Here is a 72,089-nt window from a genome sequence, read left to right as displayed (position 1 = left end):
TCAAGTATTTATTCGAGAAATCTACACTCAATGGGCGCATATTGAGATGGATAGTCAACTTAGCCCAGTTTGATGTAAGGTTCATGCCACAAAAGGCTATCAAGGGATCTGTGGTTTCGGATTTTCTAGCAGACTTTCCAATATAGAAGACTCGACGCCGATACACGACAATGAATTTCCAGACGAAGACTTGATGGTCACTGAAGATGATACTTGGACCTTATACTTCGACGGAGCCTCAAACCAAAAGGGATGTGGCGTTGGAGTATTACTAGTATCACCTAAAGAAGAGCATGTTCCAATCTCCATAAAGCTTGATTTCGACGTTACCAACAACGCTGCTTAATACGAAGCATGCGTGGTAGGCCTCGAAACAGCTTTGGCATTAGGAGTATAAAAGCTACGAATATTCGGAGACTCTTCATTGATCATCAATCAAATCTCCAAAAGATGGAAAGTAAGGAGCGAAATCCTAGCCCCTTACCAAACTTATTTGGAAACCCTCACTAATTAGTTAGAGAAAGTGGAATACACATATCTGCCTAGAGAAGAAAATCAATTTGTTGATGCCTTGGCAAGACTAGCCTTAATGGTTAGGATTCCTACATAAATCAAGCAAATGCCTCTAACAATAGAAAAAAGGCATAAACTGGCTTACATTCAAGCTATAGAAGATGATGAAGTGACCCATGAAGAAGAAGAAGAAGAAGAACCATGGTTTACGAATATACTCAACTATGTCACCAAAGGAGAATACCCTCCCCATGCCGACTGATAAAGGAATAATTGCGTCGTTAAAAAACTACACCTAAATCAAATACAATTTATAACACTCGACTTATCACAATACAAGTATATGGCAAGAAGAGGGGTCGAACCACAGGGAGAAGCACATAAACACCGCATTCATCACTAGACTTTAAGCTATCTCGGGACAAAGGATAGGAATGACTAAGAGATTAAACTAAAGATAAAACGAGTTAAAATAAATATAACTAAACACCAAGGGAGATGGGTAGATGTAGATGCCGCTTGATCATGCAATAACATAAAAACAAATCAATAGTGAACTAAACATGCATGAATATTGATATAAGGTTCAATCTAACCGCCTTCCGGGGTTAATCGGTTTCTCCTAACATAGCCTCTATGTTTCCACACTAGAACCATATATTGGGAGGTGCAATCAAAGAACAATCGATAGTAATGAATCTTAACTAAGTCAACTTCCATTCCTTGTTAGCAAAGATTCACCTTTAATCAACTAACAATGTGCACTTGCAAGAAGATCAAAGAATATCAAGCATGCAAAGATTTTAATCACAATTAACTTAATCCCAATATTATAAGCATGAACAATTAGCAACTACACCATCCCCACACCCTTGGCTAAGTGACTACTCACAAATCATGTTGAAAACAATATCAATCACCAAATCAATAAGCATCAACAGGATTAATAAGCAAAGAAGGAAAATTAAAGTAAACAAGCAAAATTAAATGCAAAAGTAAAGAGAAAGAGTAAGAGATTGCTCATTAATTAAAGTTAAAGATCTACAAAAGATTAAACAAGCTTCTTCTTCAAAATCCAAGTTCATCAATGAAGAAATTCACACTTTCTCTCTCTACCAAATGAAGACTAATAGTGTTTCTCTCTCTAGATTAAGCTAAAAATTGCGTAGAAAATTAAAACTAAGTTAATCTAATTACATCAAAACGTTCTAAAATGGGACTTATATAGTCCGTACAGAGCAAGCTGAATAAAAGGAGTGGTCCGACCGAACACTAGAAGGTTCGGCCGGACTACAGGGTAGGTTCGGACGAACCATGGGTAGGTTCGGTCGAACCTCCCTGATCCTGGTCTGGTCGAACTTCAAAGGTTCGACCACTCCTGCAAAATTGCCAAATTGCTTCTTGACTCTGCCTCGACGTTCGGCCGGACCACTGAGCAGGTTCGGCCACACCTTCAGGAGGTTCGGCCAAACCTCTTCTGAATCTTGCTTCCTTCAGCTTTCCTTGAGCTTAGCTTCCTCCTCTTGTAAACCCCGATGGTTCCTACAAAGCATAAGCATGGAAATCAAAGTAAAGAGTAGGAAAAAGGGGCAAAATCTAGGAAAGAAGATGCATAAAGGGAAAGGGAACTAAGTGCAAAGAAAAGGATGCAAACAAGACGCAAATGTGGGAAAATGACCATCAAAATGAACCTTAATCGTGGCATAAATGCCCACTCATCACTGACAAAAGAGCAAAACGAGCATTAAGACTCTTGGTTTCCCAATACGTACTCATAGACAATGAACTATACAAAAGGGTACCTAAGGGTCGAGCTCTCTTATGTGTAGGAAAAAAGGATGCTCAAAGAGCAATGAGGGTAGTCCAAGAAGGCATTTGTGGAACTCGCGTAAATGGCAAAATGTTAGTCCAAAAGATAATGCGAGAAGGATAATATTGGACTACAATGAATAAGGATTGCCATCAATACGTAAAAAGATGCCCTAAGTGCCAAATCTACGCTAATTTACAACATGTTCCTCCATATTTACTCTACACCTACACTTCGCCATGGTCATTCTCTACATGGGGAATTGACATCATCGGCAAAATCACTCCCCCAGAAGCAGGAGGTCACGAATATATCTTAGTGGTAATTGATTACTTCACAAAGTGGGTCGAAGCACAATCATACGCCCAACTCACTGCAAAACATGTAGCACTCTTTATCGAAAGAAATATTATTAGTTGATATGGAGTCCCACATGAAATGATAAGTGACAATGGAACTCACTTTCAAGTAGAGTGTGAAGAATTGCTACAAAAATATGGTATTCAACATCATCATTCTTCTTCTTATAGACCTCAGGCAAATGGAGCAGTCGAAGCAGCTAATAAAAATTTAAATACTATCATCGAGAAAATGACGGAAAATTACAAGGATTGGCCTGACAAACTTCACTTCGCACGTCAATTCGCACGTCAACAGGAAATACGTCATTTTCTTTGGTTTATAGAATGGATGTCGTACAACCTGTAGAGCTAGAGATTCCATCTCTACGCATCTCATTAGAGAGCAAACTCGATGAAGTTGAATGGACTAGGGCAAGATATTAGGAGCTAATTCTACTTGATGAAAAACGACTAGATGCTCTACATCACATTCAATGCTATCAAACTCGTATGGCTTAGCATTTTAATAAGAAGGTCAAGACAAGAAACATCAAAGTAGGAGATTTGGTGTTAAAAGCATTTAAGGAAAAATGTTTTAGATCCAAGGGGAAAATTCAGACCTAATTGGTCTGAACCCTATATTGTCAAAACAATCCTGTCAGGAGGTGCAGCGAAATTAACTGATATGGATGGCAATGAGTTCTCAAACATGACAAATCTTGTCCAACTTAAAAAATACTACCCATAATCACTTGAGTAGGACACTCAAGAGAGCTACGTTTGGCCTGATTCCTTAAGAAAGGATACGTAGGCAACCCTTTACGGGTGCGGCCACTTTATTTTTTTCAAACCTTGCATCCCAGACTTAATAAAAAATTCAACAGAAGATCGACGAAACATCGGCGTCACAAAAAAATTATGGCGCCAGAAGACAGCCTCTGTCGCCTGGCGCCAGACTGCCGCAACTAGCGCCAGTCGTAAAATTGCGGCGCCAATTTTCTTTAAAGTATCTGGGAATATTTCTGTTTTTTTCGAAAAATTTTTTACTTTCGTACTCGGAAAAATTTCTGGAAAATTAAATTTTCGGTTTTCATTGATTTAGTAAATTAAATTTAAAGGAGATAATTTAATTAAAAAGCTAGAATCTCATTAATAAAATAAATTACATTATTGATGGAATTTAAATAAAGCCTAAATAAATTAACTTTGAATTTAAAACTAAGTCTAATAATTGAAAGTTAAGCAATGCTTTTAATCTTTTTTCTCTTTCTTTGCCCTCTTCCAATTCTTATCTGCGTCTTCTTCCTCATCCATAACTTTAGCTAGTAGGCATCCTTTAGAGGACTTACATTCAATTTTGGAGTAAATTGTTTCTCCTTTAGCTAGGACCCCATGTTTCTTTTCTACCCAAGCCTTCTTCTCTGTAATGTCAGCTTTCCTTTTTCCTTTATCCTTCGCAGAGCTTTTCTTCTTAGGCATCGTAGGTGTTTTGAACTCAACTCTTTCACCCAAGCGTTCCTTAACAGGATTCACTTTATCACCTAGACGACTCTTCACATCAATTTTACTCTGATTTTTCTTCATGTACTCTGAAGGTTTCTTCAGAAGCCACCTTTTCACATCGTTGGGAAAGGAAGGAGGAACCTTTTAGGTAATCACTTCCCATAAAGGTCTAGCGCTCCAATAAGTATCAAATTTGTCTACTTCTTGAGAGACAGGGAACTCATAGGGACGACAAAGATCCCCGGAAGGAATTGTTTGAAGTAGGTCGTACTGTCTTTTTACCCTGCAGGGGTAATAAAAAGTCATTCGGGACAAGCTTGGAAGACGGTAGAAAGGCTGCTTGTTGACACCAACCATCTTTTCTATTTTCCACCAAGGGATGACCCACTTGATGGCGAAATTCCAAGGCCCGAAGACCTTCTTCCATTCGTGGTGCCCCATCTTAGAGAAGTGTTTCTTCCTTCTCATAAAGCAATTTGGAGTGTACTTCTCGATATTGTCTGGAGGACTAATTAATTCTAGTCTTTCCATTAGCCACATCAGTAAAAAATTCAATGCAAATAAATTATTATTACTATACAAAAATATGTTTTTGATTTCTGTAATTAAAAATATTATTTTTATACCTGTAATAAAATTGGAGAGCCCCGAAAACGCACTTTTGGATCCTTCTTTAATTCGTCAAGACTAAGCATAGTCTCTCCAACTATTAATGGCATTGGATTTCTCCCAGATTATATCTGCTCCAAAACAATTGATATGATTGCTTGACCCTCATTAGTTTTACCACTAGTGAGAAGATTTTGATTTAGCATGCAAAAAAGAAAAGCTCTTCTTCTATAAACATGAAAAGACTCAGAATAAAGTATATCAAAATAATGGCGAGCAAATTCTTTCAAATTAACTATGCTACCATCTACTATTTTTGTTAGATCTTTGTCTTTTAAATTGAAGAAGCGTTCAAAATCCTTATAATAATATTCGTTTATTCTAGGGATTACTACAAGATCTAATGCAGGGAAGCCTAAAATAGCACCAAATTCTTCCGGCAAAGGGCTAATTTCATCGTAACCTAATCGAAAGCAATGAGTATCCACATCCCAATATTCTAGAGCGGTATGCATAAAGTCTGAATCATGATCTACCCCTTTGACACCATAAATACCCCCATGTGAAACACATCTAACTCTTTAATCTCCTTGGCAGTAAGAGAACAACACCATTCATGAGTGAAGTTGGTAAAACTTTTAGAGACTAGAGACATGATTATTTTTTCAAAAGCTAAGAATATATTTAATCTGCTGAAATTATGAAGAAAATCGGTTGGGCAAGGGGCTATTTATACACAAAATCGGCGCAGTTTTAATCCGGGAAGGATTCGGAGTCAGCGCTCATCAGCGCCAGACGCCAAGTATTGGCGCCTGGCGCTAAACGCTAAGCGTAGCGCCTGGCGCTACACCAAAACGCGTGGCGCCAGGTGGCACTAACGTGTCTCATTATACGAGCTTTCCAGAAACCGCGTTTTTTGGCCTGATTCGAGTCTGACCAATGACTTTACGGTTTTTTATTCTTTTTTATACCTTTTTTCTAAATTTTATTTATTTCTTCTTCTTAATTAATATAACTATTATATTAATTATATTATTTTTCATATTTTATTTAGACTTAACTTCTAAGTTTTTTTATAAATCCAATTTTTTTTTACTTTTATTTTTTTATTTATTTTTTTTGGGAGAAAATCGGATACCCTCCATCAATAATAAAAATGACGGAATTTTTGCACACACAAACATGCACATTAAAAAATGAAAAAATAATAAATAATAAATAAATACTGAATAAACTCATAAGTAATATGTATATACAAGCATGCCTAAATAAAGAGTCCAAATAAAGGCAAAGTTTTATACAAAGTCAAAATAAAATAAATAAAAAGCACAGGAACAGACTCCGGCGCCAAGGGACGTACACCCATCATCTCTTAAAATTGCACCGTACGAGGAGTAACCTCTTCACTAGCTCCAGCTCCGGTCTCTTCGGGCTGAGGCTGAGGTTGAGGCTGCGGAGGCTGCTGTGATGACGAGCCGACCTCGTACATCCCACGACCTTTAAGAGCCGAAGTAGCCTCTCCCTAGCCTACCGGCACAGCATGTGCACCCTCATATGAAGAGCCTGAGCCCTCTACCGCCTCAGTGCGGGCAGCCTTAGAACGACCGCCTCGACCACCAGAACCAGTGCAGCGACGTCTCGAGCTAGACCTCGTCGGCTCTCTCCGCACCTCAGGTCTCGTACGGGTACGAGAAGGAATGGACTGACCCTGCAAAAGAAACTAAAATCAGAAACATGCAAAATAGAAGCAGTAATGCAAAAACATAAGAAGGGAAACTACCTCCTGGACGGCGTCGTCACGACGACATGTAGCCACAATCTTCATCCAAACGAGCTGGCTCCGGAAGGCATCTATGCACCGTGTCATCGCCATGACCACCTCGCGCGAGAACTGTCAAGAAAATAAAGTCAGTAAAGATGCATAACATATATGGACAAAAGTTGCAAATAAATAAACTTACTCGAGTCTGGTGGCGAGGAATCGACCGCTCCACAAAGCGCTCACCCTCAGGAGCTGGAGGAATCATCTCCTCGATCGGCCCGTATGTCCCCTGATAATGAATAGACATACGAGGTGGCACAAACTCAGTAGGTTCAGCCTGACAAAAGCAAACAAAAGTCAGTAAAGCATTACTTGGGGGATACTTAACGAAAGGTAAAAACTGAACGTCATACCGCCACCTCCTCAGCCAGTATAGGGACTGGAGCTAACAACGGCAGTAGATCCTCCTCTTAGCACCACCTAAGGATCGTATAAGATCGCCAAGGGGTACCAGCCCTCTCTAACATGCTCACCAACCTCGCGGCGTTGAACATGTGACGCGGTGGAGGAGCAGGAACGACAAAGGTGTCCGAGGAATGCTGAATAGAAACCCTCTCTCCAAGATACGCGATCGCTCCATATGTCCCCAAGAAATAGCGACGCTCAGTAGTATACTGCGCAGCTGACGAGGGGAAAACTAGGTCGTTATCTAATCTTCCCTCGGTCAAACTAAATTTATAAACACTTAACAAACCTAAATACGAGTATAGAGGCAAGTCAAGGGTCGAACCCAAAGGAACGGTAATGTTCAAGCACTTTCAATTATGCGTCTAAGCTAGGTCGAAGACGAAGGTAAGAGAGAATACTAACAACTAACAAAACAAGTAACCAAGGAAATAAAACACTAGGAACGGGGATCAACAAGTAATCATGTCAATTGCAACAACTTGGGAAGAGCATGCCAATCAAAGGTTGTGAGGACTAAATGATAAGAGCAATCAATAGGAATCAAAGAGCTATCTCCTAATTGTTAAGCTAGGGTTCACTATGAATAACAAACTAAGAGAATCACAATCAAAACCAATTGATAATTGCAATTCCTAAATCAATTGTTCATCTCATTATCAATTACAATGCAATCTAGCATAATTCTCAAGGCCAAATTGAATTACACACATGCAAACCTTCACTAATCACTTTAATCTCAACAATTAATCAACACAATTCCAAAATTAACCACAATTAATCAATCATACAAGTTTCACCCAATTCCTAGCCAACAACTACTCAAACAACATCATCAAATCAACTATCAACTATGGAGAACAAGAATCAACAAAATATCAAGAACAATTACTCTAATCAAACATCAAATATCAAAATCAAACCAAACAAACATCAAATTAAACAAAGCAATTGAATGAGATAGAGTTTAGAAATGCTCATTGATAATTAAGAAGATCTCCAACACAATTGTCACACTTGCATCTTCAATCTCTCAATCACCATTGAAATTCCTCACTTTCTCTCTCTAAAACTACTCCTAATCTAGCCTAATCTAGAGAGAGAAGCTCTCAACCTAAGAGAGAGAAAACTATTTTAAAACTAAAGAATTACATGAATAAAGAATAAAGGAAACCAAAAACTATATAAACAAAAGGAGAAAAGAAGCTTAAAATCGTAAAAGACCCAGAAACCCGCGCCCGCGGAGAAATCGGCCGCGCCCGCGGAGGGGAACGGACACCCCGATAGCCGTGCCCGCGACCCCAGCCCGCGCCCTCGGGGAGCCCTCGGGACAACCGCGGGTGCTTACTGCCCAAATACGGCAGTTTTGGAGCCGCAGCAACCCCGCGCCCGCGCCCGCGGGTACTGTAGCCCGCGCCCGCGGCAGTTTTCCAGGGCCAACTTCAGAAGGCTGTAACTTCCGATCTAAGAATCGTATGAAGGCGTGCGACCTATCATTGGAAATCTCTTCAAGTCTAGTTTCCAACCTAACTTGAATCACCCTAATTTGATCTGTAGAACTTGAGATATGACTAAAACAATGCATAAAGGTCCTATTTGATACTTTGCAATCCTTCGTTTTCCTTTGTTTCAAACTCAAATTCAATTCCGAAAAGTGCATATTGATCCTAGTGGGTGATATTTTCAATTCCCATGCATATAGCCCGCGACGTACCTACAAAACAAGACAAAGAAACGGAGAAGCAAGAGAAATAGCCGAGAAATGAATAAAATGATGAGAAAGCCATTAAAAACATGCATTTCTCTAAACTAACACAAAAACACGCGAATCGAGCATTATTCTCTAAAAACACGACATAAACGACTACAAAGGAGCATAGAAATATAAAGAAAACATAGCCTAAAGGTGCCATAAATGGCACGGATCAGCAGCTAGCCCAAGGACAACCAAGCCGACCCATGGCCGGTACAGGATGTCAGGCTCCTACAAAGAAAGCCTATCAGATAAGGATCTATCGAAGGTAATGCAAAGTATCCAAATATATAAAGAATCATACCGAGATGATCCAATCTCGGACGTAAGCAGTGGATATCTCAGCACGGCGGCTTCCCCAGGAAGCACTCACTGGAAACCTGTGCGGCGATGGTCTCGCCGGCGCAACCGAGGGAAAGTACTCGTAAAACCAGATCTACAAAAGGCAAAAATTATCAGCAAGTGCTAATCAAAGCTCAGAGCTAAACTTTATGGGAGATAAAGTATACCTCTACGACCCTCCAAAAGCTGGATAGAGGGACATTCCCCATGAAGGACCGGTGTCGACACGAGTCTCGTAACGCTCGGATGAAGTCGACATAGGCCAAGCTAGCCCAATCATAAGTCCCGATCAAGTGTAGATCACGGACTGCAGACAGGTAGTAAAGCAACACTCTACTACCCTTGTCAAGGGAGAACTCCCTGACAGTAAAATGAGTACAAAGATGCGCACCCGCTGCTCTCGGGTGGTCGCATCGTCATCAAAAGCCGCTGCTAGAGTTGATCGGTGAATCCCCTTTGCACTGAACTGGGTCAACTCTACCTCAGCACGAGCTCGAATAGCAATCGGACACAAGAGCTCCTCGACCTCGGGAGAAAAGACGCTGATCTCGTTGTTAAACGGCAGCGCAATAGAGCTAAACTCCAGTCCCGTAATGAGACTGAAGTCGGTCGGGGTGACCACCATCTCACCCCAAGGAAAGTGGAAATTGTTGGTAGTGTCCCAAAAGTACAGAGTCCGCTCATCCCACTCATGGAGTCGGCCGAGAGAAGTGGACGGGTCGGCATCGTCCTCTACGGGCTCGTGCTCCCCTCGAATGTCTCGGGACCGTGAACCCGAACCTCTCTGTCTAACCATGCTACATTGTGAAAAATTATCATAAATTAAGGTTTTATAGTATCTAAGGTTCGCCTAGCCGCATGATACTATGTTCGCAAAAAATAGAGTACGTAGTACTAAAACAGAGCACAAATTCAAATTGAGCATATACGGCATTTTTCAAGCATTCAAACAATTTCTTGCAATACTATAGTAATTATTGTGACAAATTGGACAAGAATTGCTAGCAAAAACATCAAGAACAAGCCACATTGTCTTCCCGACCTTAAGAGGTCCAACAATGGTGATTTGTTCATTTCTTCACCAAACTGAGTTAAACAAGTCTCAAATTACTCCCAAGGCAATATATAAACATAATCAAGCAATTTCATGGCATAAAATTTGACAAACAAAGAGAATTAAGCAATTTGAGTTTCGAATTTTCAAGAAATTCGTGAACAAATATGTGCAAAATTCATTAAAACCGAGATGAGTTTGTAGAAAACTTACATAGATTGGGAAAATGGATGGAATAAGCTTTGATTTGCAACAAATTTGAGCGAATTCAGTTGAGAAACGAGAAAGAACGAGCCAAATGAAGTTTTGAGCGAATTCTCGAGCGAAACACGAGCAACAGCAGCGGAAATGAAGAAGATAAAGGTATTTATGGAAAACCTGACTTTAGAGCCAAGCGACAGACCTTAGCGCCAGTCGATAAGGCTTAGTGCCTGGCGCTAGTGCCAACGTCTGGCGCTATAGCCAAATATGCGGCGCTAGCAATATTTTAGTGGCGACAAACTGTCTAGCCACTCAGTGCGGTTATTCTAACCTCTTGCAATATATTTTGGGTTCCTTGGTATGCCAGTTAGCCCCTCTAAGCAATTTACATGATTTTAGTAATCGGCTTGATTACAATTACGTAAAATGATAGACCTGATGAATGATCGTCTCACTTAGCTTAAAGCGCCTAAGCATTGGCTCATTGCAAAGCACCGACATAATAGTTCATGTAGCAAGGCACCAACATACTGGTTCATTTAGAAAAAGGCACCGACATACTGGTTCATTCAGCAAAAGGCACCGACATACAGGTTCAAAAGCAGTAGAAGCGCCAACGTACAGGCATAACGGAAGCAAAGTTCAAGCGAGCTTTTAAAGATCGACAAGCGTGGGTCTTCGGTAATTTTCCTTGGAATATTATCGCAACAAATGAGGATAGCTTCAAGCGAGTATATCTTCGGCAATGTTCCCTAGCTTGCGGAGAGTTGTCACAAGCAACTGGAGGTGATTTCAAGTGAAGTTGTCGTTGATCGTTTCCCTGGCTTGCGGAAGATGGTCACGAAATGCTAGAAGTTGGTTTCAAGAGAAGCAATCTTTGATGGGGTTCTCTAGCTTGCAGAAGTCTATCATAGCGGAATTAGAGGCAGTTACAAGCGTGGAAGTCTTCAGGCGGCATTCTCTAGCTTGCAGGAGGTCGTCAAAAATACAGAAATACAGCAATGCAGCAGCAAATCGGTTACCTTCAGAGACGTGTGCTCGACGGTGCAAGATACGCGTTTCTTATCTCTTTTATCTGTTTAACTAACGCTAGTTTGCAGGTATCGGCGTTATAAGAGTTATTTAAGATCGCAGAACGTTCTAAATCATTCTCCGCCCTATCGATACTTTGACTTTTGTTTTCGAAACTTGCGTTTCTCCAAACTCAGTCAAAGTGGGGGCTTCTATTGACAACCATTTGTGACTCCCTAAAACCAAACTCGGTGATGAGTACTTTTCACATTGAATCATAATCAAATGAAGTGAAAGTGTGGAAAGTTTAGTGTTGCGGATAGTTTTAATTTCTTTTCTTTTCTCTCTGTTTTTGAAAATCTATTTTAAGAAAAACAGCCAATCCAATTAAATTGGTTCATAGAAAGGGTCCAATAATGGTATAGTTGGATGGAATTTGAAAAGAGCTTTCCAACGATATATTATAAGCCCAATTCCGATGAATAATGAGGAAGTTATGGCCAAATTACTAAACTGGGCCCGGTTTGAGCCTTATATGCGGCCCAATGATCTAGGGGAGGCCTAATATGGATTTATCATTCCTAATGCAATTAGGAATGGTTTTAGTCTTCTAAAAGGTTCTTTTCATTCCTAATTCAATTAGCATTGATAAATTTTCTTTTTTTTACTTTTTGGAATTTTAATCAGAATAAAAGAGTTTTTTGAGGAAAATACGATTTTGTCCTCTTGTACGGTTAAATTTTATCTGAATTTAGAAAACGCGTAAAAAAATTGATTAGCGCATAACGCCAGACATTAACGCATGGCGCTAAGCCTGGCGCCTAGCGCTAGCGTTAGCGTCTGGCGCTAATGTCAACGTCTGGCGCTAACTTCGTTTTTTCACGTCAAAACTCTAGTTTGTTTTTCTATCTTTTTGGCTGATTTTCTCTGTAAATAGCCTCCTAAAACCACCGTTTTTAATCATCAATTATCATCAATTCTCTCTAATTCTCAAATATTCTTTAGTTTTCTCATTCTCTCTTGTTTTTAAGAATTCTTTTTTCTTTTACATACAAAATTCCGCATTCACAAGACCTAGAAACACCTAGCATTGTTTGAAGTTGCCTTCGCCCTAGACATGAAATGTTTTAATTTCTGAGGGTTTGGTCCCAAATCTCTCTTTCAATTATTTAATTTAATTGTTTAGTTTATTATTTTCCTTGAAGTTACTAACTATAGACACCCATTTGTGTCTACCAAAAACCAAACCCAGTGATGAGTACCTTTCACGTCGGATCATAATCGAATGAAGTGAAAGTGTGGAAAGTCTAGGGTTGCGGATAGTTTTAATTTCTCTTCTTTTCTCTCTGTTTTTGAAAACCTATTTTAAGAAAACAGCCAATCCAGTTTGGTTAGTCCATGATATGGGTCCAAAAGTAGTGTAGTTATATAGAGCTTAAAAAGAGCTTTCTAACGATATATTATAAGCCCAGTTCCGATGAATATTGAGGAAATTATGGCCAAATTACTAAACTGGGCCTGGTTTGAGCCTTATATGCGGCCCAATGATCTAGAGAAGGGCCTAATATGGATTTATCATTCCTAATGCAATTAGGAATGGTTTTAGTCTTCTAGAATCTTTTAGAAGGTTCTTTTCATTCCTAATTCAATTAGCATTGATAAATTGACTTTTGTTGACTTTTTAGAGTTTTAATCAAAATAAAAGAATTTTTTGAGGAAAATACGATTTTATCCTCCTTTACGGTAAATTTCTATCTGATTTTAGAAAACGCGTCAATAATTAAGTTAGCACCAAACGCCAGCATTAGCGCCTGACGCTAAGCTTGGCGCCTGGCGCTAGCGTTAGCGCCTGGCGCTAATATCAGCGTCTGGCGCTAACCTCGTTTTGCGTGTCAGAATTCTGTTTTTATTTTCTATCTTCTTTGTTGATTTTCTCTATAAATAGCCTTCTAAAAACTCCGTTTTCATTCATCAATTCTCATCAATAATCACCAACTCTCAAAAAGAAATTCTTGATTCTCTCTCTCTCTCTTTTCTAAACTAGCTTTTCTCAAAATACAAAATTCCGCACTCGCAAGACTTAGATACACCTAGCCATATTCGAAGTTGCCTTCGCCCTAGACGTGAAAGGTTTTAATTTCTGAGGGTTTGGTCCCAAAATCTCTCTTTCAATTATTTAATTTAATTGTTTTATATTTTCCTTGAAGTTACTAACGTGTGTATTTTGTTATTAGAAAGAGGTACGAGGCATCCAAGTAAGTGCTTTAATTGATTTATTGATTTTATGATATAGAAATCATGCTTAGATTGTTATTTTGATTCCTAGTATCATGTTAGGATGTTTTATTGATTCCTAGTATCATGTTTAGGATGTTCCTAGTATCATGTTAGGATACTTTCTTTAGTATGATATTTAGGGTGATTTGCTTATATCAATCATGATTCCTGCGATGCCTTTTATTCTCTTCCTAATATTCATAATAGTATCATGTTTGGGTTAAAGCTTTGATTTTTATTGCTTAGTGACATGCTAGGGTTTGTTATTAATCTTGTTAGTATCATGCCTAGGATCTTGCTATTATTATGCTTTATTATTAACATGATAGTTATGATTAATATGATGATTATTGTTATTTTGATTATTATTATGTTGCTTGATATATATTTATTGATATTGCTTGATCACACCCTTTTATGCATGTTTAAAGGGAATTGGTATTTGTAATCACGCTTAATAAGATAATTAATAATCTTGTTTAGGGTTAATATGATTATAATTCAAGTGATCGCCAATAATAGTTTTATTTGTGCATTAATATTCAACCAACATAGATAAACAGGTTTAGGGTTAAACCTATTGATTGCATGTTAGTCAGAAAGCGCACATGAATACGATCAGAATATAGTAGAGGCCTATTATTAGGGCAGGTTCAATCTCTTTTAGGTTGGATTTGTACCTTCATCTCCTGGATCGTTAAGGGGTGTAACCTTCACCTCGTGAACGGTTTACAAGTTCCTAAAACTTGTTGGCGACTCTTTTGCTCTATCTTCTTTCCCTTTGGACGCCACCGTACTTAAGTGTATGATCACAGTGGGGTTCAAGCTAGGGATAACGCTTGAAATATTCCCTACAGTTTTTTGGCGACTCCACTGGGGAGGATTTCTATTTAATTCCTGAAATTTATTTCGGCAATGATTTAGAATAAGTGGATGAGACTCGAAAAATTCTAAGTATTTCATGTGCGTAATTTTGATTAACATTATTGTCATATGCATAAAAAAAGATCTCATTGGAAATACCCTCCGTAATGAGTTAAAACATAGGATTTTTATATGTAGGAAATTTGAGGAATATCTTTCACAACTAGAATCGAAATAACACTGCGCGAAACTGGAAAATTTTATCGAGCATAGAAAGATGCTGAGGCATGTAGGAACTAGCGTCAGCAAATAGAGATTAGCGCCAGTATTTTGACCTTAGCGCCAGACGACAGCCTCTGTCGCCAGGCACTAAAGCCAAAAGCTGGCGCCAGACTCTGTTTGTTGGCGCCAAGTTCTTCCAATACCGAGCCAGAAATATGCGTTCTAATTTCAACCAGTTTTTAGCATTGTTCGCTCGATCTTACTTCCTGATTGAGTTTTTCTCACTTTTCTGAAACCCATATGTGTTCTACATATGGACATAACCCCCTGGGAATTCGTGCTCCATCTACCTGATTGAACGCTCTGAGCAACGAAGGGTACATCCGAGAATGTTGAATTCACCAAACCATGGAAGCGAGTTTTTCTAAATTCGCGGTGTCCCATCCACTCGCGCCAACCCTTCACGGTTAGGCTTCCGCGCGGTGTATCCGGACAATTAACCATGGACCCTCTATTGATTAACCCATATCCCGAACTTTAGAGAACTAGAGCCATGGTTAGGTTTCAAACTCATTGCATCATGTTTTGCCTACTTGACTAATTGTGCATTTTTGGTTGTGCATTCTCTATGTGTTTTTTCCTAACCGTTTGTTTGACTTGTGTTAAGACAAAATAAACTGCTTAATGGCTAAAAAGACTTTGCTTAATTAATTAATTTTGGTAATTCGAATCTAATAATTTAAACAGAGTTAACTTAGTACAACTTTAGGCATACCCTGTAGAGTATTAATACCGAAAGCAGTTCCAGATCGACGTTCCAGGACTGGCGCCGAGATTTGGACTGCAGCGCCACTCTGTGGAGTGTAGCGCCTGGCAACACCTCTGTTATCTGGCGCTACACTACACAGTGCGGCGCTAGTCCTGTCGTTTTGGCGACAGTTCGGTATATTGCTTGAGTCATCACTTTGTGTCTAATTGAACAGTTTGCTAATTAATTCGGTTAATTTTTATTGTTAATTATATCTCGTTAAGTCCTTAATTGAGTCTAGTCACATAGTCTAGCCACATGGTCATGACACGAGTCTTAACATGTCACCTACACTCACTAGTCTTAGCACACACTTTGTACATACTCTTTTCATACCATGACCATGTCTTAGGTTCATGCATGAGTCGGTTTTTTTCCGTCATTTAAGTTGAGGGTACATTCCATTCCTAATTATTCATATCCCTCCATCTACATCATCTTTCTTCACCTCCTCCATCCATTGCATGTTGAATAGAGTTCGAGTCAAATAATTAACAATGAATATCCCCAAATTCCTTTTCCACAGTACTTGGTCGAGGAGAGAAGGGCGATTAATCAAGGACAACCTCTTTATTCAAGTCTTACTTTTTGATAAACCGATTCGTCAAAAGAAGAAAGCTAAAAAGATAATAGCAACTCAAGAGGAAGTGAATGAACTTAGGAGTCAATTGACTGACGTGACTGAGGCGTTAAAGGCTTTAACCCTCAAAATTGATGACCCTGTGAAGCAACAACAAATAAACCTTATGCAATAAAGCTTGAGCAAGCTATCTAGTGACTATAAATTTCAGGGCATTAGTTCACAAGGGGTCTTGCTGGACAAGGAACTTCTTCCGCATAAGTTCAACGTCAACGACATCCCGAAATTCAAGGCAACAGATAACCCTTACTTTCATCTAAGAGCTTTTGAAACTATAATGAACATTAAGGGGATTGACAAGAAAGTCTTTCATTCTTTGTTTTCTTTATCCCTTGAGACCGTTTGTCAACAATGGCTCTTTTCCCTTAACAAAGAGAAAACCTCTTCTTGGGAGTCGATAACAAACGCTTTCATAGATAGATATAAGTGCAACATTCAAGACGAAACAGACCACAGACAACTTGAGATGTTAAAACAAAAAGAAAACGAAGGGTTCACTTCTTTCTTCAACAAATGGAAGGAAACTTCCGCTAACATGGTTAAGGTTCCTACCGAAAAAGAATCTGTGAGGATGTTTATCAAGAATCTCCAAGGGAAGTATTCAAAGCACTTAAAATACCAACACAACTTGAATACTTTCAAGGCTGTCTATAATATAGGCATTGACATTGAAGATGACCTTCTGAAAGATAATAGTGCGGAAGGAAAGAAGAACGACCATCATTCTTCTTCCTCTCCCATTAATAAAGTACATGCTATGAACGCCTCTAAATCACGGATCCAAATGTCAAAAAGAGTGTTCACTCCACTTGGTATGAGTTATGAAACAGCTTTCGAGAAGCTACATCACAAAGGACTAGTCATGCCCATAAGGCCCATCAAAGATCCAGTTCCAGAAGCCAGTCCACCTAAGTGGAATCCTAATAAGCACTGCAAATATCACCAAGGAAAGGGTCACGACACTGAGGAGTGTTACAAACTCAAAGAAGCTATTCAAGATCTGATTGATGACGATAAAACTTCCGAGATTCTAGCCATCGCAGAGGATCAAACATCCTTCGATCCTTCACTCCTTATCACACCTATAGGTGAGCCCATGATCGAGACAGCTTATATAACCTCTCTTAATGAAGTGGCCATGATCGAGGAGGATGAAAGTCTTGTCTTAGATAATACCAGGGAAGACTCATCAAGTCTAAAAGAGGACGTTCGGAAACTGCAAGATGTCGTTGCCATGCTCTTGAATGTGGTAGAAGGACTAGCAAATCGGATGATGGTTATCGAACAAAATTCTCGCCAAGGATTTAATGAAGAACTCAATGCTCCTAAGCCACGGGCAAAATGGACCATTGAAGAATACACACCAATAGGAATGACTTACAATGAAGCTTTTTACCGTCTTCACGATCAAGGACTCATTCACCCCATTGGTCTCAGTCAAGACCCTCCGCCTGAATAACGGTATCCCAATTGGGACCCAAAATCTTATTGCCGATACCATAGAGGTCGTGGTCACACCACCGAAGTATGTCTCGCCTTTAAGGATCGTGTTCAAGACCTCATTGATTCAAAACTCCTTCATGTTCCTCCGTGCAACAAGAAGGCCAACATTAGTAACGACAGTAATAGTGGCTGTAAAGGAAAGAAGAACGACTATCCTTCTCCTTCCGAAAACACCTACTCTAGTAACAGTGTTGGTACTTTCGACCTTAATGAAATCTTAGCCATGGATAATCAAGGATTTAGAAAGCAACTAAGAAAGGATTTCACCCCTATTGGAATTAGCTACGATGATGCTTTCGATCGACTCCATGCAAAGGGACTCATTACTCCTATTGGACCTATTCAAGATCCCCCGCTTGAGAAGAGATTGCCTAGTTGGAACCCAAATGTACGCTGCAAGTACCATCAAGGTAGGGGTCATACTACTGAGAGTTGTTAGAAGCTAAAGGAAGCAATCCAATATTTAATCGACAATAACGGGCTTCCAATACCTCCAGTCGGCAAGAAAACCAAGTGATGATAAGCCAAGGGACATAACGCAAGCTTCAACGACAAGATTTCATGACCTCTTTTTCTATTTCTTTTTCATTTTTTCCTTTCCCCAATAAGTCTAGCATAGGCACTTTTTTTTCCCTGAACTCTTTCTTTTTTCCTTTTAATAAAATGAGCATTTATTTTCTTGCATATGATCATTTCATTACATTGCATAAAAAAAAAAAAATATATATATATATATATATATATATATATATATATATATATATATATATATATATATATATATATATATATATATATATATATATATATATATATATCCATGTCTAACTAAGCACAAGGTATACCAATGATTTAAGGAACCCCTTGTAGCCACAGCATATTGCCTTTCACCCTTCTAATATACAATCTCTTCTTGATAAACCACTTTGAGCCTCGTCTAGCAATAGACCTTTCTTTATTCAACCTACATCTACCTAACCTTGGGATGGGATAGTGTGCAATTTATGCAGTTTTCAATATCATAGAAAGCTTGAGTGATTTGAAAAGATCAAAATAAATAAAAAAGAAATAGAAAATAATAAAAGTGTATAAAAGGGCAAGTGTTCCAATGTCTTTGACATAAACATGTCTTTGATATGAACATGTCTCAGATTGTGTGTCTTATCGAGTGCTCGGTACCGTGCCTGAGAAACATGAATGCCAAGTGAGTGATGGACCGCATGATCGGGATTGCCCACACTAATAAAAATAAAATACATGCTAAAGCAAAAGAGAAAAGAGAGCTAGAAAAGAGTCAAAAGCCTCAAGCACAAAAATACAAAGATCCAAAAGCAAGGTTGCACACCTTGGGGGCTTATCTAGGGTCTTGAGTCTTTATCCCTTTCTTCTATAACCTTTAGCCTAACCACGTTACAACCCTTAAAAAGACCTTTTTGAGGTATACTGACAGGGTAAAGTCGTATCCCCTAATTAAAAGTAAATATCTAAGTCCTCTAACTAAAATAGATAGGGAAGTAGGGTCGAACTCCACAGGGAAACAAGTCTTTTTACTCCTAATTATTTATTATAATCTAAATTATCTAAGTAACCAATATTTTTGGGAATAAATTCTATACTACGAAGAATAAGTTTAGGGAGAAAAGAAACAATAATAAGAAAACCTAGGGTCACAGGTTCACCAATAATTAATATTCCGGGATAAAACATAATAATTAATAATTAACATTGCATAAATAACATGATTAACAGGCTCTCGCAATTTATTAATCAACATAGATCTAACAGGCTCTTGCAATTTACTAGATCTAAGTTCCTATTGAAAATAACCTTTAATATTAAATTAACATATGCTCGATTCATCAATTCAATATTGCTAAACATTCACAACCAAATTACATCTGCTCGATTCATAATCTAATTGCAAAGAATTAAAACAATTCAATAAGAAGTTATCGTGCAATACCAATAATCAATAATAACAAATTATCCCTTCATATTAATTATGGATCCCCATAAACCCTAGAATGAAACTACTCACACATAATCATAACTGAAGTAATCAAATAAATAAAACAAAACATAATCAAAGAAGTAAATGAAATAGATGAAATTAAAGGAGAAGAAATTGTTACCAAAGGAAATCTGAATTAATGGAAGTAATTAAGAACAAAAGTTGAGAGATAATTCTAGAGAGAGAAATATCCTAAGTAGAGAGAGAAAATCTAAAAAAGAAGGTAATCCCAAAATTACGTACATAAATCGTACTTAAACAACCAACTAAACAACTCCTCATTAGAAACTAAGTGCTCGTCTAACAAAGCCTTCCAGAAACACGCGCCCGATCGGGCTAGAGGCCGCCCGATCGGGCGCGCCTTTTTGCCTTGCCCGCTGCTGGTGTGCCGCGCCCGATCGGGCGTATGCTTGCCCGATCGGGCCCGGTCTTCTTTTTCGAGGCTTGGATTTTGATTGGGCTAAATTCCTCGGCCCAATCTAAGTTTCCTCATCGGGTCTTGATTAAACGATCCAATAGCCTTGGTATCTCATACCGAGCCCTTAATCATCGGCTCTCACCGATCCTGGGCTCCAAAAGTGGTCGTGTCCTTCTAGCTTCCATAGTTGATCCATAAAACCCGGGAAAATGCTCCAAAAGTGCAATTTCCTGTAAAATACAACTAAAACTACGAAAACACTAGAAAACACAAATTAGTAATAAAAGTGGCTCGAAAGAGCCAAAAACACTACTAATTATGACTAAGGGACGGGGGTAAATTACTATATAAAATGGACATATCAAACTCCCCCAAGCCAAACCTTTGCTTGTCCCTAAGCAAAGAGCTCATCAATGAAATATAAAGCATGCCTCACCCTAATAATCAAATCAAGCATAAACGATTCAAGGCAAATCTAATGAACATGCTTTAACATCGATCAATCTTATTCATCTAATCACCCTTCCTCCCAAACAATTGTCAAATAGAGAAAACCACAAGAGCATATAGAATTCAAGACTAGTGCTCACACACTCAACTCTCATTTATGTGGCGAGTAAAAGATGTACTCGATCGCTCTCCAACCAACCCCTTTACTTGTGAACAATGCCCACCCATCTCACACTCTCGTGTGTTTAAAACAATGAACGCTCAACCTACTAGTCGACTCGAAATATGTCAAATCATAACTTACATTGATAAACAACACTTTCACATTTACACAACTCTATGCACAAGGTCGAAAGGTCTTTAAAGCTTGTAATGTAAGGCTAGGGTAAAGGGTAGGATAAATTTGGGAGTATGTGAGAGAAAAGTTATGCATTAAGGGAGCCAAATCCTAACAAATCCATAATCAAAAATAAATGATGATCATACATCTCCAACAACATAACTAACTCCAACAAAAACCACCAAATACAACTCCAATCAACATAAACAAACCCATTACTTACAAAATTCACTCATAAAAATATGATAATGTAGAACTTGAGTGAAATACAAACTTTGAACTCATTCTCTTTTTTTTGTTTTCAACTTGAATTTTTTTCTTTTCTTTTTTTTCTTCTTGAACAACCTTCAAATAGAACATTTGAGCATTAAATTTTTTTTTTCTTTTGCTCTTTTTTTTCTTTTTAACTCATATTGGAAATTTCAACTTTGAAACACAACATATTAATATTTTCCAATCAAAAATCAAAGAACAATTACTCTTCTTTTATTCCCACATTGTGCAAATAATGTGCACACCACAACTCCCTCACCTCACCAACTAATAGCTCCCCCAAGCCAAGCTTGGGACTAGTAACCAATGGGGCTCATATAGGCTTGTAATGTGGCTAAATAAACAATAAAAGGGCACAAGCAACAACATGGGTAGCAAGAAGGGAACAAATGTATCTAAATACTCTGAAGGCTACCTAAAAGAATGAACGCCTTCGTCCTCCTCATGTGCATAATAATAAGTCATGAAACACTACTCATAGTTGCAAACCAATACTCAAATTCATTGACATACCAGGAACTATGGAACTATCACACATTTCCTAACCAAATCAACTAGTCAAGCACTATATTCACAAGCAGTTGGCAAAATTGACTCATGTTTAGGAATCCAAACAATTAAACTTCAAATCATGACCAACAAATCCACAATGCTCATTATCAATAACCAAGAATCAAAACAAATATTCTCAAGTAAGGGGCACAGGGAAGCATGATTTACAATTCATTGGAACGTATTTTTGGATTTTTTTTATTTTTCAATTTTTTTTGTATTTTTCTCATAAAGGAAAGCAATAAATTCTACACTAGAAAGCAAATAAAACTATACTAGAAAGCAAATAAAACTATACTAGAAAGCAAATAAAAAGAGAAAAGGAAGAGAATTACCAAGCGAAAGATCACCCCCAAGCCAAATCAAGCAATGCACTCATTGACTTGGGAGTGTAGCCTACTTTTCATCCTCGTCCATCCTCGAATAGCCCCCTCCACTTTCACGTCTTTCCCCCATGGCTAGAACCGGCTCCTCCATGGCTCGAACCACCACCTCAATAACCCGAACCACCTGCAAAGTAGTTAGGGTCCACATTCCCCCCCAAGCCCACCAAAAGGAACATCGGTCCCATAACCATGGACCGATGAGTAGTCCACATAGGTACCGTGGGCACTTGGGTCCGTGTATCCCCCTTGCGGATATTGGAACCAATCGGGAACAAGTGAATCGGGGGGAATAGCCCCCCGACGTGCATAATCATCATACATGGGGTACAAACCCCTTCCGACGTTCCTCTCCACATACCCCACCCGTCTATCCATAGACCCAACTCTAGTGTCCAAGTCCCTAACCATACTCTCGACTCTCCCTTGCCCCATTTCAATCCTATCCAATTGGCTCCTAAAAGTCGAAAAGTCATAAGGGGCGTTGGGGTCAATGTTGTAGTTGGTTGAGGAAGTGGGAATGTCATATGTGAAGGGTGGAGGTGGTGGGTTGTGTGGTGAATGGTGATGAGGGGAGTGGTCTAGGGGAGATTGGTGGGGTTGTGGTGAAGGGTGAGGTGGTTGAACCTCACCTTGACCGTTAATCTCAAAAGTATAAGAAGGCTTCCCCTTCTCAAATTTGGTCAAGGGTGGGGTTGGGCAAAGTAAAAGCATTATCCCTTCTACCCGATTCCCTTTGAATCACCCACCAAGTCTCACCTCCTATGACATTTATCCAATTTAGGCCACCTAAATAGGGTAGGTCCATAATAGTTGGGCCGGCTACCTTCCCTTCATTGTTAGGGACAAAGTTAAGGTGTTTGACCACTATGTGAGTTACTAGACCACCAAAATAAATGGGTACCCTAGACCTACCCGCCTCGGCCGCATTGGCCACCCTTTGGAAGTGGTTGGCCATCTTATGGACAATGTTGAGCTTATCAATCCTAGGTATCATGTATGACCCTAACAATTCTAGCTCATCCCGCCTAACATTGGCGGGTTCATGCCTCCCAAAGATGGTAAGGCCAACAAACCGTTGCCAAAACTTTGGCACGGGATATATGTTGTATCCAAGTGCCCTTGGCATGTTGGAGGTTCAAGTTAGCATCCCTCGTGAGGGATTGATAGACAACGACAATGTTGTCTTGAGGAGGTTCAATTGGTCTATCCGATTTTAACTCAAATAATTTGCCAAATTCTTTTAAAGTCAATCTAACATCATTATTAAGTAATCTAAATTGAACATGAGAAATCAAAGCATTAGATTTTATGACATTAAAACTAGAAATAAATTCCAAGGTCAAATAGTTATAAAAATCATAGTGCAAGTTAAACAAACCACTCATGTCAATTCCTTTAAACAACTTTTCTACGGGTTTATCAATTCCTAATTTAGCAAGGGTGGGGTGATGAACAAAACGTGTAGGAATTACCTGCCTTGACGTGAGATTGATCATCCTTTGCTTTTTCTCTTGGGTGGTGATGACCACCCTCTCCCATCCCGGAACTTGCAACTCCAAGTCAACCCTAGGCTCTTGTTGCCTTAAGCTTTCCCCCCTTACGGTCCTAGATCTTTTGAGAGCCCTTTTTTATGAAAAAATATAGGAATTGAAGCTTTCTCTCTCTTAGGGTTTGATAAAAATTGAGAGAAAGTGGTAGAAATTTGGTGTAGATTGTAGAGAAAGATGAAAGGATTAAGAATATGCAAAAATAATTGAGTTTTGATGGAATAATTGGAGGAGATCTTGAAAATAAGGGAGTTTGAAGGTGTGAGAATGGAGGTTTTAGAGAGAGAAAGTAGTAATGAAGAAGATGAAAGAAGAAGAAAGTGAGGAAAGGAAGAAGGGAAAATAGTATAAGGGACGGCCAAAAATAGGCGCGCCTGATCGGGCAAGCCTCGCCCGATCGGGCGAAAATAAGGGATTCCAGATGTTTGGTTGCGCGCCCGATCGAGCGAGCTCCGCCCGATCGGGCGCGAATACGAAGTTTGATTTCGCCCTTTTACTCGGCCGGTCGGGCGAGCTTCGCCCGACATATCTTTTCCTTCACTCGATTTTCCACAAAAGTGCGCCCGATCGGGCGAATTAAGCTCCAATTTCCAACTCCATTTGCGCGCCCGATCGGGCAGCCTCGCCCGATCGGGCGAATTAATAGCTGAAAATTTTCCTCGCTTTCGCGCCCGATCGTGCGAGCTCCGCCCGATCGAGCCCATGCCCAGTCGGATTTTCTTAGCTTTTTCTTCTATTTCTTTTCCTCTTCAAATTTTTCTAAGTCTCTTTACCTCTCAAACCTAAACCTGTACAAAAACACTTATAAAAGGTAAAATTTCACTCTCCTCGCCTCTCTAAAATAAAAATAAAAATAAAGAAAAAGGAAAACTAGTCTAGAAAGCAAGAAATACGGGTTGCCTCCGCAAAGCGCTGGTTTATCTAGGTCCCGCACGACCTTCTTACCACCTTGATGCTCAAGTTGGAAGTGGAGTTAGGAGGGTTTCCTCCACATCTCTACTAGTAGCGCCCTCATGATACACTTTCAATCGTTGGACATTTACCATAAACTCTTCACCCTTGTCATTGACCAACTCTACCGAACCAAATTTCTTCACCCTTGTGACAGTGAAGGGACCGGACCACCTAGACTTCAACTTTCTTGGGAAAATCTTTAATCTAGAATTGAAGAGAAGAACCTTATCACCCGGTGCAAACTCTCTTGGTAAGATCCTCTTGTCATGCCACTTCTTGGTCTTCTCCTTGTAGATTCGCACACTATCATATGCCGACAATCTAAACTCATCTAACTCATTGAGTTGGAGGAGTCTTCTCTTACCTGCGACCTTAGAGTCCATGTTAAGCTCCTTGATCGCCCAAAAAGCTTTGTACTCCAACTCCACGGGAAGATGACATGCCTTACCATAAACTAATCTATAAGGCGAAGTACCAATTGGTGTCTTGAATGCCGTTCGGTATGCCCAAAGTGTGTCATCAAGCTTTATACTCCAATCTTTCCTTGACTTGGATACTACCTTTTCTAGGATCGCCTTGATTTCCCTATTAGAGACCTCAACTTGACCACTAGTTTGAGGGTGGTAACTAAGCCCGGTTCTGTGATATACACCATACTTCTTAAGGAGGTTATCCAATTGTCTTTCATGGAAGTGAGTACCTCCATCACTAATAATAGCCTGTGGAACACCAAAACTCGGAAATATGGTCTTCTTGAAGAGCTTGATGACTACCTTGGCATCATTTGTTGATGAAGCTATGGCCTCGACCCACTTGGACACATAATCGACGGCGACAAGTATGTAGCAATTCCCATTGGAAGATAGGAACGACCCCATATAATCAATACCCCAAACATCAAATATTTCTACTTCAAGAATCCCGGTTTGGGGCATCTCATGCCTCCGCGAAATGTTGCCAGTCCTCTGGCAAGAGTCACAAGCCTGCACAAAAGTGTTAGCATCCTTAAACATAGTGGGCCAATAGAAGCCTGACTCATTAATCTTAGCCACCATTTTAGTGGGGCCATGATGTCCTCCATAAGGTGAGGTATGACAACCGGAAAGAAATCCATGAACTTCCCATTCGGGAACACACCTGCGAAATAATCCGTCTGCACACTCACGAAACAAAAAAGGATCATCCAAAAAATAATGTTTAACATCAGAAAGGAATTTCTTTTTCTGTTGGTAGGACAAGTCAAGAGGTAGATTACCACCCACTAAATAATTAGCAATGTCCGCATACCAAGGGTGTTGCTCTACAACTGCATACATGTTGTCATCAGGGAATGAATCATCTATAGGAAGAGAATCCTTACCCTCATCATACCTGATTCGTGACAAGTGATCTGCCACTACATTCTCTGCTCCCTTTTTATCTTTTATTTCAATGTTGAAGTCTTGGAGCAAAAGAACCCATCGGAGTAGCCTTGGCTTTGATTCCGCCTTAGATATCAAGTACTTCAATGCTGCATGGTCAGTAAAAACAATGACTTTAGAACCAACAAGATATGATCTAAATTTTTCTAAAGCATAGATAACAGCAAGAAACTCCTTTTCCGTAGTGGCATAGTTGACTTGAGCTTCATCCAAAGTTTTGCTTGCATAATAAATAGCATGCAAAACCTTTTCCTTTCTCTATCCGAGCACGACTCCTAGCGCAAAGTCACTTGCATCACACATGATCTCGAAAGGAAGATTCCAATCGGGAGCACATATGATGGATGCCGATATCAAAGCCTGCTTAATCCTGTTGAAAGCCTCAAGACACTCGTCAGTAAAAATAAAAGGAGCATCCTTGAGCAAAAGCTGAGTCAGTGGTTTAGCAATTTTAGAAAAATCTTTGATAAAACGGCGATAAAACCCCGCATGACCCAAGAAACTTCTAACTCCCTTAACATTGACTGGGGGAGGTAATTGCTCAATCACTGATATCTTAGCTTTGTCTACTTGTATGCCCTTATCAGATACAATATGACCTAGAACTACTCCCTCTGTCACCATAAAGTGACATTTTTCCCAATTTAGAACTAAATTGCACTCTTCACATCTTTTCAAAATTTTAGCAAGATTAATTAAACATGAATCAAACGAAGAACCATACACGCTAAAATCATCCATAAAGACTTCCATAATAGACTCTATGAAATAACAAAAAATGCTCATCATACAACGTTGAAAGGTAGCGGGTGTATTACATAAACCAAAGGGCATTCTACGATATGCAAAAGTGTCATAGGGACATTTAAAAGTAGTTTTTCCTGATCTTCAGGGTGAATCGGAATTTGGAAAAATCCCGAATACCCATCCAAATAGAAAAAGAATTTATTATTAGCTAACCTCTCAAGCATTTGATCTATAAAGGGAAGAGGAAAGTGGTCCTTTTTAGTGGCGATATTTAATCTACGATAATCAATGCACATTCGCCACCCTGTTACAGTTCTAGTGGGAATTAATTCATTTTTTTCATTTGTTATCACAGTCATCCCACCTTTTTTTGGCACTACTTGCACAGGACTTACCCATTTGGAGTCAGAAATAGGATAGATAATACCTGCATCAAGTAATTTCATAACCTCCTTCTTGACTACTTCATGCATGTTGGGATTTAATCTTCGTTGGGGTTGAATGCAGGGCTTATAGTTGTCCTCTAGATGTATCCTGTGCATACAAAAATCAGGGGTAATACCCTTGAGATCATCAATATTGTACCCAATAGCTTTCTTATGGGTTTTGAGAACCCCTAGAAGTTGGGAAGTTTGTAGGTCAGTAAGTGCAGTATTGATGATCACGGGGTATAGTTCCTGTTCATCAAGAAAAATATATTTTAAATGAGAAGGGAGAGGTTTTAGCTCAGGTTTCTTGACCTCTGTAGGTTTTGATTCCTAAACTAAATTTACTACCTTCATTGTTTCCTTGGGGCTTAACTCTGTTAAGGAAAGAGCTTTTTCAATATCTTGTACCTCATTACCCCAAACGCTTGCATTGTCTCTAGATAAATTCCCGCAGGAACTTCCTCTAGGGGATCCTTCGCAAGAACCTGTGGCAAGATATCATCACAAATATCATCCATTATATCAATTACATCAATATAGCAACAATTCTCCTCTAGCATAGGCCCTTTCAAAACCTTCCCTAAATTAAAAGTAACATTGTCGTCACCTACAGAAAGGGTTAGTTTACCATTTTTAACATCAATAATTGCTCCTGCAGTATGGAGAAAAGGCCTACCTAATATAATGGGTATTTGTGTATCCTCTGCCATGTCTAACACAACAAAATCAACAGGAATAAAAAATTTACCAACTCTGACAGGGACGTCCTCTAAAATACCTAAGGGGTATTTTACCGTACGATCTGCCATTTGCAAAGTTATATTAGTAACTTTTAATTCTCCCATATTAAGTTTAGCGCAGACAGACGATGGCATGACACTGACACTAGCACCCAAATCACACAAAGCTTTATCAATAAAAACATTCCCTATATGACAAGGGATAGAAAAACTACCGGGATCCTTTAATTTAGGAGGGGATTTGTTTTGCAATAAAGCGCTACACTCCTCTGTAAAAGCTACAGTTTCTATTCATTAAAGGCCCTTTTCCTAGTCAGAATGTCTTTCATAAATTTAGCATAAGCAGGAACTTGAGTGATTAAGTCAGTAAAAGGAACTGTTACCTACAGGTTTTTCACTACCTCTAAAAACTTACCGAATTGTTTATCAAGCTTACTCTTCAGTTGTCTATTAGGGAATGGAAGCTTGATAACCGGGCTTTGCACATCTCCTCCCTTATCCTACGATTTACCCTGCACAGAAGCATTAGTAGGGTTAGTATCTATTTGTAGCCCTGCAGGGCTAGCAGGATTAGCGTTTGGTATAGAGGAATCTAGATCAGGAACTGGTCTATCTTCCTTTGGCATAGGAGGTCCATCATAATGTGAACCACTCCTTAGAGTGATTGCGACGGCGCCAAATTTTGATAGGGTAAAGTCGTATCCCCTAATCAAAAGTAAATACCTAAGTCCTCTAACTAAGTAGATAGGGAAGTAGGGTCGAACTCCAGAGGGAAACAAGTCTTTTTACTCCTAATTATTTATTATAATCTAAATTATCTAAGTAACCAATATTTTTGGGAATAAATTCTATACTACGAAGAATAAGTTTAGGGAGAAAAGAAACAATAATAAGAAAACCTAGGGTCACAGGTTCACCAATAATTAATATTCCGGGATAAAACATAATAATTAATAATTAACATTGCATAAATAACATGATTAACAGGCTCTCGCAATTTATTAATCAACATAGATCTAACAGGCTCTTGCAATTTACTAGATCTAAGTTCCTATTGAAAATAACCTTTAATATTAAATTAACATATGCTCGATTCATCAATTCAATATTGCTAAACATTCACAACCAAATTACATCTGCTCGATTCATAATCTAATTGCAAAGAATTAAAACAATTCAATAAGAAGTTATCGTGCAATACCAATAATCAATAATAACAAATTATCCCTTCATATTAATTATGGATCCCCATAAACCCTAGAATGAAACTACTCACACATAATCATAATTGAAGTAATCAAATAAATAAAACAAAACATAATCAAAGAAGTAAATGAAATAGATGAAATTAAAGGAGAAGAAATTGTTACCAAAGGAAATCTGAATTAATGGAAGTAATTAAGAACAAAAGTTGAGAGATAATTCTAGAGAGAGAAATATCCTAAGTAGAGAGAGAAAATCTAAATAAGAAGGTAATCCCAAAATTACGTACATAAATCGTACTTAAACAACCAACTAAACAACTCCTCATTTGAAACTAAGTGCTCGTCTAACAAAGCCTTCCAGAAACACGCGCCCGATCGGGCGCGCCTTTTTGCCTTGCCCGCTGCTGGTGTGCCGCGCCCGATCGAGCTTATGCTCACCCGATCGGGCGTATACTTGCCCGATCGGGCCCGGTCTTCTTTTTCGAGGCTTGGATTTTGATTGGGCTAAATTCCTCGGCCCAATCTAAGTTTCCTCATCGGGTCTTGATTAAACGATCCAATAGCCTCGGTATCTCATACCGAGCCCTTAATCATCGGCTCTCACCGATCCTGGGCTCCAAAAGTGGTCGTGTCCTTCTAGCTTCCGTAGTTGATCCATAAAACCCGGGAAAATGCTCCAAAAGTGCAATTTCCTGTAAAATACAACTAAAACTACGAAAACACTAGAAAACACAAATTAGTAATAAAAGTGGCTCGAAAGAGCCAAAAACACTACTAATTATGACTAAGGGACGGGGGTAAATTACTATATAAAATGGACATATCATATACACACACTTGTGCGAGGTTCGGCTAGAGCTACGTTCGGCCTGATTCCTAACAGATACGTAGGCAACCTCACATCGAGGTGCGGCCGTAATAAACATGCATTCACATTCACACATCATGGTCATATATAGGAATTTCCTATGCTCATCCCTATCTACTTAGAGCTAGACTTGGGGGCTTGATCCTTACATCATTAGCTTACCTACTCTAAGAGTCACCATCATTTGACTCTTCTAAAAATTATATCTTCCCACACATTTAGCCCTTGCGGTCTAACTTTAGAATCACTTTCACACACCGCACAGATACATGACCAAATATACTTTCCCTTAGGAACCCATTGTCATGAAATCTTAACACAACGCTGAAGCATGCCTTGTCATGTAAAAATCGCTCATTAATCATCATTGCATCACAAAGTATGAAGTGCTTAGCCTCCGCGCCTAAGTTACCTAAATACTTTCATTATCGAGTCAACTAGGATAGTCTAAGACGTTACAATCCTTGTACTATAAGAGACAACGTTAACGGATTAATCTCATTCAACATGCACCTTCAAAAACTTCGCTTCTTTCTTTGTTCGCGTCTTTCTTTTTTGGGAGAAAGTCGATACCCTCCACAAAAATGACGGAAAATTTTTGCTTTTTTACATTTTTGAGTCGCACGATTATACTACAATGCACACACGAGTCATGTACACGTTGAGTCATGTCATGATATCACCTTGATTTGAGTCTAACACATGTGTCAAACACTTTGAGTCGAGTCAACCTTGAGTCAATCACAGCGAGTCAAGTTTATGCCTTGAGTCGTGTCAAGTCAATGAGTCAAGCGACATTAAACCTTAGGTCAACCCTAAAATAATTAAAGAAATTGGCAAAGTCCTATAGTCAAAGATAAATACAGGTGCAGCAGAATAGGGAAGACCCTACTCCAGCGCCAGACGACAACATCTAGCGTCTGGCAACAGATTTCAGCGCCTGGCGCTAGATTTCAGCATCTGGCGACAAAGCCAAATCGTTGTGCCAGAGGCATTGCAGCGGCGACAGAACGCTCAACCACTCAGAGCAGTTATTTCAACCTCATACAGCAATTTTGGGTTCCTTGGTACGCCAGTTAGCCCCTATAAGCAATTTGACATGATTAAGTAGTCAGTTTGATTACAATCGCAATAAGTGATCTATCGACCTGACGAAAGATCGTCTCACTTAGCTTAATGCGCCTAAACATTGGCTCATCGCAAAGACACCGACATACTGGTTCATAAAAAGCAGAGGCACCGACATACTGGTTCATAAGCAGCAAAAACGCTGACGTACTGGCATAGCGGAAGCAAAGTTCAAGCGAGCTTTAGAGATCGACAAGCGTTGGTCTTCGGAAGTTTTTTCTTCGAAATATTATCGCAACAAACATTTAAGAATCGAAGCTCTTTTGTTCAGAGACGCGTGGACATTTCTTTCAAGCTCTTTTGTTCAGAGACGCGTGGATATATCATCAAAGCTCTTTTGTTCAAAGACGCGTGGACATATCATCAAAGCTCTTTTGTTCAGAGACACGTGGATATTTCTTTCAAATCTCTTTGTTCAGAGACTCGTGGAAATATCATCAAAGCTCTTTTGTTTAGAGACGCGTGGACATTTCTTTCAAGCTCTTTTGTTCAGAGACGCGTGGACATATCATCAAAGCTCTTTTGTTCAGAGACGCGTGGACATTTCTTTCAAGATCTTTTGTTCAGAGACGCGTGGACATATCATCAAAGCTCTTTTGCTCAGAGACGCGTGGGCATATTATTCAAAAGCTCTATTGTTCAGAGACGCGTGGACATATCATCAAAGCTCTTTGTTCAGAGATGCGTGGACATATCATTCAAAAGCTCTTTTTTCAGAGACGCGTGGACATATTAAAAAGAAGCTCTTTGTTCAGAGGCGCGTGAACATATCCAATAAGCTCCATTGTTCAGAGACGAGTGAACATTAAAACAGCAAGATGGCGTTCCATAGATTGTGGAAGGTTGTCACAACAACAACAAATGCAACAAATCGGTTACCTCTAGAGACGTGTGCTCGACGGTGCCATATACGCGTTTCTTAACTCTCTTATCTTTTTAACTAACGCTAGCTTGCAGGTATCGGCGTTACAAGAATGATTTAGGATCGCAGAACGTTCTGAATCATTCTCCGTCCCTATCGCTACTTTGACTTTTTTTTTTCGAAACTTGCGTTTCTCCAAACTCAGTCAAAGTGGGGGCTTCTGTAGACACCCATTTGTGTCTCCCCAAAAACAAACCCAATGATGAGTACCTTTCACGTCGGATCATAATCGAATGAAGTGAAAGTGTGGAAAGTCTAGTGTTGCGGATAGTTTTAATTTCTCTTCTTTTCTCTCTATTTTTGAAAACCTATTTTAAGAAAACATCCAATCCAGTTTGGTTGGTCCATGATATGGGTCCAATAGTAGTGTAGTTGGATAGGGTTTGAAAAGAGCTTTCCAACGATATATTATAAGCCTAGTTCTGATGAATATTGAGGAAATTATGGCCAAATTACTAAACTAAGCCTGGTTTGAGCCTTATATGCGGCCCAATGAACTAGAGGAGGGCCTAATATGGATTTATCATTCCTAATGCAATTAGGAATAGTTTTAGTCTTCTAGATTCTTCTAGAAGGTTCTTTTCATTCCTAATTCAATTAGCATTGATAAATTGACTTTTGTTGACTTTTTAGAGTTTTAATCAAAACAAAAGAATGTTTTTGAGGAAAATACAATTTTATCCTCCTGTACGGTAAATTTCTATCTGATTTTAGAAAATGCGTCAATAATTAAGTTAGCGCCAAACGCCAGCATTAGCGCCTGATGCTAAGCTTGGCGCCTGGCGCTAATGTCAGCGTTTGGCGCTAACCTCGTTTTGCGCGTCAGAATTCTGTTTTGATTTTCTATCTTTTTGGTTGATTTTCTCTATAAATAGCCTTCTAAAAACTCTGTTTTCATTCATCAATTCTCATCAATAATCACCAACTCTCATCAAGAAATTCTTGATTTTCTCTCTCTCTCTTTTCTAAACTAGCTTTTCTCAAAATACAAAATTCCGCACTCGCAAGACTTAGATACACCTAGCCATATTCGAAGTTGCCTTCGCCCTAGACGTGAAAGGTTTTAATTTCTGAGGGTTTGGTCCCAAATCTCTCTTTCAGTTATTTAATTTAATTGTTTTTATATTTTCCTTGAAGTTACTAACGTGTGTATTTTGTTATTAGAAAGAGGTACGAGGCATCCAAGTAAGTGCTTTAATTGATTTATTGATTTTATGATATAGAAATCATGCTTAGATTGTATTTTTGATTCCTAGTATCATGTTAGGATGTTTTATTGATTCCTAGTATCATGTTTAGGATGTTCTTAGTATCATGTTAGGATTTTTTCTTTAGTATGATATTTAGGGTGATTTGCTTATATCAATCATGATTCATGCGATGCCTTTAATTCTCTTCCTAATATTCATAATAGTATCATGTTAGGGTTAAAGCTTTGATTTTTATTGCTTAGTGACATGCTAGGATTTGTTATTAATCTTGTTAGTATCATGCCTAGGATCTTGCTATTATTATGCTTTATTATTAACATGATGGTTATGATTATTATGATGATTATTGTTATTTTGATTATTATTATGTTGCTTGATATATATTTATTGTTATTGCTTGATCACACCCTTTTATGCATGTTTAAAGGGAATTGGTATTTGTAATCACGCTTAATAAGATAATTAATAATCTTGTTTAGGGTTAATATGATTATAATTCAAGTGATCGCCAATAATAGTTTTATTTGTGCATTAATATTAAACCAACATAGATAAACAGGTTTAGGGTTAAACCTATTGATTGCATGTTAGTCAAAAAGCGTACATGAATACGATCAGAATAAAGTAGAGGCTTATTATTAGGGCAGGTTCAATCTCTTTTAGGTTGGATTTGTACCTTCATCCCCGAACTACCAGTCATGGTTCAAGACATATTGGAGTTGACGATCTCCTGGATCGTTAAGGGGTGTAACCTTCACCTCGTGAACGGTTTACAAGTTCCTAAAACTTGTTGGCGACTCTTTTGCTCTATCTTTTTTCCCTTTAGACGCCACCGTACTTAAGTGTATGATCACAGTGGGGTTCAAGCTAGGGATAACGCTTGAAATATTCCCTACATTAACGTGTGTATTTTGTTATTAGAAAGAGGTGCGAGACATCCAAGTAAGTGCTTTAATGGTTTTTATTGATATTATGATATAGAAATCATGTTTAGGTTGTTATTATGATTCCTAGCGCCATGTTAGGGTATTTTGATCTTCCTAGTATCATGTTTAGAGTAACAACTAAAAAATGATAATATCAAGTATGATTAAAAGTATGATGCTTCCTATATTCTAATAGCATGTTAGTATCATGTTAGGGCTAAAGATTTGATTTTTGATGTTTAGTGACATGCTAGGGTTTGTTATTAATCTTGTTAGTATCATACCTAGAATCTTGCTATTATTATGCTTTAACATGATCATGATTATTTTAATTATTATCATTATGATTATTTTTATTGTTATTATTTATTATGTTGCTTGATATATATATTTATTGTTATTGCTTTATCACACCCTTTTTATGCATGTTTAAAGGAATTTTGTACTTGTAATCACGCTTAATAAGATAATTAATAATCTTGTTTAGGGTTACTTTGATTATAATTCAAGTGATCGCCAATAATAGATTTATTTGTGCATTAATATTCAACCAACATAGATTAAACTGGTTTAGGGTTAAACCTATTGATTGCATGTTAGTCAGAAAGCGCACATGAATACGATCAGAATAAAGTAGAGGCCTATTATTAGGGCATGTTCAATCTCTTTTACGTTGGATTTGTACCTTCATCCCCGAACTACTAGTCATGGTTTCAGACCTATTGGAGTTGACGATCTCCTGGATCGTTAAGGGGTGTAACCTTCACCTCGTGAACGGTTTACAAGTTCCTAAAACTTATTGGCGACTCTTTTGCTCTATCTTCTTTCCCTTTGGACGCCACCATATTTTAGTGTATGATCACAGTGGGGTTCGAGCTAAGGGTAACGCTTGAAATATTCCCTACATATTCAAACAGGGAAACCTGCATCGTTGGGAAGCAGGCCCTACTCTTGAGGAATGAGAGGCTTAGCTAAAGCTGGGAACATTTTGGTTCAGGGGTGTGGATGGAAGTTTGGGAATGGGGAAACAATTATGGCTACGAAATATAGGTGGATGGAAGGGAAGATACCGACAACGCGCTCTTTGGATACGATAAGCGAGATTTGGAATTGGAGGACTAGGGATTTGTTAGACCGAGATGGTACAGGGTGGAATCACAGAAGACTCAATTCTTGTTTTAATCTAAAGGATGCGACTGTTATAGCATCAATGGTGTGCCAGTGACGGAGGTAGAGGACTACATGTACTGGTTAGATCATAAGTTTGGCCGTTATACGGTCAAAACGGGTTATGCTTTTGTTAAAGGTTTGGAATCTCGGATAGGAAATGGGGCGGTTTTGGAGTTTTATAAAGTTCTCTGGGCTCTCCATATACTTCCCAAATGGAAACTTATTGTGTGGAAATTACTCCATAATGGTTTGGTGACAAGAGGTAACCTGGGTAGAAGAGGGTTGGATATTCAAGTTTACTATGATCTTTGTGAGGATTTGGAGGAAGATTTGCAATATATCTTCAGGTTTTGTACTACGACAAAAGATATTTGGAGGGGTGGAATACTAGGCATCCACTCAGAAGATAATGCAAACCAGTCCTTTGTAGATTGGTTTCTGTACTATATCCAGCTTTACCTTAGCTTGGATGGGAAACAAGGCCATAGGATTACCTTTTTCTTAGCCACTTTGTGGGGTTTGTGGAATGCTAGGAATAACAGGGTTTTTAGGAGATTAGGGTCGAGTATGTTGTTAACTCCGACAATTATTTCAGAGGGATTGCGTCAACATGATCTTTTTACCGGTAATGGAGAGACGTCCTTACGCTGCCTGCACCCTCTAGAGAGTTTCCATGATCACCCGCCAGGTTTCATGCAGGCGATTCTATCTAATGATGGAACTCAAGAAGGGTCAACTATGATACAAGTTGATGGGTCCTGGAATAAGCAGACAAGGAGATCAGGAATGGGGTGGTGTCCAGATGGGGTGGTGGAAGATGAGTTCGATGGTATCGGAGGTGTGACACATGGCCTAGCTCAGTCTGTCGTGCAAACTGAGATGAATGCTTGTATCCATGGTCTTAAGTGGGGAGCTCTTCGACATCTAACATCGATAACAATTTACACAGATTCGGAGAATATGGTTAGGATGCTGAGGAATAAAAGCAACATCGACGTTGATCTAAGATGGACAGTGGATCAGATCCTTCGTTTAGGATCAGCCTTCTCCTAGTGTAGCATTCAAAAGGTAGACAGGATCAAGGTGAAAAAGGCACATTTGCGGGCAACGGCGGCTAATACTAGTTTATTGTCTTTTAATAATGTTTAGTACTGTTTAGTAGTGTAGTTTGTTTTAGCATATGTCAAAAAAAAAAAAAAAAGATACTATGTGAAATTAATTAATTAAAAATTCGTTTAAAGTGATCAAACAACACTAATTAATTAATTAAAGCTATTTTAAACAAGAAAAATAAAGTGATTGATCTAAGTGCTCGGGAGTTTACCACTTCTCATTGCTATATCTTCGTTTAGAACACTTATGGACTCCTTCTTGTTCGGGAACCTCCACCGTAGTAACAAGTATTAAAGGGGGTGAGTGTTTAGGACAAGAGGGTTTGGTAGTTCACAAGTTCAAAGTTTATGCCAGAGTTTTAGATTAATTTATGTCTGTTTGAGCCTCGCATATTAAGCCCCTATTTATAGGAAATGGGTACGTTTAGGGTTTTGAACATTCTGCCAATGCAGGTGTTGTGCACATCTGAATGGGTTGCGAGCGGCATCCCAGCGCAAGTAATTTGGTTGCGCTGCAATGGGCAACGCAACCGAACTTCTTGCGCACGGTATTATGGTAAGATTCGATTTTATATTTTTATGAAATTCTGAATCTTCCGCAAGCGCATCACTAGCAGTTGCGCTGGGTGATGCGCACAACCTTGTGAGTTGCGCGCGATAGACTAGCGCGACTCGTTGAGATGCGCGGATTTCTCTGCGGCAGCATTGATTTTTAACCTAGGCACCTCTAAATCCGTCATTTTTAGGTTTTAAGCTCGGGCTTAAGCCTAATTATGATCGGGCTTAGTTGATCGGACCTTAATGCATTTGTTTTTGGGTAAGGCTAGTCATTTTTGTGTTCTTGTGATTCAATCAGTTATCCATAAGTATTCTTCACGTCGATCCAACACGAAGATAGTTTTATTTATCGTCATTGCACTTTCTGTCAGGATAGGAGGCCAAAAGTAGATGTCTACACAAGGGTAATATTGTCTTTCTCCTTATCTTGTTTATTATGCTTATTAGTTATATTAATTGTGAGCGGGTCTTGGGATTGGGTTTCCGTAGAAAGTTGGACTTTAACTTTAACTTTATAAGTTTTTTTGTACTTAACATACAAAAAAAAAGACGTAAAAATGACGTTAAAATATAGTTTTTCCTTTACTATTTTTGTATTTATCATAACTTTATTAAAAATTTAGTATTCTTTTTAAAAAATTCTTAAATTGGTCCAAAGCGGTCCGGTTTGGGGTTTGGACTGATTCTTCCGGTCCGATCCGAATTCAGTCCTAGCTTAATTGGTCCGGTCTTTGGTTCTTGGAATTCTAATTTTCGGTCTTCGGTTCCATCCGGGTTGGTCCGGTCCAATCCGGTCTTGAACCGATGAACGACCCTAGATGTAACCACTCAAAACTGATTTTAGAATCCAAATTAACCCAAAGGATGAACCGATATAACACACCACCAAAAAAAAAAAAAAAAAAAAAACCAAGCACGGTGCCGGAGGCTGAGCCAACCTGATAATGTTAAAGACTAGAATAGACCCGGTCTATAATTGTAGACCCAACCTTCTAGTATACCATACGAATGTGATTATATCATACGAAATATGATTATATTACTACAAAAGTGATTGTATCATCCTGAAACTGTTATGTAAATGTATCACTCAAAAAGTGAATTTATCATTATAAAAAGTAATAGATAGTAAATTACATTATTCCAAACATGATTTTTGAATTTTATCATCCTAAAGATAATTATATAATCTCATTAAATGGTTTAATATGAGATTATATAATTCAAAATATGACTCACAAAAACATATTTATATCGTCTAAAAAAGTGATTATATCATCCAAAATGTGGTTATATTATTTGAAAATGTTAAATTTTGGGTTTATAATAATTTATTGTAGAACGGGTCCATACAAAACCAATTGCCGGGTGTCATTTCTTTTTTATTTTTTATTTTTATTTTATTTTATTTTATTTTATTTTTTGGTGTCATTTCTATTTCTCCGTTATTTCACATTTTCACGTTTTCGCTGCCTCACTGAGTCACTCCACAGACTGCACCCTCCTCTCTCCCCCCCCCCCCCCATTTCTCTCTCCTCCATTGAATCGCACTCTGAGTCCTCCATTGAAGAGCACTGTGAATCCTCCATTGAATCAGCTTCCGACTTTTCTCTCCTCCACTGAACATTCTGAGGTAAGATGTTTTTAATTTTTATTTGTATTTTCTATAATTTTGGACAATCAATTTCACAATCCAGTGATTAATCAACCCGTTAAATTTGGTTTAATCTTAGGGAAATTCCATGACTCCATTTGTTGAGCCGAGACCTCCTTCCCTTGCTCAGGGACGGGCCTGGCCGACGCCGGAGGAAGAGAGGTTGAAAATACGTGACATTTCATTGGCCGCCGAAGCCCAAAGCAAAGAGGGCGATACTTTCTATATCATCACTCAACGGTTGTTCTTCCGTAACTTTATACCTTCTTCAATTGTTTAATTTTACATTTATCAAAATTAAAATGGTATTTTAGCCGTGAAAAGGGTTTATTGTATATCTTTTATTTTTGTAAACAGCTAATTTATTTATTTAAGGCTATAATATAGTGGAATCTTATGTTTGCAGTTGTTTTGAAATTGGAATGATTTTTGCAATTTTGGTGGCAAAAATCAAGTGTTTATATAAACTTGAAGCTAAAATAATGGTGGTGTTGAAGAGGAAACGAAGATATTTAGAGTAAAAGCTTTTTTGATTGATATGTCTGTTTGTATAGAATTATCTTAAAAATTTAATCAATGGAATTACATATTGTTGTGGAAAGCCGAAATAAAGTAGATATTGGAGAGGAACCGAAGGTGTTTTAAATATCTGTTAGTAAAGAATTATCTTAAAATCTAATTAATGGAATTACATACTGTTGTGGAAAGCCGAAATAAAGTGGATGTCGGATAGGAACCAAAGGTGCTTTAGAATATCTGTTGGTAAAGAATTATCTTAAAATCTATTTAATGAAATTACATACTGTTGTGACTTATGAGAATAGATGTTTCTTCATTATTTCTTGTTGATATTCTTTGGATCAAATAATCAGGGGACCCTTTTGAAGGATTGTTTGTCACATATAATAAGGTGTAGATGACAAATGATGACCTACTTGAGGTAGCAATTTGTTTCAGAACTCATAAAAAGGCCAATTGGGCAGTAATTAGGTAAATAAGTATCAAATGGATGTGAAGTGATGATGACCTACTTGAGGTAGCAATTTGTTTCACAACCCATAAAAAGGCCAATTGGGCAGTAATTAGGTAAATAAGTATCAAATGGATGTGAAGTGAGACTTAAAAAAAAATAATTATAAGCTTAAGAGGAACATTGTTTGTAGTGTCTATCTGACTACTTTTTTAGCTCACGAGGGGTTTCTTATGTACTTAAGTGTTCTGTTTTTGTGTAATTGTGCATAGGCAGTTGAAGCACATTGCTTCTTCTTGCTCTCCAGTAGTCCTCGTTAATTACTTTTGTTACTGCTCAAGATACTTGTTTCAAATGGCTTGAGAGTTTCCCGAGTGATTGACTTTGTTGTGAAGACAATAAAGATTACGTATAAAATAGATATTGGCGCGTATACCTAAAGTGAGGTAACTTTTGGTGTTCGCCCGGTAGAATTGAGAAAAAGTTTCTTGTGGCTGATTTGTTTGACGCCTTCCTCTTTAATTATTGATAAGACAAAAATTTTAAGATTCCGGGTTTGGTTATTTGACGATATCTCCTTGTTGAGAGTGTGATATGGCAAGATGTTTCTACAAGAAGCTTTTTGCTTTGCAGGAGGAAACTTTGGTTTTTCATGTAGAGGTTGTGGATCGGTTGCAAATTAAATTTCAGGGGTTTGGGAAGAGTAGGAAGAAGAAGAGGTTGCAGCACTTGTAGTGTGTATGGGGTCAGAGGTCTATTTGTCTTGTCAATATGAGATAACGACACTTATGTGTTGTTCTTTTTACCTGTGAACATGCATTAATACATCTCAACTTTCATCTTTCCCTCCATTTATTTGACTGTTCAAAGGGCCTTTGAAATATTATGCTTACACAATGGTTTTAGGTATACTGACTACCAATTATATACTTTAGGGGAGGAGGCTCTGACGGATTTTCCTTTGGTTCAGTTTTTGAGTTGACGTGCTTTTGACACTATAAAAGAGTGCTTATTTATTTTTGGAGGTCTTTCTTCTAGCTGCTTGCTATATATGCTTTTATGGTGTAGGTTTTCTAATATTTTCTTCTTGTTTGGTAATTCAAGATACTAATAGCAAATTGAACTTGCTTATCCTTTTCAGCTCTTGAAGCAAATAACCTATTTCATATGAAGAAATGTATCTAAATTAGTGCTACATTGGGTGTACAAATTGATTGTGCCTTATATTCTTGTATCTTGTACTTTGTAAAAAAAAAAAAGTTCAGTGTTTTAAGTAATGTTTTGCTCATATAATAGGCCTTTTAATGTAAAGTTTATTCACTGCGCAATAAATTTCTGTCACCGGAGCATTATGTAGAGTAGTGAACCAATTAGAATCGGATAATGATTACATAACAGCTGTTTTTCTATGTGAGAACCTTCCAAAATCGGATGTTTAATTCATTCCTAATTTTAATCTTAGCAAGAAGGTGCGCTGCCCAAGAAGACATTCTCTCTTCCAAAACAAACTCTCACACATTTTTTTTTCTTCCCAAAAGCTAACATATATATATTAGACCGGATTAGTGTAATTTACTCGGGCGTCAAGTACACATAGGGTTTGTTTAGCTCAATTTTATGGGCGCAAACAAGAACTACTTAAATGGCTCTAGTTCAATCTTTACGTTAAGCAACTCAGGTTAGCCAATCGCGACATTGTTAGCAAAGTAGAGTGGAACCAAATGGCTTAGCACTAACCCATCAGACAGGTTGAGATTTGTACGCCAAAGAAAATAAAAAAAATTGAAGTAATGCTTATTTTTTTTATACCTATGCTTCCGCATCACCCAGCCTTTCCCACTTCAAGTAGTAATACCTACTGTGTCCAAAACTCCAAACAAGCCGTCAGATGCTTTTTTTTTTTTTTTTTTTTTTTTAAATTTTTTTTTCCTTCTTTCTTTTTTTTTTTTAAACTTTTTTTTTTTTTTTTTTTTTTTTGTTAGGTTTTTTTGTAAATTATTTTCTCTATTTACATGGAAATAAGAATACTTATGTTGGATTTTGTCGTAAGGACTTAACCTCTATGTCTTTGACATGTTTATCACAGATGGTGGCAAAACTGGCTTGACTATGTTAATCAAGATCAATTGAATGATGGACTCTCTCCGCACAGTTTAAACTCTGCAGATGCTTGTGTATCAAAGAGACCATCCAATATTGATAATAAAGTTCTGATATATGAATCTACCACCAGCGATTGCAGTGCAGCGGAACTTCATGACACTTTGGTGGAAGGACGTGATTATGTCTTGTTGCCAGAGGAAGTCTGGAATCAGCTTTATTCTTGGTAAGTTGCTGATCCACAATAACAACCTAACTGCCACTCGTCCTAATATCTGATCTGTCGTTGCAATAATGTTCTTGCTATTAACTTACTTATATTTCATGTAGCCAATTCCACTTATGGGATTGAGGCTTTGATTGATTGACTCTATTTAGCCATTTTATGAGAATATGTCATGCAATAGAATATGATTCAGCTATTGATAAATTGCTCTTTTTTGCTAAGACTGTTTTGTCATGTACTTCTGTAGTCTAGCTATTGTGTGGCCTATTTGGTAGGCGATAATGGTAATGATTGTCTGTGTAGTTTGGTTTCTATAGTCCAATGTCAATGTGCATGCTAATGCATCTTTATACCGTATTACATGTTTTTTCTCCTAGGTTTCCATTACTACTCAATACCGCCTCTTTAAAAGGTAATGAAATATACAGATGAAGAAGAATATTGGATTAGTAATTTGTTACCATGGACATTGGCATGCGGCTTTCCTTGCAATAATACATAGAGTCTCAAAATCATTTCCTTCATTTATTTCTCTAGTGGACCATTAATGAGTCGTGTGGTGTGTATGTACCAATAGCTCAATAAGCAATAGCTGAGGTATTGTTGCAATAACCATGTGTTGAACATAATGGTTCCTGGAAGAACCTACAATAAGGAGCTAGGCGTTTGAGACTCTTTTGATCAAACATCCTAAGTTAAGCAACATATCACTACTTCATGTAGCAATTAGATCTATCCCTTTTTTTTTATTCCACTTTGTTATTCAGTTTCACTAAATAAATCAGTCCTTCGATTTGGGAGTCTCTATTGTGAGGGTACTTAGGACTATGTTGTATTCTTCTTTATGAGTTGCTCTTATTAGCAATTTAGAAAGTTATTGGCATTATGTGGATGGACTTTGTTTGGTCCTTGTTGTGTCTTTTTTTTCCTCTTATCTTTTTTTTTTTATTTTATTTATTTTTTTATGTTAGTTGAAATCTTTGATAATTGTTGTTTCTGTTTTTCTTGATTTTTGGTTTGTTCTAACTTGTCCTTGTCACTTCACTTTTGCGTATTTTATTTCTTATATCACTTGCACATTTTGAGTCGGTGTACTCAGGTTGGGATATTAATGGCTGATTTGTTAAGTATGAATCTTTTTGTGAAAGTGGGAATAAGGGATTGAAGAGGTAATATGTGGATTAAATATGTTACTTCCTTTGTTTTGTATTTGTTGAAACATTTCATTTCGGCATGTTTGCCAACACACATTTTTAAATATAAATATTCTTAATTACGTATAAGCTAAAGGTGTAAAATTTTGATTTTAGAAAAATAGGCATTGAGACGAATCAATCAAGACCCTAAATGACCATGTTTTTTTTTTTTTATTTTTTTTTTTCTGAACACTAAATCACAAAACAATATCAAAGTAGGTTATGTGATAGTGCGCAAAGCAAACTGTTTGAAACGGATTAAGTATTGTGGTGAAAGACGGAGACTGTCATATTTGCTCATGTAAAATAAACAAATGAGAGAGAGACAGAGGGAGAATTATGGTTGTTATCACATGCAACTAAGGGTATTTATGGTATTTTGTGTGTGAACACAAATAAAATGTTAATAAAGCATACCAAATAAGGAAATGATGTAATCAATAGATGCTTAAAGTAAAACATGTTTCAAGTCGTGTATGTATTCAGTATGGGAAAGAATCGTAAGTTTGTTTAATGTGAAGGCAGTAACATGCCAGTGAGGATGTGCTATTGGGCATCGGCGATGCGGTTTTCTTTGTAGCATTAAGCTTTTGCTTGAGCTCAATGACCTTTTCAGTTGTTACTAGTCCATGCTCCGATCCAGTGTATAAAATGAGTGCCTAGGTGTTGAAGAGCTAGGTGATTAGGGTAGAGCGCATTTCTACTCTTTATTTAGGCGAGGCTCTTCGGCAGCGCATTAGGTGCATTTAAGCGCACTACAGTCAAATTTTTCATATGTTAATCAAAGAGGCACACTTTACTGTGCTTAAGGTGCTGCAGAGTTTTTCTCACTCTAACACGCCTTGAGCTTTTTTATACATTGGTCAAATCTAATTTTTTTTGAGATTTGGTAACTTGTGCTCCTTAGTTAATGTCATTGCTGACTAAGTTTCTGTCACATGCTAATATGCTATGGCTGATTGTTTCCATTGACTAATTGGTGATTTCTGTTGCTCGCACTGGCAGCCTGATGCTATAGTGGTTTAGGCATTTCTCAAGTGTTTCTTGTGGCAGTTTGCAACCTAAGAAGTATTTGATTGTGTCAGTGATATTAAAAGAGGATCATATGCGTAATTTAATTGCTTTATTGTTTGTAGGTATGGAGGGGGACCAACATTGGCGAGAAAAGTTATCAATTCTGGTCTTAGTCAAATGGAATTAGCTGTAGAAGTGTATCCTTTGCACCTTGAGCTACTTCTAACACCAAAAGGCGATCGATCTACCATAAGAATAAGCAAAAAGGTGGTTGCTCTACTATAAGTATGTTTAATTGTGTTTTCTCACTATAGAATCATTTTGGTGAGCCCTAATGTCTTCTGAGTTCAAGCAAAACAAATTGAGGAAAGGTCTGTGCTATACCTTTAATGTTTTTCTGTTCATAACATTTGCAGGAAACCATTAGGGAGCTTTACAGACGAGTTTGTGAGATTTTTTACCTTGACCCTGAGCAAGTAATTTTATTTTATTTTCTGTCTTCTAAAATTTCTAAGTATTTTACTTCTCTATTGGTTCACAAATTATGCCACTTCAAGAAAATATGGATTGTATGGTTGATTATATTTTCAAAACTGATGAGCCCTTTACTGCCTCAGATTCGCATTTATGACTTTTACGGGCAGAAGAAACATGCATTACCGATGGATCTGGACAAAACACTTGATGATGCTAACATACAGATGGATCAGGAAGTGAGTATCCTTTAGCTTCTACTTAATAAAATTACCTAGTAACCCTTACAAAATAGCCTTGTATATTCTGCATAGTGATACTCAATACTTGCTACTAATTATTTTTTTTGATGCTCATTTATTATGAAGTTTAGTTGGCAGAAATGTTCAAAGCTGATTTTACCTGAGCTGCCTATCTTAAACTAACCAGATTCTGATTTGATAAACACAAGAAAATTGTCAAACCTTAAACTGAACATGTCATATAACAGGGCCCAAATTTGACTAATATATTGATAATGACATGCGTACCACAATTTAAGTCAATGACTCGCTCTTTATTTCTTTGGCAGTTCAATGCCTTTCAAATTATACTGTATGTGTATATTTTTTTTTTGGTAAATATTCTGATGTTGATCTTGCTAACTTTGGCTCCTGAGGTTTATAGACATATATAGTATTTGAAAAGCAATCTGACATTTGAGGTAATTATCTTGTGATTGTGACATTTATAGAGTACATAATCACTCTCGGATGTCGTGGGTTTATTCCCTATTGGGGCACCTAAATACAAAATGCAATTTTGCTTTATTTTCGTTATATATATCTTCAATTTCTTCTTCTTCATCAGCATTTTTCTCTTTTTTCTAATTATTAACAATCTCCTAATTTGGGTTAACAGATTCTTGTGGAGGCGAATATGACAAATTATGTAAAGAACAATGATCCTGTGGGGAAACAATCAAATTCTTTTCTTTTAGAGCCCTCAAAGTCAGGCTTATCAATTGCCGGAGGTTTGTCTGCGACAAAAGGTGTATCTAAAATCGGCAATATGGATCTCTCACAAGTTCAGAATCAGGTTTCCCCGCATCGGGAATCAAACAATGCGCAAGAGTCAAGTGGTGTTACCACAAGAAGTGCTACCGCAGGGCTCACTGGGCTACTTAATCTTGGAAATACTTGTTATATGAATAGCGCTATACAATGTCTTGTTCATACACCAGAATTTGCTAGATATTTCAGGGAAGATTATCGCGGAGAAATTAACTGGCAGAATCCAATGGGCATGGTTGTAAGTATCTATTTGATATAAATTCATGATTATTTCCCTATGATGCATTTTCTATTCATATTGCATGCATGTAAGGATTGTTTTTGTTGGCTATCATGCCTATCAATACTAAGTGATTAATTTTGAAAGGACTGCCATCATACTGCTTCAGCTCAATGTATTTTTTGTCTTATTTATTGGTCTTCCTTTACTCTTTTAATTAGTTTTATTTTTCTTTCTGCTGTTGGTCTTTTGTCAACTAAAATCCTTGAATTCTTTGATGAAAATATGTCTTACTATTGATCAACTTGCTAGAAGACAAGGAACTTAATGGAAACAAAATGAGGAAGATCATTAACAAGTTGCTCCTTTTATGTATCCTATAAAAGTCACAATGACTGCTATTTGATTGTTAAAAGTTTTGGTCCCACATGTTGTTATAAGTTTAAATCCTTTTCTATACATGGTTGACGCATAGGTGATATGGAGAATTGGCTGATAGTTTGGTACCTTTTTTTCTTCAATTTGTTTGTTCATGGAATTAAAATGTGGCCATATTGCCGTGATGCATCATTGTTGTAACGGATTTTGAGACTTGGGAAACAGAATTTTCTTGTACTCAGTGGGGTCTTTTTTTTTAACCCTGATATCTTTGCCGGTTTCTCCTAAGTCTCCTATCAATTCTGATTTACCTTAGATAAAGTGATAAACTCAAGAGTACAAGATCACCATTAACATTTGGGGGAAAGAACAAGAGCACTTAAATCACAGAGGAGAGAGATCTAATACAACAAGAAAAAAAAAAAGAGCTGGAGGTTGAGATTTGACAGAGTAGAAAGTGTCACATGGTTTTTTTTCCTCCCTATCAAATTACAAAGGTCGTTGTGCGGTATTTTTGGGACTGGCGGGTGGCGGGATTTTTCTTGTTTTATTAACAGTGGTTGGCTTTCAAGAACTGTTTTAATTTTAAATATTTTCAAACAGTTGGGCACTACAATAATATGAAACCTTAAATTATTATACTTGGGGTACTATTTAATATGAAACCTTTTTTTTTTTTTTTTTTTTTTTTTAATATCATATTCGTAAGATCGTATTGTGACTTCTGTACAGTCAGCACCAAACACATCATTCCTTTCTTGCGATGCTGCGATTGTTCTCACTATGGTGAATTGGTGATCAAAATCGTGTAAACTATTCTATGGTATGAATAGAAGAAGAACCAAGATGAATGAGAGATTTTGGTAGAGTTAGATGATTTGATAAACATCACAGGCAATAATTATTTGTTTTATGGATTTACAAGGGCATAGGACTACCTGATAACAATGAATTAATGTTTAAATTCCACATTTTATTCATCATTCTATAATCACTGCTTTATAACTTTTTTGTATGTTATGCTATGTAGTATATGTGGTGGATGTGTGGATCTATTAAGTTCTAAGATTCCACTATGGCACTATCATTGATGTAGAGTTCTTGGCCTATAACCCTTATGGACATCAATTTTATGTTCTAAAAGTCGTGCAATAATTTTTGTTTCAATTCATTTTTACTTTCTGGTCCTATAGCTTTGTCCTCTGTTTTTGGTTTAGGATGATATTATATCTCTATTGACCTTTATGATCTAGGAAATCTTAAATATTAGAGTGGTGCCAGCTGCCAGGTTGCTTTGCATGTCATATGCAAAAAAATTTCTGTTCCTTATTTGGATTGTTTATTCATAGTAAGTTTCACTTTTCAGGGAGAGCTGGCTCTTTCATTTGGTGAATTACTTAGAAAAATTTGGGCTGCTGGACGAACACCAATTGCTCCTCGGCCTTTTAAAACAAAGCTGGCTCGCTTTGCCCCTCAGTTCAGTGGATATAACCAGCATGATTCACAGGTAGCTAGCTACATTGTCTCAACTTTGCCTTTCTTTTTATAGATTATATACTTATTAGTGGAGAATACCAGGAACTCTTGGCTTTTCTATTGGATGGGTTACATGAAGACTTGAATCGTGTTAAAGATAAACCTTACATACTTTCTAAGGATGCAAATGGAAGACCTGATGAAGAAGTTGCTGATGAATACTGGGCAAACCATAAAGCTCGTAATGATTCCATTATTGTTGATGTATGCCAGGTAAACTCCACCATAAAAATCAGACTTTTCTTCCAATTGTTTGTTGACATTAGCCTCTTTCATAATCCATACATGGTGGCCAAAATGTAAAAATGGATATGCCATGAATGTCAATTTCTTTCAAGGATTATTACCAATTCTAAATTTTCAGAATGGAACCAATTCGCCAAATGGTGTTCTCTATTAATGTATTTTATTGCCATAGCAGTTTTGATAGTATTTTCGGAACTCCTAAGGGCAATTTTTTTTTTCAAGGATAAAATTGTAGAGAATATTAAATAATGAAAAGTATAGTGAAACCCAACGTATCCAATTAATAGTTTGATATATTTGAAAATTCATCTATCTCTTCGTTGAATGTTTGACAATCATCTGCAAGGATGATAATATTTAATGTGCAATTATATTTCAAGATATTTGCATTTATCATATTTCAAAATATGTTCAATCTTGGAGGAAAATTTGCCAAATGCAACTCTTTAATCTACTCAATTTGCCAATTGCGGCCTTTATAAAAATTAGCAAATTGCAGCCTAAAAAGTGTAACGAACTTGTTAATTACAGTGTATACCATTCTCTTTTTCTAGCTGAGGTTGCATGAGAATGACGTCACAATTCATCGTCATTCTCGGGTTTTGTTAGTTCGTTGAAACCTCCTTGCAGCTAAGTAATGGAAGACAAGAACTTTGGGAAAATGCAGATAAATTTGTTTAGTTTACCACCTTTTTTTTTTTTAAAAAAAAAAATAAAAATTGTTGAAATGTTGAATGTTGTGGAGATGCAACCTGATGGAAAATGCAATCTCCTCCAAACAAATTGTGAGAAGTTGGGTCAGATAGTTAACATCGTGTGATTAGACTTTATAAGTTGTTGTGAGTACATCAATGCAGTCATATATAGTACTGAGGCAGAGAAGCAGTGGTGCTTGAGAGAGGAGACACAGAGGTGGTAAAAAGAAAGTTAAGAAGTTGGAAAGCTGTCGTGGAGGCTGCTGAGGGAGGGGAAAAAGAAAACATGTGACGTCATTTTCAGGTAATTTTGGCCAGAAAATGGGAATGGTTGTCAAATAACAAGTTGTTAATACTTTTTAGGTTACAATTTGCAATGTATTTTTTTTATAAGGCTGCAATTGCAAAGTGAGTAGATTATATAGCTGTAGTTGGCAAGTTGAGTACTATAAATGGCTGTATTTGGCATTTTTTCCAATCTTGGACTCTTCAAAGCTTCTCCAATTTTGCTTCTCCCAGCTTCCAGCCATGGAGTTGTAACAATTTTTAGGCTGCAAACCAATTTTAAGTGTATATCTGTTAATGCCAAGTTCTTTAAGTGAATAATCTCTAATCTTCATTCTTCTCTCTACTTTTCTTACCCCCAACGAACTTCTTGTTCTTGCTTGGGGTCCTTGCTTCACCAAAGACTGCTTACAACACCCATGGGTCTGTTGACAATAGATTTATAGGTAAATTAGTGAAACTGGAAGAATAACATTGAATGTAGTAATGAATCTCCATTTTTGGAGGTTCACTAAATGGAAATAGTACTACTTCATATTCAGTCAGCTTGAAGAAACACAGTACGCAGCTTAGCCTTGTGCCGATTCTTTAATCTACAAAAATTAATCCACTTGATTGTCGCAAACAACATATTTTATTTAATCTTTCCCCGAAGTGGACCTGAATTTCTTTGACAATGAAGCTAGAACTTTTGAACTTTTAACCAATCATGTAATTTGATGGCAGTTGTGATGAAGGCAATTGACCATATCTTTAACTTATATTTCTCTATGTGTGCTTACAAGATTGCACTTTGAATTTGAAAACTAGATTAATATCATAAGCAATTTAAAGAAATAATGTTCAGAATATCTGCACCACAAATTGAGCGAGCAAAGGAAAATTATGGACTGCATGTGAGATTCAGTTTAGAGATTACTATCTTGTTAAACCTTGTAGTTGGGAGATTGGATCTCAGCCACCAAGCTTTTAATCCTATTTCTTTTATATTTGTTGGTTGCTGGCTTGTGGACTATTTTTTTTTGATCCAACAATGGAATTTTGAAACCAAGCTAAGCTTGGTGGGGAACTCACCTTGTGACTTTGAGGTCACAACTTCGAGCCCCGCCAACTAAAATTGCTTTGGGGTAGGTGGATTCACTTATCTCTCCCCTCTACTAAGTGTTGACCTACGGAGATAGCTGGCTTAACCTATGAGAAGTGCTGGTTCAGTAGGGTCCTTCATCTTACCTTAAAAAAATAAAGGAATTTTGAAGGCCATAAGTTCATTCACAGTTTTTGCATAACATAGAAGCTGTTAAACAGTCTTAGACTTTTGTTGCTATACTTGTTATGAATGTTGAACTGGATTGTATGAGTAGCTTTAATACTTAGATATCGAAGTTGAACTAGATGTTTTGAGTAGCCTTGTTGCAACTTCTTACACTTTCCTTTGCAGGGCCAATACAAGTCGACTCTGGTATGTCCTGTGTGTGCAAAAGTTTCGGTGACATTTGATCCTTTCATGTATCTTTCGTTGCCTCTCCAGTCTACTGCTACACGCCCTTTGACTGTAACTATCTTTAGCAGTGATGGAAGTCTACTGCCTAATGTGTGCACTGTGACTATTCCAAAGCAAGGACGATGTAGGGATTTGATCCAAGCATTAAGTGCCGTTTGTTCTTTAAAGCCTCATGAGAAGCTTCTACTCGCAGAGGTTAGAATTTGTTTTTCATTACCATTGATTTTGATACTTTATTAAAGCTCATCTGTGATAATTTATCCCTTAAGTACATCTGCAGATACAGAATCACTTGATCCATCGATTCTTTGAAGATCCCTTGACATCATTGTCCAGCATTAAAGATGAGGATCACCTTGCTGCATACAGGATCCCTCAGCCTGCAAAGGGAATAATATTTCTTCAGCTTATACACCGTCTTGAAGACAAGTATGTAACGGTGTATTATTTGGTTTGTTTGCTAAATTGTAGATATTTGTGGTAATAATTTCTTACTTGCTGCATAGATGAACTTAATAAAACTAAATTTATGGTTTCACCTGAATTTAAGTGGAAATTTGGGATCTTTGAACAGTTGAATCTTCCTCTCATACTGTATGACAATAAACCCTAACTTGAAAGAATTATGCATATGTGTATCGCACCCAGCTTGGCCTGATTTTTTCAAGTCTGGATGCATTGAGTTTTTTTTTTTTTTTTTTTTTTTTTTTTTTTTTCCAGCTTGGAGGGAAATTTTCATGCTATTGCTAAATACAGAACAAAGAAATGTGACATTTTGGGGTTTATAAAATTGGTGCAAAGGGAGTTATAGTCCTTTATCTGCTAAAATTTACTCCGTTTTATATTCATAGTTGTCCCTTTTAGCTCTCAGCACACTTGCTTGGCTTTTTTTTTCTCCCAATCCTAAAAGCACTGATTAGGTGCCATTGGTTGACACATGTTATGGCGTTCTTGGCAAAATGATTCAGAACAATTTGCCTAGGAGGCATATTTTAGAGCTGCTTTGTAACACTCTTCTTGCTTTCTTTGTTTGGGTGATAAGGTGTTAATAAGTTAGTTGAAATTCCCACTTATGACTTAAGACTATGTGATTTAGTTTTCTTTGGATAAGTTACGCAATAAGTGTCTGAGACTCTGAGTTGATTTAGGACTGGTTTTTTTTTTAAAATATTGAAGCCCGTTTATTACATGTTTCATTCAGTTCAAATGTTAGATATAATCCAGTCTAATTGACAAATTGTAGTTCCTTTGTGTAATACGGATAAAGTTCTTTCCAGCTCCTTTATTCAACATTGCATTAATTTCCTTGGTGGATATGACGTCTTCCTAGACAGTGTACTTTGTCCACACTGAAGGTTAGATAAGGGCTTACAAGTGGCCCATAGACCACTACTGCTGTTTTATTATTGGTCAGTTTATATATTTCATACTGTCATACATATGTCAAGTGCAGTCAGCTACTGAAATGATCCAAACATGACATGTTTGTTTTTGATTAATTTGTTTACGTGTTAAAAATTTCCAGGGAGACAGTTAATGCTCAGACTGTGAAGGGATGGAAGCCTTATGGAACCCCACTTGTTTCACCTATCTCATGTGATGATGTAACAACAAGGGGTGATGTTCAATCAATGGTTCGGACTATGCTATCTCCGTTATTAAAGCATAGAGAAAAATATGATGTGTCAGAAAATGGCATTTCATCAGCAGTTGAACCACCTTCTGAATCGTCATCATGGACAGAAAGAATCAATGATGCAACTCACGGAACAGGGAAATTGCCCCTTCACTTGGTAGATGAAAATAATGTATGCATTGATCTATCTGTAGGAGAAGTGAAACCTATCAAAATCTCTTCATCATCAAAATCTCTGCTAGTGTTCATTAATTGGTCAAAAGAACTTCTTGAGGAATATGATACATCTTACTTGGAAAGTTTGCCTGAAGTCTGCAAGAATGGACTTCCAACAAAGAAAGCTCGTACTGAACCTTTATCCTTGTATAGCTGCTTGGAAGCTTTTCTCCGTGAAGAGCCTTTGGTCTCTGAACCTGATATGTGGTTAGTCCCCTCCTCCCCCCACCCCCTCTCTTTTAAATCTTCTATACAATAAATCAAATCGGCCTATTAAAGATATTTCCTGTTCAATATTCTTGTTATTTCAAGACCTAGAAAAGTTATAAACTGAATAAGTAGTTGTCTGTACATCGTATCCCTTTTGCTTGTGCGCTTGCTAAAGACTTAGATCCTCTATAATTTAACTTGGGATATTATTCAATAATCCAACTACAATCTTTGACATTAACTTGAAATTCTTGCTGAAAACACCATGAACTTGGCATCATTAGTAAACTAGTGTATTATGGTCTCGAGAGTTTGGAATCATAGTTGAAAACATGAGGGTATCAGTATGGGGAAGTTTATAGAAGTTACACTAACTATGACTGTTAGATGTCACGAAGGCTGTAGCAATGGACAAGATTCTTTTTAGGGTTATTTATTTATTTTATTAAATAATGGTTTGCCAAGATTGATTCAGTTTTCGAAGTCCTTTAATAATACTGTCAATATGGTGTAATAATTGTAGTTGGGCCAAAGTTCATGTCCCCAAGTGTAACTTTTGCTTCTGAACAAATGCCGTTAAAGGATGTGCACAAAATTAAGGACTGAAACAAATATATTTGAAAATATTAATGATGAGACGTGGATTATATGAAATAATTAGATGTAAGGGTACATTTGGAAATTTAGATGTGTTGTGCATTGAATTTAGAGGATTAACGTGATCATATAAACTAATATTTATAGCAGAATCTACATGCTAGCTCATGAGTCACATTTGGACATTTGGTATCTTTAAGTAGCACAATGTGTCACGCCACCTATGATGTCGTCTAAGCATATTCAAGGGTCTACATGCTAGCTCATGAGTCACATTTGGACATTTGGTATCTTTAAGTAGCACAATGTGTCACGCCACCTACGATGTCGTCTAAGCATATTCAAGGATAAACTTAAGAGTTTGATTGTTACTAAGAATATGCTTCAGAAAAGAGACATCACATTCTATGCTTGGTATCTTGTGAAATCTGTGGCTGGTAAGGGCTGATAGCAATTTTCAAAGTCAGTTCTTTATCTGCAAAGGAACAGTACTTCCATGTACTAGTTCTTTGGAAAATTTTCCTAGTTAATTTTTTGAGTTATTATATGGGTATACAGTGGTGGACTCATAATCATTTTCTTGGAGGTCTCCTGGTCCTTTTTTGTTTTCTCTGTGGAACACGACCGGAATAATTGAGGTATCTCATCTTATGATTGGGTCTAGGGAGACCTAGATGTACGTAATTTTAGTACAGAGACTCTGCTTATTTGTTTATAAAATCATAGTTAATCCATGATTTTCTGAGGTTTTTAATCTGCTGGTTAATAGTTTAGTGTTGTATCATAATATGGCTTAACAATTGAGCTACGCATCTTAGAAAGTGATGTTTTGTTTCTAAAGCTATTGTCTTGCTGTGGCCATAAATAAACTCCATCATGCATTAGTAGGCTCAGTTAATTTTCACAGTGCTTGTTTGAGAGCTTTAGGTCGGTTCAGGAACTGTGTTTGATCAGATTGGGGCCTTAAACCTACATTCTGTTGCCCCATCCATAAAGCTGATGAAAACTGGGCAGAAGAGATTACCTATTTTAACAAATCCGAGTCATTAAGACTGATTAAATTTTGTTCAGAATTTACCACCATGATAATGTTACAATGTTAAATTTGCTTGTAAACATTAAAACCCATATTAATTCATTAGAATGAAGATTGCACTTTTTTTCCCCTTTTTTGTATCACTATAATAATATTCAAGTTTGAAGAAAATAATTAGTATCTTCCACTCTTCTGGTATCCTGGGAATACCTGATAAGTCTGTAGCTGCTTACTATCTTTTTTAGGGGGAAATATTTTTGTACTTTCAGACAGTTCAGTTGGCAGGGAATGAACAACATTCTACAAGAACGGAGTAATATACTAAGTCTTTTGTTATCAATGCAGGAAATGTCCTCAGTGTAAAGAGCGGCGACAGGCAAGCAAGAAGCTGGATTTGTGGAGGCTTCCAAAGGTTCTAGTTATCCATCTAAAACGGTTCTCATATAATAGGTCAATCAAGCACAAGTTGGATACATTTGTCAACTTCCCTATATATGATCTTGACATTACGAAGTACATAGCAAACAAGAACAATTCTGATCATCAGCTTTATGAACTGTACGCTTTAATCAACCACTATGGGAGCATGGGTAGTGGGCACTATACTGCACACATCAAGGTGAATCTCAGCTCTTTCTACAATATTATGCTGGTTGGTTTTTATAAATATCCTTAGCAACCTGTGTAAGCATTAATTTGACCAATGAATTTTATGTAGTGGTTTTCCTAATTACAGGATTACGTTCCCATTTTAAGCTGATGGGTACCATTTCTTTTTACATAATATATGGACATGCATTTCTCTTTCAAGGGTAAGAGAGGGTAAACTTCATATTTGAACAAATAGAGTGACAAATACACCATTCTTGAGCCATTATTTCTAATATAACTCCCTAGTACATTCTCCTTCCCAAACTTGCTTTCCAATTCTGAATGATTTACCTAAACATCGAAGATCAGTCACTCTAAGAAACTAAGGAACTTGCTTTCCAACTTGGTAGTTGACACACACTCAGCCGTGTGAGACAATTTCTTTTCGCCACATTATAATCTTAGTTTTAAAAGCGCGCCTAGGCACAAGGCATGGTGAGGCGTGAGACCTGGCTCTTTAGATCTGTGAGGCGCAAAGACCTACAAAAGGCACGTGCCTATGTGCTCTTTCTCTAGGTTGTTTCTGGTGCCATTGCACCTAATGTCTTGCCTTATGCTGTATGGCGTCAATGGTCAGTGTTCTATCTATTTTTTTTTTTATTTTTAATAAAGCACCACATGATATTGCAATGATTAGGTTTACACTAATTTTAAAGGAGAGAGAAACCCCATATCCCCCAATTCCCTTTGAAGAACCCTAGTTATTAATCAAATGACCCTTTTACCTTTTCCCCGAATTCCTTTTTTGGACTACTTAATATGAGGTAGAGATTAACATAATAAAGTGTCTCACCTATAAAAGGGGTGCACCTTCCCCTTCGCTTTGCGCCTATGCTCCAAGGACTTTTGCACCTTGGGCCCTTTAAAACTAAGACTTTAATGCACATCTGTTCAAATGTACTTTGCTATACACAGGATCCTAACTTAGGTCCTGTTCTTTTCACCTGTATTTTACTGAGCATAACTACTGATTAAAATTGATTTAGAGATCCATATTCAACGCTTCCACATTAGAGCTATGATTCACCATGTACACACCTATTTCTCATGTTCCACTGCCCAATAAATCCTGTCAATTTTCTAGCTTGCTGCATAGTCTATAAACTGCCTTGACCGAGTTTCTAAAGTCGGTCACCATGGTGGTCATCAATGAGAGGCAAATGAGGCGTATATACACTACACTTGAAACTTTAAGATTATGGTCATGTTTAGATGGTGCCTTATAACTCCTATAAATCCTCTTATTTCACTTATTAGAGCTCATATTCCCCCGGCCCAAGATGAGTATATAATGTTTAGATGGTGCCTTAGATTAATTTGGACAGTGATGCTACCATGTTTAGCTGTGATGTCGATGTAACAACATTATAACCTTTCTTTCAATAAATGATCTATTGTTTTGCCTAACAATTCAACTCCTAGTTGCTCGAGGAGTAGTGTTTATAGAATTATAGCAAAACTAAAGGTAGAGGATTCTCTTTAATGCCCACATGTATATTCTTTTGTTCAAGCAGCTAATCCCATCTTTTTGGACAAAAGGCATTGCTTATGGTTCCTTCTTTTATTTTTTTTAAATCTTGTAAAACGAAGATTTCTGTACAAAGCTCCGAGTACTTTACTGCTGCGTCGTTTGCATTACATAAATTAGGCTGGTGGTGCTTTCTGGTTTTGAAGATTTTACTTATGCTTGCTATATTCAGAGTGCTATTCATAACAACTCTTGTTGCTTGTTTGATGCTTTTTGTAACCCACTATGTCTCTGTTTTTACTGTTTTAACTTTTATATCAAAGGAAAAGGTAAGGAAGGAAATAAAATCGAAAGGAATTCAATGTGTAATAGATCGCTTTTCATATTAACTCTTGTTGCTTGTTTGATTCTTTTTGTAACCCATTGCTTATATGTTTCTAAAGGAATTCAATGTGTAATTAAAGAAAGGGAAAGGAAAATTAAAGGTCGAAGTGTCGAACATTTTTATCAACTTCTTTTCCCTCTCTGTAATAGTGTAATACCCTGTATGATTATATGAACATGCAAAAGAAACTCACTTCATTTTTGTATCCGAGTTGCTTATTCTGTTGTTGATGGAACTCTGCCTTTTATTTTGTGTGAATCAGAATCATCTTGCTGCCTGTTATATGCTTTGTTGACTTGGAGGTGTATTGATTAAATATTTTTCTTTTACAGCTCCTAGATGAGAACAGGTGGTATAGCTTTGACGATAACCATATATCGGCTATTGGTGAAGATGAGGTGAAGACTAATGCTGCATATGTACTATTCTATCGAAGAAAGAAAGAAGATGCTTCTGAAAACATTTAAATATTTTTGATTGCATAATCAAACTTATTAACATGATGAATATACTTATAATTATTATTACTATAATTAATACTATTACATTATTAGGTTATTAGTCTTCAAAATCAAAAAAAGGGATTATTATTTTTTCCTTCGTTTTTTGTTTTAATTTTTGGGAAAGGGGTGGGGTTTTTTGAGATATAGGAAATACAAGTTTATTTATGAGATAAACAATTTTTTTTTTTTTTTTTTTTTTTTTTTTTTTTTTTTTTTTTCACATGGCATTTTCTTTAATAAATTAACACCTTTTTCATTAAAAGTGTTGGATGATTGGATAAATTAGATATATTTATCAAAATGCCATGTGATAAATATCTTTGTTATCACATAGATAGACCTAGGCCTCCTCTTTGAGAAAGGGATTGGTGAAGTTATTGTTTAGTTATTATAATGCTGATGTAGTTTTTTAATTCTAGCTATATTTGTAGAGTTGTTAATTGTAGGAGGTGATATTGGCTTAGATTAAAGGAAAATTAGGTGTAGTATTAAATGGAACTATATTTTGTTGGGATTTTTTTGTTGATATATATATATATATACATATGTGAAATTAATGGATGAGAATCAAATTGTTGTATATGTAAATTCAAAGTGGTATCCATAACATAACACAACAGTATTGTAATACACCGCTTCCGCCTTTCTCTCTCTAAAAAAGAAAGCTCATCCTTATCCACCACCGCTTTCCCCTTCCTCACCTACAGCTCGTCGGCGTTCCCCACCGGTGAGCCTAATACTCTAGTATTTCGTTAATTTGCCTTTCTTTTTATAGCTTTTGCGGGGTAAAGAAGTCAAGGGAAGGAGAAGAGTTGTTTGTTTGCCTTAGATCCATCGGCGGTCTTCTAGTTTGGTGGGTTGTTAAGTTTTTCGGTATTCAATTATCCAGCGAAACAAGAAGCCAAGGTTATTCTTAACGCCGCCGTCGAAAGGAAATCCGTTAATTGTTTCCTGACGGTAAAGGTGAAGTTAAGACTAGGGTTATTCCCTTAATCCAAGGTTTGATTCAGGGAGGTGGTCTTCTTGTGTTGCTCTTGACGACTAGTTGGGGTGTTCAGTTCTACCGGTGAGGTAGTTCTTTTGTGGGTTTTCTTTGCTCTTCAAGGACTCACGTTTTGCGTAATTGTGAGTTTGCAAGTCTTCTTTGCTCTAGTTGTTTAGCTTTGTTCTTGGTTTGTCTAGGTTAATTATGTTGTTTTTATTGCTTATTTTGCTTGTGTTGTTTGTTTTGGTATTCATATTTTTAGCTTTTAATAATTCTCTTGCTCTGTTTGTTTATGAGTTGTGTAAGGAGGGTGTTCCCATCGTAGGAGATTTTTCTCCTTAGATGCCCATGACCCTTTAAAAGCCTAGGACTTTACACTTGTTAGAGTGTATTAGGATTGAATTCCTGACTGTTTGGGAGACCTTGAATTAGAAATGACCCTCTCAATACGCTTTTTGTAAAAAACAAGTACGAGTCACTAATGAGGTTTAAGAAAACTAATAAACCTCGTTCATGCCTTTCTCCCAAGTAGAGTTCAAGGGATAATTAGCACGAATCGTAAGTTTACCCATGCCTAAATTGATCTACGTATACCAGAAATGAGTTCGAGAGCGAGGGTACTAAAATAATGTTCCTTTTAGGGAGGAATCGCTATTCTAGCCCTAGTTACAACCTCTGCTAGCTCTTCCTTTTTCAAAATTTCATCACCAAACAATATATGCAACGTGGCTCCTAAAAACTAAGTTAGTTGATTTGATTCACAAGCGTCAATCACGTAGGAATTACATTGCAAAAGTCGTTATTCTTATTTAATCAATATTCGTGAAAAGAACAAAATAAACATAATTCGCCTTGTCTTAAGTGATAAAACAACAATTAATTTTCAAATTCTAGTCTTGATTAACGAAAGTATACTATGTAAATTAATTAATTAAAAGTTTGTTTAAAGTGATCAAGCAACACTATTAATTCAATTAAAGTTATTTAAACAATAAACGAAAAGTGATTTATCTAAGTGCTCAAGAAACTAACCGTTCTTCTTTTATGTTAAATCTTCGTTTAATGTGTTTATGGACTTTATTTCTTCTTCGTACCTCCAAGGACTTCAATGGATTCAATTAGGGTTGGAAATTATTTGGGAAGAGAGAAGAAAAGCTAGTATGATAGTAAGAGAAGTTGAGAGATTAGGGTTTTGAGAATGCTAGGGTTAGAATTCTGATTTTCGGTCCTCGTAATGCTGAACGAAGACCCCTATTTATAGACGTAGGGATCTAGGTTTAGGGTTTTAGAGCCGCGTCGTCAGGTGGCGCGCGCAACTCTTTGAGTCACGCTGGGTGCCGCGCGCATCTCAATGAGTCGCGCGCGCAACTTACTGAGTTGCGTTGTGATGCGATTTGCCTTATACAAAAACGCGTTTTTCAAACTTCCATAACTTTTGATTGCAAAGTCGGATAGGCGTGTGAGATTTCATTGGATCTGAATGTCTAATTTCCATTGCCGTTAGAATTAGATTAAAATATTTTATGGATCGAAAGATATAGCCGTTGGAGTGCAATGGTGTCGGTTTTAGGGCTCGGTTTAGTGTTTTGATCATAACTTCTTTGTTATAGCTCAGAATTGGGCTTATAATATACCGTTGGAAAGCTCTTTGAAAGGGATATCCATCTGTATAGTCCATGCACGGAAATATGATGGTTGGTTTATCTGTTTGGCTTGGTTTTCAACAATGTAAGATCCATTGGATCGAATCATTGCATTTGCCGTATTTGAGTCTGTTATTAATCAAGTTTAAACATGTATGAGCATGTTTTAGGCCTAATTAGTAGTCGGAAAAGGCTCTAAGATAACTTGGTCTCTAATATGGGTTTTAACTTACTTCATAATGGATTTCGTAGTCCATAAACACTTCAACTTTGATCTAGCATGAAGAACGGATTTTTGTAACATCATCGCACTTCGTTTCGGGACAAGAGGCCAAAAGTAAGCGTCTACATTTAGCCCCCACTTTGATCAAGTCTAGAATAGACGATGATCAAAGTAGTCAAGGAAATAGATCCGAGACTCATTTTGCGAATTGAAGTTCCCTAAGAATAGAGAATCTTTTAGTAATATTTAAGTATGTCAGAACAATCCTGGATTCGCTAAGTGTTCGAGACAAGTAGCTATTAAGGCAAGAAAAAGTAACTCCTAGTCTTAGTGCACTAAAGAATCTATACTGATCCTTTGCGATTGTAGAACGCTTTTACAAGTAAAGGTGTTCTGGGTGATGTCACGTCATGAGAAGAAATTGGTTTAAACGGGATTAAAGGGGATGATATCCTCTCAGTCATGTCATCATTGGTCTAAAGTCCCTCGATATGTCATTGAAACTTTAGCCAGATTTTAACAAGTTGTAAAGACGATAAAAAGAGTGTTTCGGCTTTTGCATCATGGGTGTTTCGGCTTTCGCAGCCTGAGTAAATTTCTCGACAATTCGCTTGTCAAAACGCAATACTCGGTGTCCACAAGATAGAAATACATGTCTCAAGACTGGAGGTATATATCCAAATCTAGTGAGAGAGGAGAAAATCGGTAACTCTCTCAGCAGTTTTGTCCACAAGGTGAGTACATGTGTCTCGGGGGCACGTGCCTACATAAATGCGACATCGCACGTTGCTCTTTATACAGGGGGTGGACGATACCCTAACTATTCGGCAAGTTAGTAAGCTCACTAATTGCCGTATTTGCTTTCTTTATACATGGGGTGGACGACACCCTAATTGTCCGGTAAGCCAGTAAGCTCACTAACTACCGTATTTGTTTCCAATCAAGAAGTGTCTGTTCTTGAATGGTTCGACGCGCCTGTCGAATCGTGAGCTAATGCCTAAAGTAAACTAAAGAAATTTCTATCTTTTAACTACGAGAGGTAGATCCCGTGCAAGCTAGGAAGAGGAGAAATTTTTCGCAACACCTACGCCATACATTTTTACGCTGTATGATAACGCCTTACAATTTTACGTTGTATGATAACGCCATCCTTTTTGCTTTGGACATGAAAAAGGAAGAAAATACCGGACATTTATAAAGTCAGTACAGTTGTAAAATGACAAACCTGTCTATGCGGGAGCTTTTACGTAAAGCACCACTACGGAACGTCTTAAGACACTCTTACGAAAAACGTCCAAAACTTATGCTTAGGGAAGGCACAAAGCACAGTGTGCATGCAGGATGATGCAAAAATCTATCAAATAAGAAAAGAAACTACTAGATGCAAAGTAATTAAAAAGTTTTGATAACTTGCGCGCCACTACGTTTAATGACGAACAAAAAACCTTTAATAATTGATCAAACGAATCAAAAGTTGAATACCGGTCATTTAAGTGACCAGTGTCTGCGCGCAACTTAGTAGGTTGCGCCGGCCAGGCACGCGCAAGAAACTAGGTTGTGCTGGGATGCCACGCGCAACATTTGAATTAGTAAAAGAGTTGGAGAAGCGCGATCTGCAGCTCACTTTCTTCTTCTCCTCTTTCTCCAATTTTGATCTCTTTCCAGTTTTTGGTTGTCGTTTAAAGCTAAGGAAAGTAAATATTTCTCCTTTTATTTTACTAGACCTTGATCTTGGTCAATAAAATGGAGAAATCGAATGAAGAATCCTAACTTGAAGTTGGGGTTTTCGATTCGACTTGTTTTCATGAATTTGTTTGTTTGTTGTTGTGACATGTTTAAGAAATATATTGCAACAAATTTCATGTGAAGTGGTAAAGTATTGATCCTGTATGAGCATGTAAAAGCATATTTTTAATTTGTGCTTGAACTTTATTTCTCATTTTTGTTCACGACTATACTTGTTAATTTTAATGTAAATTGAAGTGTTTAGAGCAACAACTATGCATTAAAATTAAAAATTTGAGCTTTGATAATAGCATGAAATTGTTCTTCAACTCATGTTTATTTTTTTTTTCACTCGTAAGTTGAAAAATTGGTTTTATTAATGATAAAAATAACCGATGGTTATTATTATTCACTTATATAACTGTGATTTTACGATTTGCACAAAACTAGTTAATTTAGGAAATTATTGAAGACTTCATCGAACTAGAGTAGTTTGGCTATACTTCGGGCTTTTGAGCCCCCCATTTTATGTTTTCAAATATTGTAGCCCCCATTTTATGTTTTTTGAATATTGTAATCCCCAATGTTGGGTGACTTCGATGACTTGTTTGTTTTTAATAATTAGACCCTTTCATGTTGCTTGAAAGGGTCTAGAAATCCTGTGTTTCGTCTTATTATGATAACAAATAGGATCTTAGAAACGATCAAACTAGTGCGTTTAAATCATTTTTGACCATTCATAGTTTTAAGAAGGAAATCTGCTAAGCCTAGCAGTATTGGTCATTCATTAAAACAAGTAAGAGGGAAAATGAAATCTTGTTTAATTTTTTTCGTTATTCTTGCTACTTTCGAATTCTTTATTTTGAGTTCATATTTTGTTATTGTTTTGAAGCTCAAGAAAGTAGATGTTATCCTCCTTGCGAAATTTCAATGGAGGAATAATTTAAAATGAAGACTCCTTAATATAAAATTTTGGAGTCTTTTATTTACATTCTAATTAATGAAATTGTTTGTCTTATTTTAATAAAGTGTCTTGATACAATTTTCATGATGAATGATTGAGTACTAAACTTTTGTATGAGCAAGTATGTTTTATGCATCATGATTTTTTTTTTTTTTTTTGCTCTATACTAGTCATACTCTCTAATCTCTAGAGTTAATTTGAAGTATTGAAACAACAATTATGCACTAAGATTAGTTTTTGAAGTTTGAACTTGAAAATAGCTCGAGTATTTAACCTGTTTAATGGCAAAATTTATCAGTTGCAAACTTAATTTTCAAAGGAACATCATGATTATTAAATCATTGTAATACATTTGAAAATTTTCGAGATCTACGTAAACCATTTGTAGTTTAGGCGATTCTCGAAAGTAGCTCGAATGGCATGAATATCTCATTTTGTTTTTTTTTTTTTTTCTCGTGGATATTGGAGCCTCCATGTGTCGGGTTATGCGCATTCTTGCTATTTCACAAGTCTTGGAGCCCCCAATTTGGGATAGTTCTAATGACTTGCTATTGTTTAGGTCATTCATATAATAATGATATTGAGATGGACCTATGTATACATCCTATTTTTGGTTTTGAGATATTTAAGACAATAACATGGCTTTTGCATTTTAATTAAAGTCATGTTCAAGAGTGCAAGTTAGTTTTTTGCTTGTTTACAAACCAAAAACAAATGTATTTAAGGTTTAGTAATCTTACCTAATGTCTAAACGTTTGTAAAGATCATTGCAGTGATTTTATTCTTAAAGTTGATTTAGAACATCAAATATTTTCTTTGTTCTTATCAATCTTTGATTTTGGTCTTGCAGGTGGTTTGTTTACCATCCCTAAGCCAATGAGAACAAGTTCGAGTCAAGAAGAAGTCGAATCTTAGTTTATTCCTTTTGGAAATAGTTATGTATATACATGTATTATCCAAACGGTTATTGAAAATCTGAAAATTATATATTTGAGAAAATGAAATAAAAATTCAGAAAGGAAATTTTGAATACTATTTTTTGTTAGAAACATTTTATTTCGAACTAGAATTCAAAATCATAAAAGGGACCAATAATTTAAACAAAAATTTGTTTTGAAAGGCAACTTTTTCTAGTAGGCAAAATATATAATCATATTATTTTGGAAAGTTTGTCAAGAATAAGTCAACCTTTGCCCGGTTCGCTCAAAATAAGTCAACCTTTCGATTAACTCAGAATAATACAACCTTTATAGGGTATTCATTTTAAATGAGTCAAAACCTATTGTAACCGGTTATTAAGGTTAATTATGACACATGTCAGAATGTGGTTCGTCATTTTTTTAATAATAATTAATTAGGAATAATTATATGATTAATTATTAAAAAATCTAATAATTATAAATTTCAAAAAAAAATAAAAAAAGGAAAAAACCCCAAGCCCCCTCACCCCTCCCCTACCAGCTCACCCCCCACCCCTACCAGGCCTCTGGTGGTCAGCGACCACAAAATTCGCCGGCGCCGGCACCGACGACCTCTCCCCACACTCACGATGCCCCCACCCAACCCTTCCCCTTCCCCTTCATTTCCCCTTTCCCCATTCTCCTTTCCACACCCCTACACGACCCCCTCCCCCCGTCCCCCTGCCGGAGTCGACCCCTCCCTACCTTTCCCTTATCGTCAATCGACACTCTAAAACCCTTAAACCCCGATTTTGATTTTCTTAGGGTTTCATTAGGGTGGGTTTAAGGGTTTAGGCGGTCGTCTGACGATGGGGAAGGAGGGTCGACTTTGGTAGGGAGACGAGGGTAGTTTCTGGCATGGAGGGGGTGGTGTTGTTGTCGGGGTGGAGAAAGGGGAAAGGAAGGGGAAGGGGGTGGGGGTTGGGTGGAGTGTCGTGGGTGGGGGGGGAGGCCATCAGTGTCGGCGCCGGGGAATTTTGTGGTCGCCGGTCACCGGCGGCCTAGCAGGGGAGGGGGGTGAGCTGGCAGGGGAGGGGTGAGGGTGGTTGGGGATTTTTTCTTTTTTTTTTTTGAAATTTATAATTATTAGATTAATTAATAATTAATCGTACAATAATTCTTAATTAATTATTATTAGAAATATGACGAAGCACATCCAAACACGTGTCACAATTAACATTAATAATCGCTTAATAACCGGTTGCAGGTTACTTGACTCATTTAAAGTGAATACCCTATAAAGGTTGGATTATTCTGATTTAATCGAAAGGTTGGCTTATTTTGAACGAACCGGACAAAGGTTGGCTTATTCTTGACAAAGTTTCCTATTATTTTCAAAACTGAACCCAAAATGGAAAGAAAAGTCTAGCTCGTAATTGAGTGTGACTTTTTTGTCTAAGATTGATGAAGGTAAGTTGTAATTTGCAACTTATTTCAACAAAGATATGAAAATGTGAGAAAAATTTCGTATATCTGATTTTGTTTATGTTTTTTCTTCTTAGTGTTTGTCATCATTGTCATATTTTGCTAATTGAAAGTGAAGTTCTTTCAGTTATATAAGCACCGTAGTTTGAAAATGAATGTTTATCAAACTTAAGTTTGGTGGAGTGTTAGAATAATTTATAAAATTGTTTTAATCACTTTCCAAAATATGATCTTATTTCAAAACAAAAGTTCAGGTGAGACCTATATTTTTGTAGGCCCCAAGTGTAACTTTAGGTGGCTTTTGCAATTCATGTATACACATGCTAGGGGATATTTCTCATATTTATTTAAAGCCCCAAGATTTGTATTTTTAATTTGTGGAATATTGCATATGTTTATCATGAATTGTATGATCAGATCAAGTAACATAATTAATTATCTTAGTCAAATAATAGGAAGTGGTATTCTTCCCTTTGCATTTAAAGTTATTAAGATGGTTCATAATAAGCTTTGCATGACATTGATTTCGCAGCATAAATAGCGTGTTCAAATCTGTAAATAGAGAGAAGTGGGGTTGTCCAGGCTTTTTTAGCCCCCAGTTTGAGGCAAAGAGCGAAATTATACTATTTTTCAAGTATTTAGTTGCTAGATGGGCCGACTTACCCCCTAAAAAAGAAATGAACAAAAAGTCGGATTTGTATAAAAAGGAAGGGGAATCCAACTTTCTCATTGAAGAATAAAGAAAGAGAATTAGGCATGTTTTCGTAAAGCAAGGATCATTGACTTAATATTTGAATCCTCGTGATGATTTGGCAGTGAGGCATACGTGTGATAGCAATAATGATCTTTTTTTTCATGTAGCGATCTTGTTCAATCGATGTTCCTTGTTTGGAGAATATGGAGGTATCCCACGACCCTGGTGGACATATTAGTTGCTCATGATAAGTGAGAAGACCAATGCTCAAGAGTTATAAAAGACATATAAAGTTGACGTCAAGCTGTCAATATATTAAATCAATTTATTGTATCTACTCTTTTTCTTTCTAGGCAATGTATATAGAACTTGAATTACCTCGGTAATAAATAGCCCTATTATTAAAAGAAAAAAAGATGATTGTTTTTTTTTAAAGTTATTAGTCATCCCATTTTTCTTGGCAAAAAATATGGAAAACATCGAATTTTGTTTGATTCGATTACTTTACTAAAATGATGTCATCAAGCCAATGGCTATCAAATCATCCAAATCATTTGATTTTTGTATATGATTTTGTAACCATAACTCAACACTTCATGCATTTTATACATGTACATGACTACTCAATAGTAGGTCCATATGTGCAAAGGGCTAAGATTGACCATATTTTCACGGAATGATGATTTTGGTATATGGTTATGGTCTACCTCAAGGAGGGCCTTTCCAAGGTTGTAACGTGGCTAGGCTTGGGGTTATGAAGAATGGACAGGCTCTAGTATATACTCCTAAAATCCCTTACTTTTGGTGCTTATCAAATTAACACCTTTCTACTTTGTGTGGCAACTTCCTGATGAGTGTCATTTATGGCACTCATTTGGTTCTCTTTAGGGTGAAATTCATGCTATTTTATAGCTCTTTTCTTTAGTTTTCCCTTAGTTTTACTCTTCATTTCCTTAGTTTGCATTTTCTTAGTTGAATTTCTATTTTTTTGCATTTCTTGGTTTATTTTGTTATTTTTTTTTATTTGCTTGTTTTCGTTCATTTTTCAAGTTATGGTCGTAATCCAAAGATTCCTGAGTCTCCTTCCCAAGTTTTACATCGTTTGAGATGCATCTTTCCTACCATTTAAAGTTCAAGATTGAAAGAGTGTATAGGCCAAGTCTTCTAGCTCGTGCATGCAAGCGGTGGGTTCACCTATCTTGGTGTTGAAACCACTGTGGGGGCTATTTGGATACTTCCTCCTTCCGAGTTCATCAACATCATCAAGTGGAGCGCACGAGGAAGAGCAAGTTGAAGGTGAAAGAGGCTGCCCTACTCCTAGGCGCAGGCACGCGCAACCATGGCGCGGCGGCGCAGCCTGGTGGCGCGGGCGCGCCTCTCTCGGGCGCAGGCGTGCCCCTCTCTCGTGCGCAGGCGCGCCCCTCTGGGTCTCTGTTCCGTACCCAGTTTTGCACGGCCGCGCTCCCCCTTATAGTTGGCCGCGCCTGTACGGGTCTATTTTGGACAATCTAACTAATTTCTCTTTGTTAGTTTTACTATATATAGACTTTCCTTCTATTTTTAGGGTGAGTTAGTTCTTTTAGAATTAGAATAGAAATTTTAGATCATTTTGTAGAGAGAGAAACCCTTGATTTATGATTGAAGATTGATGATTCTAAGCATTTTCTCCATTGATTTGAAATAAGCTTGTAAGGATTTCTTTACTTCAATGCAATCTTTAGCTTTTTATTTCAATTGTTTTGTTGATTGTTCAAGTTTAATTGAATTTGTGATTGAATTAGTTTGATTAATATGATGCTGATGAATTTGTTATTTAGCTAAGTTTTGATCTTGATTTCCATGGATTGTGAGTAGTTTTCTTGCTAGGGGAATGGTGAAGCATATATGAGTAATGGATTGATGCTAATTGAGGGAAATTGATGGAGTTGATGTAGTGACTAAATTGGTTGATTGACTAAGTGCATTTGTGTGATTGATTGAAGAGTAGCTAACTTTGATTGTTGCACTAGATTGCATTGTAATTTCACATTGATACGTACAATTGATTTGTGGCTTGCATTTGTCGATTGAGTAGGTTTGCAAAGTTCCTAGCTAGAGTCTCTCGTAGTTGGTGCTAGTTTGACCTCTAGGAGATCAGCCTACCATACTCTCTTGATTGCTTAATTGATTTTCCCTCGCAACACTCGACTAGGTCAATTCCAATCCCAATTAGTTGTATCCATTGCATGTATATGTGGATCCTAAACCCTAGTGTTTGATATATTTGATTTCATCTTGATTGTTTGATTGTCTTAGAATATACACACCTTACTTCATTACTTCGAAATACCTTAGCTTTAGCATTAGCATTCACCTCCCATTCCTAGTGGTTCGACCCTTGACTTACTCCTATGCTAGTTATAAGGGGGTGTTGAGTGATTACAAATTTTATTTGGCCTAGGGAAGATTAGTCCAACAACCTAGTCTCAACCCTTGTTCAAAATGGCGCCGTTGCCGGGGAAGGGCGTAGTTGTTTTCTATTGTTGTAGAGTCTATTTCACCTAATTTCAAAAATACAAAAAGAATTTTCTCTTTAGGCTACATTTTAGCCGTGCTATTGATATTTGCTTTGAGTTTTTGTATGCGTAGGATAAGAGGAAGGACTCTAGTGCCATTTGATCCAGAAATTGAGAGAACAGTAACAAGGATAAGGGTTGCTAATCGTTCTTCATGTCCAAGCTCTCCAAGAGAGGAAATTCATCAAGAAAGAGAAGAGAAGGATTGAGGAAGCATGGGAGCTAATCCAAGAGTTTCTTTGAAGGAGTTTGGAACTTCCGGTGCTTATAGATTTGAGAGTGGCATAACTCCACCAACAACTCCCGCCAGTGACTTTGAGATAAGGCCGACAATGATAACAATGATTGAACGAAGACAATTTATTGGTGCCAAGCATGAAAGCCCACTTAACCATCTCAAAGAGTTAGTGAAGTATTGTAATACCATCAAGGTCAATGGGGTTTCTCAAGAATTTATAAGGCTCAAGCTATTTCCCTTTTCCCTAATCGGAAGGGCTTTGGAATGGTTAGACTAGGAAGTGAAACCTAATTCCTTGAGAACTTGGGATGAGGTTACTAAGGAGTTTCTTTCCCGCTTCTACCCTAAAAAGAAGACTGTTGAGGCAAGAACTCTAATCCAAAGTTTCAAGCAAAAGCCTAGTGAGAGTTTGTATCAGGCTTGGGAAAGATACAAGGAGTATCAACGAGAATGACCTCATCATGAAATTCCGACATACAAAATCATATAAATTTTCTATGGAGGATTAAGCCCCCAAGGAAAGTCGTGTCTTGATGCCGGAGCTGGAGGCCCGATTATGAACAAGACCGAAGAAGAGGTTGTAGACATAATTGAGGATGTAGTTCGTCACTACATGGATTGGCAAGAGGGAGAGAGAGAGAGAGTCCATAAGCAAGAGTGGCTCAACGGTTTATTCGGTTGATCATCTCAATGCAATCAATAACTTGTCTTCCCAAATTTCAAACTTGGGAAAGGAGATGACATTGATCAAAGCCAAGCTAGAGAGTGCCTCTTCGATTTCAACAAGTCTTCCCTCCCACATAAAATGGAGAGGTACACCTTGATAGGTGTAGACACCCACTTTTATCCTCTTGTCCCGAAAGGAAGTGCGATGATGTTACAAAAATCCGTTCTTCATATTAGATCAAAGTTGAAATGTGTATGGACTACGAAAAGCGTTATGAAGTAAGTTCAAACCCATATTTGAGACCAATTTATCTTAGAGCCTTTTCCGATTACTAATTAGGCCTAAAACGTGTTCATAAATGTTTAAACTTGATTAATAACGGACCCAAATGCGTCAAATGCAATGATTGGATCCAATAGAACCTACATTGTTAAAAAACCGAGCCAAACAAATGAAACAACTATCAAATTCCCATACAAGTCCTATAAAGATGGATATCCCTTTCAAAGAGTTTTCCAACGGTATATTATAAGCCCAATTCCAAGCCAAAACGAAGAAGTTATGATCAAAACACTAAACCGGCCCTAAAACCGACACCTTTGCACTCCAACGGCCATAAATTTTGATCCATAACATATTTTAACCTAACTATAACGGAATTGTTAAGTAGACATTCAGAGCTTTCCAATGATATCTCACACGACTTAATCCGACTTTGCAATCCAAAGTTATGGAAGTTTTAAAAACGCATTTTTGTATAAGGCAAACCGCAAACCAGCGCAACTCAATCAGTTTCGCGCGCCTTGCGCGCGCGACTCATTGAGATGCGTGCGGAACCAAGCGCGAATAAAAGAGTTGCGCGTGCCACCTGACGGCGCGACTCTAAAACCCTAAACCTAGATCCCTACGCCTATAAATAGGGGTCTTCGTTCAGCATTTTGGGGACCTAAAATTCAGAATTAAAACCCTAGTATTCTTAAAACCCTATTCTCTCAACTTCTCTTACTATCATACTACTTTTTCTTCTCTCTTCCCAAATACTTTCAAACCCTAATTGAATCCATTGAATTCCTTGGAGGTACAAAGAAGAAAGAAAGTCCATAAACATATGAAACGGAGATTTAACATAAAAGAAGAACGCTTAGTTTCCTGAGCACTTAGATAAATCACTTTTCTTTTATTGTTTAAATAACTTTAATTTATTAATTAGTGTTGTTTGATCACTTTAAACAAACTTTTAATTAATTAATTCACATAGTACTCTTTCGTTAATCAAGAATAGAATTTGAATAATTAATTGTTGTTTGATCACTTAAGACAAGGTGAATCTTGTTTATTTATTGTTATTTCACGAATATTATTAAATAAGAATAACGACTTTTGCAATGTACTTCCTACGTGATTAATGCTTGTAAATAAATTCAACTAACTTAGTCTTTAGGTATCACGTTGCATATATTGTTTGGTAATGAAATTGTGAAAAAGGAAGAGCTAGTAGAGGCCGTACTAGGGCTAGGATAGCGATTCCCCTCTAAAGGGAACGTTATCTTAGTACCCTCGCTCCCGAACTCATTTCTGGTTTATGTAGACCAATTTGGGCATGAGTAAACTTATGATTCTTGCTAATTATCCCTTGAACTCTAATTGGGAGAAAGGCATGAACGAGGTTTATGAGTTTTCCAAAAACTCATTGACGACTCCTTGTTTCTTACAAAAAAGCGTGATGAGAGTATCATTTCTAATTCAAGGTCTCCCTAACAGTCAGGAATTCAAATCCAGTCCTAGGCTTTTAAGCGGCCATGGGCATCTAAGGAAGGACCCCCTACGATGGGATCACCCTCCTTACAGTGGCGACTCCACTGGGGACTTAGAGGTTACAAGATTAGTTCGTAGTTATGGTTCAAGGTTTACAACACTAGGTTGCCTATGGATTGTAACGAGAACTTAGTTGGATAATCTCTAGTTGGAGAGCGAGACTCGAACGCATAATATCTTCCTTTTTCACAAAAGTAAAAATCTAACAAGCAACATTGCATCATGCATAAGCATATCACACTTTAACCATTGGGGATTGACTCATTGATTAGGGGCTGCCAACACTAGGCTTCTATCCCAAAATCAATAACAATCATCCCACCCATATATTCAACAAAATGTTGAGAGGGCGATGTCATGAGGCAACACGTTGAGTGATTGATTTGTGCATCGTTTCTTAAGATATGGTACCCTTGGACATCCAAGCCTTGACCTTAGAATGACATTGTATGCTTTGACGGTTTCTTTTATGTGCTTATGTGACTACACGAATATGTGCTTCGTGTCTAATCTACCTAGAGATATAATAAAAAAAATTTCGCAAAAAATATGGTTCGACAAAAAAAAAAAAAAAAAAAAATTGTTATCGTTCTTTTTGCGTTTTCGCAATAAAAAATAAAAAAAAAATTGTCGAACCTACCAGGTGGCACGCGCAACTGTCAAAGTTGCGCTCGCCCTCCTAGTGCAAGTTCAGAAGTTGCGCGCGGTATCTCCGCGCAACATTGTGTCTTGCGCGCGCCCACTGTTCAATGTTGACTTTGACTCGTTACGAGCAATATCATACGGAGAAAACGATACTACTGCTTTAAGGTTAATCGTTAAGTAGGTGCTAAAAATATCTCTTTGGCTAACAACGTTGTCTAACTTTTACTATGATCGTCTTTTTTCGAAAAACATGTTTT

The 72,089-nt window shown here is 37.3% G+C and overlaps 2 protein-coding genes across 2 annotated transcripts; both read left to right on the top strand.

The window, feature by feature from the left end:
• Positions 1–35,447: 35,447 nt before the first annotated feature.
• Positions 35,448–36,428, top strand: LOC145636931 (uncharacterized). Its single transcript, XM_081688464.1, has one exon. The coding sequence runs from the start codon at positions 35,448–35,450 to the stop codon at positions 36,426–36,428; it is 981 nt and encodes a 326-aa protein (XP_081544590.1).
• Positions 36,429–38,535: 2,107 nt separating this feature from the next.
• LOC145636065 (ubiquitin carboxyl-terminal hydrolase 5-like) lies at positions 38,536–57,388 on the top strand. The gene is made up of 14 exons (XM_081687508.1): positions 38,536–38,678; positions 38,779–38,939; positions 41,756–41,995; positions 44,328–44,472; positions 44,622–44,681; positions 44,823–44,918; positions 45,580–45,969; positions 47,696–47,836; positions 47,908–48,078; positions 50,530–50,787; positions 50,873–51,021; positions 52,118–52,651; positions 54,633–54,906; positions 57,124–57,388. Exons 2-14 carry the CDS (start codon positions 38,788–38,790, stop codon positions 57,256–57,258), a joined length of 2,745 nt encoding a protein of 914 aa, XP_081543634.1. The 5' UTR covers positions 38,536–38,678; positions 38,779–38,787; the 3' UTR covers positions 57,259–57,388.
• Positions 57,389–72,089: the final 14,701 nt, after the last annotated feature.

Source organism: Chenopodium album, chromosome 6 (genome assembly GCF_948465745.1).
Source record: "Chenopodium album chromosome 6, dcCheAlbu1.1, whole genome shotgun sequence".
In the NCBI taxonomy this organism is placed as follows: domain Eukaryota; kingdom Viridiplantae; phylum Streptophyta; class Magnoliopsida; order Caryophyllales; family Amaranthaceae; genus Chenopodium; species Chenopodium album.
This window is presented reverse-complemented; position numbering and strand designations above follow the sequence as displayed.

Bases quoted from the DNA above. Each gene is read 5' to 3' on its own strand.
- LOC145636065 (XM_081687508.1), top strand. From the start codon at position 38,788: ATGACTCCATTTGTTGAGCCGAGACCTCCTTCCCTTGCTCAGGGACGG. The intron at 48,079-50,529 runs GTAAACTCCACC...TTTCCTTTGCAG, and splicing joins TTATTGTTGATGTATGCCAG to GGCCAATACAAGTCGACTCT. The intron at 54,907-57,123 runs GTGAATCTCAGC...TTTCTTTTACAG, and splicing joins ACTATACTGCACACATCAAG to CTCCTAGATGAGAACAGGTG.
- LOC145636931 (XM_081688464.1), top strand. From the start codon at position 35,448: ATGTACTGGTTAGATCATAAGTTTGGCCGTTATACGGTCAAAACGGGT.